General features: G+C 37.4%; 1 protein-coding gene, 1 long non-coding RNA gene, 1 other non-coding gene and 1 pseudogene across 6 annotated transcripts in view; 2 read left to right on the top strand and 2 right to left on the bottom strand.

The window, feature by feature from the left end:
* The window catches only part of Ino80 (INO80 complex ATPase subunit), a 131808-nt gene extending 97957 nt beyond the window's left edge, over positions 1 to 33851 (bottom strand). For 2 of the 3 annotated variants that reach the window (XM_078049790.1, XM_078049792.1), the window contains exons 1-5: positions 33305 to 33629; positions 4037 to 4222; positions 3628 to 3797; positions 3464 to 3531; positions 883 to 1044 (exon numbers count right to left, since the gene is read on the bottom strand). In XM_078049790.1, coding sequence (XP_077905916.1) covers positions 883 to 1044; positions 3464 to 3531; positions 3628 to 3797; positions 4037 to 4179 — 543 coding nt within the window. In that variant the 5' untranslated portion in view covers positions 4180 to 4222; positions 33305 to 33629. Of the gene's footprint in view, positions 1 to 882; positions 1045 to 3463; positions 3532 to 3627; positions 3798 to 4036; positions 4223 to 33304; positions 33630 to 33736 lie in introns of those variants that run through there. The other variant, XM_078049791.1, reaches the window with a different exon arrangement.
* On the top strand, positions 33742 to 40854 carry LOC144377760 (uncharacterized). Of its 2 annotated transcripts, none has more exons than XR_013438821.1 (3): positions 33742 to 34070; positions 34321 to 34384; positions 37365 to 40854. It is a non-coding gene; the product is annotated as an uncharacterized LOC144377760 (long non-coding RNA). The 2 variants fall into 2 exon arrangements; XR_013438820.1 differs by lacking the exon at positions 37365 to 40854 and adding an exon at positions 35427 to 37236.
* Positions 40855 to 45765: 4911 nt separating this feature from the next.
* LOC101954856 (phosphoglucomutase-1 pseudogene) lies at positions 45766 to 50096 on the top strand (annotated as a pseudogene).
* A 7402-nt stretch (positions 50097 to 57498) lies between these two features.
* Trnaa-ugc (transfer RNA alanine (anticodon UGC)) lies at positions 57499 to 57571 on the bottom strand. Its single transcript has one exon. It is a non-coding gene; the product is annotated as a tRNA-Ala (tRNA).
* Between the last annotated feature and the right edge of the window lie 14518 nt (positions 57572 to 72089).

Below are 72089 nucleotides of genomic sequence, written 5' to 3'. Positions count from 1 at the left end.
ATCAAAACACTTTAGTAAGAATGTCAAATAGTTATCACTTAAAACCAACATCATTTTAATGTTAGTAAGTGAAAAAAAGGAGTTTTCCAAGACAGAACACTTTTAAAGAGCAGTTGCATGTAAACATTCTGGCAGATCCTCAAAAGGTTAAATAAACATAGTTATCATATGACCCTGCAATTCCTCTGCTAAGATCACACCTAAGAGAATTGAAAACATATATCCACACAAATCTTCACAGCAGTACTATTCATAAGTAGCAAGAAGTAGAAATAAGCCAATCAGTTAGCCAATCAGTTGATCAACTGAAGAACAGATAAATACGGTATATATGCAACAGAACATTTGGCAATAAAAAGGAATGTAGTACAATACAGGCTATAAAAGGGATGGACTTTGAAAAAATTATATTGAGAGAAGCTGCACACACAAAAGACACCGCTGTATAAATCCATTTTTAAGAAATGTTGAGAATGAGAACATTTACAGAAAAAAAAGGTACATTCTTAAGTCCCTTGATTTGACATCTAGCACAGCCCCCAAACAAATAAGGTAGACTGGAAGTTGCCTGGTAGTTGCCTGACACTAAAGAAAAAGAAGAAAATGAATGCAACAGCTCAGGAATATGAGTTTTCTTTCTAGAGTGATGAAAATATTTTACAATTAGTGATGATTCTAACATAATGCTATAAATATACCAAAACCTATTGATTAGCAAGTGTTTAAAAGCTGAATTTTGGGTGTATGGATTATGTCTCAACAAGCTGTTCACAACCACCACCATCTAAATATAAAGTTTAAATATATATCTCATTAATGACTACAAACCAGAGAGAGTAAACACTCAGCATGAAGGTCTGAGTTTTCTCTTGAAATCCTCACCTCCTTGTCTTTGCTATACTTATTTTGGTGAAGTTTCTTATATTTGTGTAGCCGAAGCATGTTGTGAAGTTCTTCTCTGCTGAGATTGAGTTCTTCTTCATCATCATCATTGTCTTCACTCTGAGAATCTGCTTCACTGGATTCATCACTTAAAAGAATGTTCTGGAAAATGGCAAAAAATGAAAATATAATTTTCTCTATGTTGTTATTCAATTTATAATCCAAGAATTTTTTCCCCAGATCCCAAAACAATGACAAAAACAGCTGGAGAACAGTCATTTCAGTTTCCTTTATATTCCATTTACCAATTCAACTGAAAAACAAAAAAGGATACTATTAAACCTAATAGGAAGGTTATATTGCACTGAGTACACTATACATAAGATTCTCAAGCTGAATTTTAAATTCCAAGGCAAACAAAACCAAACCAAAATCTACCTATAGAATATAGAGGAGTAAGAAAAAGTCAGCCACAATAACAAAAAAAGGGAAAAGAAAACAAATAGCCATTAATTGATGAATGGATAAACAAAATGTGGAATATCAGATAATGAAATATTACTCAGCTATAAAAAAAGTACTAATGTGTCACAAAAATAAAGAAGCTTAAAAAATTATGCTAATTGAAAGAAGCTAGGACCACAAATGATGATTCAATTTATGCTAAATTTCCAAAATTGACAAATCAAAAGAGACAGAAAGTAGATTAGTGGCTGGCAGGGACTAGGGGAACTAGAGTTTAGGGAGTGGCTATTAATGACTACACAGCTTCTTTATGAAGTAATGAAATGTTCTCAAATTAGACAGTGGTTATGTCTGAGAACAACCTCGTGAACACACAAAAAACTACTAAACTGTATGTTTTAAAAGGTTAAATTTTATGGCAAGTGAAGTGTATCTAAATTTTTTAAAATGTCTTGGCTACGTATAAAGATTTATACATTTCTACTAGAACAAAGCCTTACTGACACTGAGTAAATCAGACCTTTTACACATGAGCCTTTTAAAGTGCACGAGGTAATAGTAAAGAATTTACACTTCTTTTAGCTTTTCACAGGAAAAGAATGAAATAGTAAAATAATTAGTTTTATTTTTTTTATTTATTTTGGCGATTGTGATTGAACTGATGACCTTGTGCATGCTAACGGAAAAAAATTAGTCTTTATTTTTTTAATTTGTTTTAGTTGTAGACTGATATAATACCTTTATTTATGCATTTTTATGTGGTGCTAAGGATCGAATGTAGTTGTTTCACAAATGCTAGACAAGTAGCACCATCATTGAGCTACAATTCCAGCCCCAAATAGTTTTAAGAAGAAATACTATCCTAAATTCAAGTCTGGCCATTAATAGTAACCTTGTAAGAATGAGAATGATATTATACCACTGGTGCTGCTTGTTTAAAACTCCAATGGCTTATGATTATTATTAGAATAAAATACAAATTCCTTAAGTGGATGTATGAGGCCCTGTGTGATCAAAGCCTCCAATCCCATCTTCTACCACTGCCCTCCATTCACCATGCTCCAACAGACTGGCCACACTGACCTTCCTTTTCCCCCAAACATACCAAGTTGATTCTTTTCTTTTTGGTAATGGGGATTAAAACTAGGGGCACATAACCACTGAGTTCTACCTGCAGCCCCTGCCCCACCTATAGCTCCTTTTATTTTTAATTTTGAGACAGGGTATTGTTAAGTTGCTGAACTTGATCTAGAACTTGCAATCTTCCTTCCTCAGCCTCCCAAGTCACTAGGATTTATGTGTGTGCCACCGCACACAGCACTAGGTTTTTTTTTTTTTTCTTTTTCTTCAATATTTTTTTAGTTGCAATTGACAATACTTTTGTTTTTTTAATTAATTTATTTATTTTTATGTGGTGCTGAGGATTAAACCCATCGTTTCACACATTGTAGGTGAGTGCTCCACTGCTGAGCCAAAACCCCAGCCCCCTAAGATGCTTTTTTAACTCGTGAATCCCACAGTTGTTTCTTCTATTTGAAATGCTCTTACTATTAGACCCTCACATGATTCTCTCTGGTCATTCACAAGTCAGTTGAAATGCTGTGACTTCCTAGTTGACTTGTTTGAAAGTTTTCTTGTTTGAAAGTTTACTTGTTTACAGGCTTACTCACTACCTCCTCATTTAGAATATAAGCTCCACAGGGCAAGAAACCAGTCCATGTTCAATGGTTCCTGGCACATAAATGCACTCAATCCACATTCATTGCATGATTGAACTACTCATGGACTGATGGAAAATTGATATTCCTGATAACATGAGCCAACAAGGGCAAAGATCTTATCTAATTTGATTACTATATTCCTTTCTCCACTGTGCTTTACCAATGTTTGCTAAAATGATATCACTGAACCTTCTTCAAAATACCACAACCAAGAACCCCTAGGCCCCTAGGGGTATAGCTAAGTAGTAAGGCACTTGCCTAGAATGTGCATCCCCAGGACCAGCATGAGAAAATAAAAACAATCTGTCAATCTATCAGAATGAGTTAACAACTTGCCCTCTATTAGCAATATCAGCAGATTATTTGAACTGTAAACATTCTGCCTTATTTCTTACCTTTAGCCACTTTCTGCTTTTCTTCAACTTGGAGAAGTTATACAAATTCCCCTTGTCAGATTTTGATTCTGTATAAAGAAACAAAAATAAAATGAAATAAAAACGAAAGAATGACTACACCAAGAGAACTGCTAGACCAAAGAGGGATCTCAAGCCACACAGACCTGACTGCAGAACTCCATTCAGCGAGTATGGGTTTAACATTCCAGAACTGCTTGCTCCAGAAGTTTCACCAAGCAATGAATTTGGAGGTTCTTCCTTTACTTGTATTAAGGGATCCCCAGACTGGGGCAATAAGGGATTGTTGTCATCCAGTCCATCTTCACTATCATCACTATAAATTGAATAGCAAGTCAATAGTCACAGTTCTTCCAGTAAAACATTATACTTTAAAGTTAGTAAAACTAGATATTTTATAGAAGAAATTGATTCTTAGAAAAGGCTGACTGTATTTTACTTAAAAGAAGAAAAAAAAACCCAAAAATCCTAAAATACTTTAACCCTAAAGTCTACAGGGATAAAAGGAATCAGAAATGTGGTACATTATAATACTACAAAGATGAAATAACATACCTAGAAATATTCCTGTTGAAGATGGCTGATGTTTGTCGCAGGAAATGGTCCAACCGGAGGGCCCTCTCCAGATACTGAAGATAGAGGGGCTTTGCCAGCTCACTGCAGCCGCCATCGTCCCCGGCACCCAACTCTGAGGCCATAGAACAAATCTGTCTTCATGCACAAGGGCCTCCAACTACACAGCTGAAGAACAGAGATAAGTAGTAAAAAAATGAAAAAGACTATTCATTTTCTTTCTCTTGCCTACTCTCTCACAAAATGAAGACAAGTCAGACCATCTAGAACACAAGATACTGAGAAGATAACATAAAATAAAGGTCCATCAAAAATTTAAAAATATTTTTTAAAAAAATAAAATAATGTAGAAGGATCATGATAAAACTCCTTAGACAATGCCTGTTAATGCTAAGGCAGAAATTAAAAGCATAGGATGAATACCAAAATATAGTAACACTGTTATATGTTACAATGAAAATTCATATTACATATTTTTGAAATAGTACCCTTTTCTCCTACAATTAACAACGACTTACAATAACTATGAGAAAACAACTACCCAAATCTATACAACAAGTTCACTGCTATGCACTTCACAGGAGAGAACTATAGGAGTACTTCTCAGCATCACCTTAGAAGTAGTTGTTCCTTCTTCATTTTGCATTAATATAACACATGTGAGAGGTATTCTATTTACAGCGGAATAGATATATTGACAGAGTTTTTTACAATCTCTTGTAAAAATGTCATAATGAGTTTAATTTTAAAATGATTTAGAAAACTGGAGCAAAAAGAATAGAAGGGTCAAAAAAAAACAGGCAGACCTTATGCATTCTTTTTGCTACCTTATGTTATTAAACATGAAGTCAAAATGTCTTCACTTGAGGAATTATCATATCAGCACAACTTTTCCCACAACTGTCTTTTATGTAATACCTTCTATCTATAAAGAATTACAGGATTCAGCTAGGATTTAATAATGAAATGACAATATACAGCAATTAAGCCACCATCTAAGAAAACAAAGATAAACCACAGATTAGGAGAAAATATTTGCAAATCATCTATTGGATAAAAGTCTTATATTTGGGGCTGGGGTTGTGGCTCAGCAGTAAAGCAGTTGCCTAGCATGTACGATGCCCTGGGTTCAATCCTCAGTACCACATAAAAATAAATAAATAATACAAAGGTATTGTGTCCAACTACAATTTAAAAAAATATATTTTTTTAAAAAGTCTTATATCTACAATATATAAATACCTCTCAAATAGCCCAATTTAAAACTGACAAAAGGTTCTGAAATTTCATGAAGACATACAAATGGCTCCTAGATAGATGAAAAGATATTCAACATCAATAAATACAAATTAAAGATACAGCATGATACAATTTTATACCCTCTAGAATGGCTACAATTAAAAACAAAGATGAATTCTAGATAGGGAAGAGTGGTGTTATGTGCTTGCCTAGCATATGTGAGGCACTGGGTTCGATTCTCAGCATCACGTGAATAAAAAAAAATAAAGGTCCATCAAAAACTAAAAAATATTAAAAAAAAAGAAAAGATTGTTAAGTAAAAGAAACCAGACATAGAAGATCACATTTTCTGTGATTCCACTTACATTAAGTGTTCAGCACTGGCCATGGTGGTTCATACTGTAATCCCAGCAACTCAGGAGGGCGAGGCAGAGAATCACAAATTTGAGGCCAGCCTCAGCAACTTAGCAAGACCCAGTTTCAAAAAACAAAAAAGGGGCTGGGATGGCTCAGTGGTAAAGTACTAGCTTGGCATAAGTGAGGACCTGGGTTTCCAGCCCAAGGGGAAAATAATAACAGTAATTTTTGAAAGACTGAGGATGTAGCTTGGTGGTGGAGTGCCCCAGATTCAATATGTATTGTGCGCAAATACATACATACACACACACACACACAAAAAAAAAAAAAAAATCAGGAAACAAAGGTTACACAGACAGTAAACTAGGGTTGTCTGGGAGTACCAAAGAGAATGGACTCAAATGGATATAAGAAATCTTTTGGGGAGGATCAAAAATGTTCTAGGGCTGGGGATGTAGCTTAGTGGTACAATGTTTACCTAGCATATGTAAAATCCTAGGTTCAATCCCCAGTAACCCCCGTCACCCTCCCGCACACAGAGTTCTAAAACCACATTGTAGTTGATGTAGAATTCCAAAAAATTCACTAAACATCAATGAATTATAAACTGAAATGAATTACATGGTATTTAAATTATCAGTCTTGGTAACATAGTTCAAGAAAAAAAGAATGTTAAAAACACTTTTTTAAAGGCTGGGGCTATAGTTCAGTGGTAGAGCATTTGCCTAGCACATATGAGACACACTGGGTTTGATCCTCAGTACCATATGAAAAAAAAGTGAAATAAATAAAGGTTATTGTGTCCATCTACAACAAAATTTAAAAAAAAAAAAAAAACTTTTAAAAAGGGTCTCAATAAATTCTTCTCTGTAAATTGAGACCTAAACATGTTTCACTTGTTTTTAATAAAAAATACCAAAACTCCCTCATTCCCTGGGCATGGTATGGCATGACTGTAATTCCAGCAACTGAGGAGGCTGAGGCAGGAGAGTCCCAAGCTCAAGGCCAGCCTAAGCAATTTAGCAAGGCCCTAAACAACTTAGTGAGACCCTGTCTCGATATTAAAAAAAAAAAAAAAAAGGGGGGCTGGGGATGTGTAGCTCAATCCCTGGTACCAAAACAAAATATTTTCAAAATTATTTCTCAGTAACTGGACTACATGAAGTCAAAATCTATTTCTCCAGGAAAGCTTAATTATGTCCATAATTGCACAATGCTCAACATAGACGACCTTGTTACATCCTGTACTCATGAGTCTTAAAATCTCATTTGTCAGACTGGGGATGTGGCTCAAGCAGTAGCGCGCTCGCCTGGCATGCATGCAGCCCGGGTTCGATCTTCAGCACCACATACAAAAACAAAGATGTTGTGTCCGCCAAAAACTAAAAAATAAATATTAAAAATTCTCCCTCCCTCCCTCTCTCGCTCTCCCTCTCTCTCTCTCTCACCTCTCTCTTTAAAATAAAAATAAAAATAAAAAAATCTCATTTGTCCCAGCATCACTTCTGTAGGTAATCATCTCTGATGACTGAAATGGTAATCCTGTCGGTAATCATTCCCTTATGTCCACAGAGCTACCAGAAGGTGCTACAGGCATAAAGTTCTTGACCAATCTCCACAAAAGGTTTCATGACAGTATCTGGAAAGTTAAGCAATAATACTTTTAAAGTGTTCAATTATTTTTTTTATTGTGGTAATATATAAAATTTACCATTTTAACCACTTTAACAGGCAGTTGCGTTAAGTATATTCACAATGGTGTGCAACTATCATTAATTTTTATTTTTAAACTCCCTTTTAAGATTGGTAAACTTGGGCTGGGGTTGTGGCTCAGTGGTAGAGCATTTGCCTAACAAGCATGATGCACTGGGTTTGATCCCCAGGACCACATAAAAATAAATATTTTTTTTAAAAAAAACTAAATAAACAAAAGAAAAGGTATTATGTCCATCTACAACTAAAAATATTAAAAAAAAAAAAAAAAGACTGGTGGACTCTATTTTCAGCTCAGGTGCCTTGATTGGCCTGTTAAAAGCCTTAGACATTCATCTCCTACATTTTTTATTCTCTACAAAAAAATTGCAGGGCCATGCCAACTGACCCACTAGTTATGCAAATTCAGCAGAGCACTTGACACTTCAATAGTCCTTTTAACCACTTCTTATCACTCTCTACAAAGATTACTTCAAATCCTTTCTTCTTCAAAATTCTTAAGTCATGCACCTCTTCACCTTAGAAGGGCTTGAGGAGCAAATATCTCCATTTTTTTAAAAAAATTGACTTCAGCTCACTGGTTTTCTCCTTATTTGTGGTATTTGAGTTAATAAGACAGATTGACTTTATCAGTCTACAATTGCAACTCTTCAGTCAAGGTGATTCTGTGTACTTGTGCAAAGGATGTATTTCCTATGTCATCCATTATGTGCCATGCCCATGAATTCATGTTTTAAAATATTATTTTACTCTTAAGTTATTTATGGTTCTCCAATATAGAACAACTGGGCATACTGTGTTGTTTTAAATTATAGATAATACTACCTACATATTTCATTTGGTGACTAAAAAAAGAGAGATTATAAGATACTTGTAATAAGGCAGAATTGGAGCTAACCAATTTGAAAATCAGAATGACTGATATTGCTGACTAAGTAAATCTTATTTCTGGATACTCTCCATCTCTTTGGAAACTTCTGTCCTATTCCTTCTTTATCTCCTCTGTTGAAATTTCTTTACCCTAACTTTGTGTAGAGTCCACTCATTCCTTCATCCATTTTTTACTCTTAGGAAATCTCATCTATAACCAGGACTTCAATGAACAGTTATGTGATTGATACCCTGGCCCCAAACTTACAAAGTACATATTCTAGATGCTTGTTGGATATTCCACCCTTAAAAATTTTTTTTGGGGGGGGTAGTTGTAGATGGACAGAATGCCTTTGTTTATTTTTATGTGGTGATAAGGACAGAACCCAGTGCCTCACACATGCTAGGCTAAGTGCTCTGCCACTGAGCTATAGCCCCATCCCTGAAATTCTACCCTAGATAGTACCTATTCTACCACTAGCACCTACAAACTCAAATTGCTCCTCTGCCCCCAAACTAGCTAGTTCCTCTTTCTTTCTTATGTGTTTTCAGGTTTGGGGGTTTTTGTTGTTGTTTGGTACCAGGTATTGAACTCAGGGGCATTCAACCCCTAAGCCACATCCCCAGGCCTATTTTGTATTTTATTTAGAGACAGGGTCTCAACTGAGTTGCTTAGCACTTCTCCTGAGGTTGGCTTTGAAATTGTGATCCTCCTGTCTCAGCCTCCGGAGCTACTGGCATTAATAGTTATTTGGACTCGAAACTCAGAGAATCACTTTTTACACTCCCCTCTACTTCTCTTCTTACCTTGTAACCAATGTGTAGTTGATTGTTCTTTGGAAACCAAGTCTGGTACCAGACCTTTCTTTCCCTATTAAAGTTCTCCTTTAAATTCTTAACTCACATCTAGACCACTGCTTCCAAATGTAGTTTCCCAAGTTCATCTTAATCTATTCATGCTCATAACTATTGTCAAACCAGTACTCCCAAAACATCATTCTGACTATGTCATTACCCCTCAATAATTTTCCAAAATTCAATAGTCTAAATAATTCAGACTGAAATTCAAAGACCTTACCATCTGGCTTCAAATTATCTTTTCCAATTTAATCTTTACTGCCCCACTATACTTCAGATAAATTGAAAATTCCTGTAAAAGTATCTCCTAACATCTTAGTAGACCCACCCCAATCTTCAATTCAAAAGCTTTTTAAAATTCGTCCAACCACAGGTTCATGTACACAGGATGTTAATCTATGCTGTCAAAGTAATTCACTGTAGACTGGTCTTTCCACAGGATTTCTCATCCTAATTATCCAGAAACTGGACTCTGATCATACTTCAGTTCCTCTTACAACAGTCTACTGTTCACACAGTAAAGTATCTGCTTCTGAACCTTACCCACATATATCAGACTTCTTAGTCTGTGTTCATGAGTGATCCTAGACTGACAGTTTTCAGTTAAGAGTTACTGCTATATCTTTATTAATGATGTCTTGCCCTTGTCCTATGAAAATGCCTGTTAAGATGTTTTACAAGGTTGCAATAAAATCTTTCGAAGATAAAATGAAATACATTGTTATGGAAAACACTTGTAGATTATCTTTAGCTAAGACTATTCTCTCTCTCTCTCCTCTGAACTTTTGAATGGTAATAGAAAACATGGTGCTTATATGATCTTATATTCTATTTAGTGTGTGTGTGTGTGTGTGTGTGTGTGTGTGTGTGTGTGTGTAGATAGATATCTCCCCTATTAAACTCTAAATTATTGGGGAAAGGAATTCATATCTTATGAATCTATTTGATTCTGATATTTTATAAATAATTACATTAATTTCCTTTTCCTTCTTTTTTTTTGGTGGGGGGAGTAGTAGGAAAGATCTGGAGATTGAATCTAGGACTTGCACATGCTAGGCAAGCAATGTACTGCATTCCCAGACCTTTTAAATTTTTTACTTTGAGGCAGGGTGTTAAGGTCTGTAGACAAGTCAAAATAACGCGTGGTATTTTGCCAGAGAAATGTTAGAGTTCATAAACAAGTCTGGATGGTGCCTGGCAAAATGCCAGAGGGAGTGGTTTGAGAAGTAACAAAAGTAAGCCATTAAGTGTGGAGATTCCTTATTGGTTGACTGATGTATCTAGTTTATGCTAATTAAGATAAGCTGTGCAAAATGTATAAATAGCTCTGTTGTCCTACAATAAACGGCTTCCATTCCTGCTGCATCAACGTACACAACTTACTCGTCACCCCCCAGCAGCAGGGTCTCCTCTCCTAAATTGTCCATACTGGCCTCAAATTCATGATGCTCCTGCCTGAGGGTCTTGAGTAAATGGGATTACAGGTATGCCACATCATGACCAGTTGTAGATGAACACAATACCTTTATTTATTTACCTTTATGTGGTGCTGAGGACCGAACCCACTGCCTCACACATGCTAGGCAAGTGTTCTACCACTCAGCCACAACCCCAGTCCCCTATTTTCCACTTTTATACACAGTCTAAATTTCAAGGCTACAAAACTACAGCTCTAATGTTACATTCTACATAAACACAATCTGCAGTTAATGACCATTAGCCTCTAGCCCTATCTTGGATACATTTGAGAACAAAAGTTTAAATCAAACTAAAAGATACAAAAGTTAAGAAGTAGAATGGGTCCAATCATTCATTATCTTACTCCTGCTGAGCAAGGATAGGAGAATTCCATGAATTGAGAGTCTTTCAGACAAATGACCATTAAAACTGGTTTTCAGACAGGTTTTTAAATATTGGGCAAGTGAGACCAAGGTTTTACTTTTAGACAAGAACCTGAGATGCACCTGCACCAATCACCAATTCTTACCTGAGGACAGGACTTTGTTTGTTTTGTTCTGTTTTGTTTTGTTTGGAGGAATGGGGGGTGGGGATTGAACCAGGAATGTTATACCACTTAGCTATATCTCCAATCCTTTTCATTTTTATTTTGAGACAGGATCTAAGCTGCTGATTTCAAATTTGCAATCCTTCTGCATCGGCCTCCTGAGTTGTTGAGATTACAGAGGTGCACCAACACACCAACAAGAAGAACAGAACTTTTGATATCTTCCCCTAAATGAAGAGCCTAATAATGATACCTATTTGGAGAGAAAGCAATTTGATCTCTAGATAGAAATGAACTAAGAGGTGCTGTTCAAATGGCAATTTAATCTAACACTTTTTAGTTTGGTTGCATTTATTTGTTTGTTTAAAGATGGGTGAGAATGCACTGATTGTTTTTTCCTAACTTCAATGGTAAAAACAATAGACTAGTGATGTAACTAAGTGGAAAAGCATACGCTTTTAGCATGCATGAGGCTCTAGGTTAAATTTCCAGCACACACATGCCCCACCCCATGTCCACACACAAAGAATGACATCTAATGAACACCACATACACTACTACAATTATAACCATTACAAATGTGTCCTATTATTTACACATTTAGATTTCCTGGGTTCAACCCTCAACAAGGCCCTTCCTATTAAAAAATACAGACAAATATCTACTAATATTAAAAATATAAAGCATTAAAGTTAGACCTAAGAGTTATATTTTTTTAATTTTATTTTATCATTTGCATTATGGTAATGTGCTCTTTTGTCTCTTCTCCATTAGGAATTCCAAACTTAGTGGACTTTTATTTTCTTTTCCTTTTTTTGGGGGGGAGGGGGAGACAAAATACCTATCAAAATATCTGAGAAAATTAGTTCAAGAATGTTGATTTAAACTCATAAATTAAATCATATCAGCCTTGAAGAACTAATTTCTACATGAAGCAGAGGTTTGCAAGTTGGAGGCCAGCTGGGCAACTTAGTGAGACCCTGGCTCAAAATAAAAAGGGTTAGGGGTATGGCTCAAAGGTAGAATGCATACTTAATAACTGCAAGGCCCTGGATTCAATCCCTAGCATTTAAAAAAAAAATTAAAAAACAAAACTCCCAAATTTATCAAATGTAAATAAAAAAAGGTTGAATAAAGGCAATATGCCTCTTAAGGAAAAAACTGTAACTTAAAAAGCATTTAAATGATTAAAAGCTCAGTGGTAAGGCACATGTCTGTAATCTCAATAACTCAGGAGGAGGCTGAGGCAGGAGGATTACAAATTCAAAGCCAGTTACAGCAATTTAGCAAGGTTAAAAGCAACTTGGCAAGACCCTGTCTTAATTAAAATAAAACATAAACTGGGTGCAGTGGTGCACATCTATAATCCCAGTGGCTCAGAAGGCTGAAACAGGAGCATCCAAATTCAAAGCCAGGCTCAGAAATTTAGCAAGGCCCTAAGCAACTCAGCAAGACCCTCGTCTCTAAATAAAATATAAAAAGGGCTGGGGATGTGGCTCAGTGGTTAAGTACCTTTGAATTCAACCCCCAGTACCAAAAAATAAAAACAAAACATAAAAAAAAGGGCTGAAGATATGGCTTAGCATCCCCTTGATTCAATCCCCATATTAAAAATAAATGAAGACAGACAGCATGAGGCTAGTTAAAAACAGTGCTTTATACAAAGGCCAAATATTAAGGAACTATAAAATCTAAATTTCCCACCTGTGCTCCAAATCTGAGAAATTCTGTTGCCCAAATCTATTATGTCCAGATCTGATCCACAGGTAACACTGATAATTCATAGTGCTAAGCCATAAATAACAGAATCAAGCCAAATAAACAAACTCCATAATATTTAAATAGATGGTTCGATTCTTAGCACCACGTATGGATAAATAAAATAATGGTCCATTGACAACTAAAAATATTTTTAAAAAATGATACAAACACTAGATTAACATTTCAGTCACCAGCATGATGATCTTTAAGTGCAGTGTAGAAAAGGGTATTTCCTTCAGAGAACTCCTTTTTTTTTTTTTTTTTTTGAGAAAGAGAGAGAGAGAGAGAGAGAGAGAGAGAGAGAGAGAATTTTAATATTTGTTTTCTTAGTTTTTGGCAGACACAACATCTTGTTTGTATGTGGTGCTGAGAATCGAACCCGGGCTGCACGCATGCCAGGCGAGCGCGCTACCGCTTGAGCCACATCCCCAGCCCCCAGAGAACTCCTTTTCTCTGGGGATTTTTTTTTATATTGCAGTCTTGCCTCTTCACACAAGAGGCAAGACTGCAATATAAATAACTACAATAAAAAGCATACTTGGGTCCAGGCACAGTGGCACATAACTGTAATTCCAGCTACTTGGGAGGCTGCAGAGTAAGAGATTTGAGGCCAGCCTGGACAACTCAGTGAGACAATGTCTCAAAAGGTGGTGGTGGAGTGGGGGGGGTAGAACATCCCTTGGTTCAATCCTAAGTACTGTGTACATGCACATGCACACACACAGGGGTTGGGGGATGTAGCTCAGGGGTAGAGCACTTGCCTAGTGTATGCAAAGCTTTGGGTTTGATCCCCAGCATTGCAAAAAGGGAAAAAAAAAAAAAAAAAACTTTTGAGTTAGGCGACTTAAGAGATGTACAGATAAAGTGTTACAGTTTAGTTTTCTTGGTTATGCTGGGGATCAAACCCAGGGCTTCATAAACGCTGCTACGAAAGCACTCTGCCTCTGAGCCATCCCTAGATAAATTGCTATGGGATTTGAAGAAACAATGATTATCTTAGATATTAGACCATATTAATGTTTCATGAAAAATTTATATACCTAATGATTACATCCTTTATAATATCTGTAATTTTTGATGAAGAAATAATGGGCTGGGATATGGAAGGTCCTTCCATGGATGTATGATCTTAAAAACAGAAAATGAAAAGTCTAAGCAGGTAGGGCACACCTGTAATCCCAGCAGCTCAGGAGGCAGAGGCAGGAGGATTACAAGTTCAAAGCTAGCCTCGGCAATTTGGCAAATCTCTGAGCAACTTAGCAAGACCCTGTATCTAAATAAAATATAAAACAGGCTGTAGATGTGGCTCAGGGGTTAAGTACCCCTGGGTTCAATCCAGGCACCAAAAAAAAAAAAAAAAAAAAAAAAGGTCTAGTAATTATGATCATATAAAATCAATGCCCAAATCAAATGGCTCACCAATGAGTTCTACCAAACATTTAAAATAGAATTAATACAAATACTTCACAAAGTCTTCTACAAATTAGAAGAGATAAGAACACTTACCAAAATTATTCTATGAGACCAATAGCACTCTGATCCCCAAACCAAGTAGAAATAAAGAAAACTATATATCAATATCCCTTATAAAATACACACACACACACACACACACACACACACACTCCTCAACAAAATATCAGCAAACCAAATCCAGGAACACATAAAAAGGATTATAAACTATTACCAAGCAGAATTTATCCTAGGAATGAAGTTGGTATAACATCTGAAATTAATTGTGCTACACACATCAGTAAAACTAAGGGTACAAACATACATGATCATCTAAATAGATACAGAAAAATGATTTGACACAAGCCAGCACATTTTCAAGATAGAAACACTGTACAAACTTGGCATAAAAAGAAACTTCCTGAACTTGGTAAAGGGTATTATGTAAACTCCAAAGCTAATATCATATTTGGTGGCAAAGGCAAAATGCTATTCCCTTTAAAACCAGGAACAAAACAAGAGTGTCTACTTTTACCATATGTATTCAAAATTGTACTGAGAGTTTTAGCCAGGCCAATGAGGCAAGAAATTTTTAAAAAGGGCACCTAGTTAGAGAGAAAGAAGTAAAACTTTCTCTATTTATATAGATAACATGATTTTAACAAATCAACTAGAAAAAATTGATTAGAATAAGCTCAGAAATCTTCCATGGTATAAGATCAATACATAAAAATGAATTATATTTATAAACACTATCAGTGAACAATCTGAAAATAAATTAAGAAAACAATTTCATTTAGAGGCCTTAAAAATGACAAAATACTTACAAATAAATTTACCCAAATAAGTGCAATACTTATATATCAAAAGCAGGAAGACATTATTTTAAGAAATTAAAGAGCTAACTCCTGTCATCCCAGCTACTCAGCAGGCTGAGATAGGAGGACCACTTGAACAAATGAGGTAAGGGGCAATATAGCAAGAGCCTGTCTCATTAAAAAATAAATAAATAGGGGCTGGGGATGTGGCTCAAGCGGTAGCGCGCTCGCCTGGCATGCGTGCGGCCCGGGTTCGATCCTCAGCATTACATACAAAAACAAAGATGTAATGTCCGCCGAGAACTAAAAAATAAATATTAAAAAAAAAATTCTCTCTCTCTCACTCTATCTTTTAAAATAAATAAATAAAAAGAAAATGGAAAGAAAAGATGGAGGAGGAAGAAATAAATGGAAAGACATTCCATGTTCATGGATCACATGATACAATAAATTATTAAAGTGACAATAAATATAAATTTAATATAATACCTACCAACATCCAAATTGGCTTTCTTTTCTTTTTTAAATAGGCAAGCTAAATTAAAATTCCTATAGAAATACAAGGGACTTGGGATAACCAAAAGGATTTTAAAGACAACTCTTTTTTAAGTGTGAGCTGGAATTTCTCAATTTCAAAGCTTACTAAATAGCTGCAATATTTCAGGCAATGCAGAAACTACAAAAGGATAGATATATACAATAAGAGACTAGAACAAAAGCCCTGAAATAAATCTTTACATTTATAATCAGGTGATTTTCAACAAGAATGTCAAGATAAACCAACAAAGAAATAAAATTTTTCAAAAAATAGTGCTGTAACAACTGGATAGTCACATGCTAACAATGAAGATGGACCCCTTCTTTTTTCATTTTTATTGTTTTTAGTTGTAGTTGGAAACAATGCCTTTATTTTATTTATTTATTTATTTTTATGTGGTGTTGAGGATCGAACCCAGCACCTCACATGTGCTAGGCGAGCGCTCTACCACTGAGCCACAACACCAGTCCCTGGACCCTTCCTTTTAAAGCAAACAAAAATCAACTCAGAAAAGATCACAAATCTAAATTTAAGAGCTAAACTACAAAACTCTTGGAAGAAAACAGCAATATTGGATGAGGTAAGCGTTTCTTAGCATTGAAACAATAGCAGAAGCAATAAAAACAGATAAATTAGGCTTAATACAGTTCACATTTATAATCCCAGCTACTTGGGAGACTGAGGCAGGAAGATCATGAGTTCAAGGCCAGTCTGAACAACAGCAAAAGTAATAATAATTTAGTGTTATAAATGATACCATGAAGATATTGAAAATAAAACCCATGAGAAAATATCTCCAAATCATTTAGCTAATAATGAATAGTATCCAGAATATATTTTTAAAACTCTTAAAACAATTATAAAAAGACAATAAGCTGGGCTGGGGTTTTAACTCAGTGGTAGAGCACTTGCCTAGCACATGAGAGGAACTGGGTTCAATCCTCAGCACCACATAAAAATAAATAAATAAATAAATAAAAGCACTGTGTCCATCTACAACTAAAAAAATTTTTTTTAAAAAAGACAATAAGCTATTTCAAAAATGAGCAAATTGGGTTCAATCCCTAGCACTGCAAAAATACATTAATTGAAAAAATAAAAATAAAACAAAGATTTGAAATAGGTACTTCTCCAAAGAAGATATGCCAAAGGCAAGCACATGAAAAGATGCTTTAACACTGGTAGCTATTGGCAAAATGCACAACAAATCAAAATCACAAGTAGCACCATTTATCTGTAGTTCAGCCTCTTGGGAGGCTGAGACAGGATGATCCTTTGAGTCCAGGGGTTTGAGGCCAGCCTGGGCAATGTAGTGAGATTCCATCTCAAAACAAAACAAAAAACTACTGCTCAATGACATACTGCTTTGCAGTAAGATGGCTATTGAAGAAAGAGAGAGAGAGAGAGAGAGAGAGAAAATAACAAGAGGTGACTAGGATGTGAAGAAACTGGAGCCCTAAATCACTGCCCTGGGAATGTAAAATGGTGCAGGCACTGGGAAGTTTGGCAGTTCCTCTGAGATTTATAAAAAGTTACCATTATGACCTAGCAAATCCACTATACCCAAGAAAATTTAAAACATTTTCACAAAAACTTGTATATAAATCTTCACAGTAGTATCACAATAGCCAAGAGTGATAAAAACCTCCAATGTCCATTGACTGATGATAAAAAAATAAAATGTGATCCATGTACCCAATGGAATATCATTCAACAATAAAAAGGAATTACTGAGAAATGCTGTAACATGGATGTACTTTGAAATCATATGCAAAATGAAGGAAGCCAGTAACCAAAGGCCACATATTCTGATTCCATTTATATGAAATGTCCAGAAAAAGCAAATCCATACACTTTTTTTTTCTGGTGCTAGGCACATGGGAGGCAAGCACTTTACCACTGAGCTACAGCCTCAACCTAAGGTATAACTTTCTTTTTATAAGTTTTTTTAATACCTTTAAAAAATAGCTCTCTTTTTAATTACTGAGTTATTGAAATCCTTTATATAGTATAGACAATTCTTTTACTAAATATGTACATACATATTATTTCCACGTGTTCATGGATATTATCAATTCTCTTCTAATTCATCTATAAATTCAACACATTCCCAATCAAAATCCAGAGGATTTTAGAAGAAACTGGTAACTGAGTGTGAAATTGATATGGAAATACAAAGGACATAGGATTCTCAAAACAAGTTTGAGAAGATGGAGAAAGTTGAAGTTTACCTAACCTAAATCCATGATTGACTAAATTTATAGTAATCATGACAACATTACATTGGTATAGACAAAATGACTAATGGTATGGAAAAGATTACAGAAAGAAACCTACATGGTCAACAGATACTTAACAAAAGCAATAAAACAATCTAACAAGGAAAAAATTTTCAAACAAATGGAGTTGAATAGAAAGGAGATCTATATGGGGAAAAACAATAAGCTTCAAATCCCTACAGAATACCACACACAAAAATGAAGTTAACATGAATCACAGATAAATGTAGAGTTAAATTGATAAAGTTTCTAAAAGAAAACTTAAGAGCATATCTTTGAGATCATGGGGTAGAAAACTTCTGCATTAAAATATATATATATATATATATATAAACCATTCTCTCTGGTTTAACTCCCTATCAGTTTGCAAAAATATTTTTTAAATCAGTCTATAGAAGACACAGCAAATAGTGTATTTAAGTGGCATCCTATGCAACTCTACACTAATTAAATGCATGAATTCCCTCTAATACAAATATTATAACTTTGCCAGACTTCTCAAAGAAGTGTGATGGGTGCCAAGGTCACCCAGAATTATACAGTATATATATGCTGGTATACTTTCTCTTGGCCAGCTTACACTGGGATTCAATTTACATCCTTTTGGCTCTAAATTCTGTGTTTCTCCAGTATCAGTTTAAGGTAGAAATACTAAAGGATACTATAGCATAAGCTGAACGTAACTAGCACCTCTTTCTGACAAAATAAGCAAGAGACCCATCCTTAACTCTCTTAAGGAAATGACAACTTAGTGTTTACATGGACACACTAAATTATTCCCATTTCTCTTAGTTCTCTTAGCTTAATACGTATTGTAACTGTTCTCTATCATAAGTCTTTTTGCATGAACTAATTATCTGTTGTTTAATAAGTAAGGAATCACAAAATACAAGGAGTTTTCTTAATATCAGAATGGTTCTCTTCAGTACAGAGCATGGATGTCTGTACTAATGCACAAAGCATATTAAAAAAAACTGCTTTTCTTTTGTTTCTTTTTATAAAGAACACAGGACTTCGGGGTAGCTTGATGTGCTTGTCTAGCATGTACCAGGTATATGTTCAATACTGTGGGGTGGCTTGATGTGCTTGTCTAGCATGTACCAGGTATATGTTCACCAACAAAACAAAACACAACAAAGCCCCACAAATAAATTAAAATAGGTTAAATTAGTAAAACATCAAAACCTCATTTGGGAGAAAGTAACACAATATAAAAAAATATATAATTTTGTACAATATAAATATTGATAAATTTAATGAAATGTTCATTACTGTACTTTTTATTAAATAACATTTATTCATTTATATTATCCATTTTTTAAAAAATATTTTTTAGTTGTAAATGGACACAATATCTTTATTTATTTATTTTTATGTGGTGCTGGGGATTGAACCCAGTGCCTCATGCATGCTAGACAAGCACTCTACCACTGAGCCACACACAACCCAGCCCTATATTACCCATTTAGTTGACACAAAATGACATCTTTATTTTGGTAGATCTAAATTATTAAAGTATTTTTAAGCAATTCTACAAAAAAATATTGAGGGGAAAGTTTTTCATGAATATTTAAAGAATAATTAGACTTGATAGAATGTTTCCTGTCCACAATAAATATACTATGATCTCACAACAAAAACTCAATAGCTCATATGAAAAACCTTTCTGATTTCTATGAAATGTTTCATTTAATCTCAAATCCATTCACCAGAAAAAGAGCTATTCAAAACTAGCCTACTTATGGCCTGATGGCCTATAACACAGAATAAGAGCCCACCAGTATGAGAGCCTTCATTGTCATAAACTTTTAGTCTAGTTTTGGTTAATTTCAATGACTTGACTAAGTTAAAACTCAATCTATTGTCATTGACTCCAAAGCCCAATTTTTCACAACCAGCCTCTGCTGTAGAATAAGAAAACTTAAAGAAGCACCTGGGGGTAGCTCAGCAGTACAGTGCTTGCCTACCACATCTGAGAGGCCCTGGATTCAATCTCCATCACCACAAATTAGTAAAAATTAAAATGATTAAAAAAGCTTCAAGGTTGAGGTTGTGGCTTAGTGGTAGAGCATTTGCAGAGCATGTGTGAGGCACTGGGTTCAATACTCAGCACCCCATAAAAATAAATAAATAACGGTATTCTGTCTATCTATAACTAAAAATGGAACAAAGAAAAAGATCTTACCCTCAACAAGAGGCAGGCAGAGCCTTCTTATGGAGGCCAGAAACAACTTGCTTAAATGAAGGGATCACTATACAAGCATGAAATTTCACAAGCCTAGAGTTTACTCAAAGCAGAGAGTTTCAAAGATAAAAATAGTACTTGTATTTTAAACGTGGAAAAATTTTTTAAATGCCCATATATTTTCCCTTCCTTTTTTCTTAATACTATTTCCCAAATTAAATATATGTCATCCTCAGTATCCACAGGTGGTTCTTGGACCCAAATTAATGGATGTTCAAGTTCTCATATTAAATAGCATAGAATCTGCATATACTATAAGTATATTCTCCTATTCACTAGATCAGTTCTAGATTACTTCACTACACATTTCTAAGTTACTTATAGTATACTGTAAAAGCAATGTAAATACTTGTTATACTATATTCTTCAAAGAATAGTAAGAAAAAAGTCTGTACATGTTCAAACTTTTCTAAGTATTTTCAATCTGCATCTGGTTGAATCCTCAATTGCAGAACACCACAGATATGCAGCGGAGACCATATAATCAAACAAAAAAATCCATAATGATGCATTTGATTTCTTCTGGGAAAGAATCATTTCAACTTCCTAGAAGATAATGTTCAAGAAGGCAAGGAACAAAAACATCAGGACAATAAAAGAAATAGCCTTTATTAGCACAAATGCCTCAGGGGAGTTTTATCTTGTACAACTAGGATACAACATTGACCAAACAAGTTTAATTCCTCTTTATAAAGTATTTTAGGGTCTAAGTATTACTTTATGGAGAAATTTTAAAGGAGATCCAGGCACTACACCTATAATCCCAGTAGCTTGGGAGGCTGAGGCAGGAGGATCCCAAAGTCAGCCTCAGCAATTTGGCAAGGTCATTTTTTATTTTTAACCACATGGTGGTTTTTAAAATTCTTTTTTTCTTTTTAGATATGATAGTAGAGTGTATTTTGACATGTTATACATAGATATAGTATAAATTATTCTAATTAGGATCCAAATCTTATAGCTATACATGATTCCTTGGTGTATTAATAAATGAACACAGAAAAAGTTATGTGTGATTCATTCTTCTGTCTTTGCTATTCCCATCCCCGTTCCCTTCCCTTCATTTCATTTCTCTTTGACTAATCCACTGAACTTCTCTTCTTCCCCCCACATCCTTGGCAAGGTCTTAAGCAATTTAGTGAGACCCTGTCTCAAAATTAACAAAAAATAAAAAGGGCTAGGGATGATGTTTATAGTAAAATACCCCTGGGTTCAATCCCCAGAACCAAAATTAAAAAGAAATTCAAAGGGGATAAATGTTTCCTGAAGAAGTTGAGAGATTTTTCACATAATAATTCTAAAAAAAATGTTAGCTATATTAGTGACTCTTCTGGGCCAGGCACACGCCTATAATCCCAGCAGCTGGAGAGGTTGAGGCAGAAGGATTCAAAGTCAGCCTCAGCAAAATAGAGGTACTAAGCAACTCATGAGCTGGGTGTGTGGCTCAGTGGCTGAGTGCCCCTGAGTTCAATTCCCAGTACCGCTCCAAAAAAAACACACTCTTCTGGTATTAAAGTACCCAAACTTAATACAAAAATAAATAAATAAATAAAAACAATTTATCCAATTAAGAATTTGAAATGGAAGTGTTGCTCAATGTAAAGCACATGCTTGGCATACATGAGGCCCTGGGTTTAATCCTCAGAACAAAAAAAAAAAAAAAAGAGCCAAAAATTCTTCTCAGTGAAGAACCAGTGACTTCCAACAACTTCCAAAGCTAGAACCACGAACCATGAAAACATTTACCGTATTCAGAATTAGCAGAGAAGAGAAAAAAAAAGCCTCCTGCAGAAGTGATAAAGAACTGAATTCAAAGCCCAAAGAAATGTAAGAGCCCAGTTCATAACTCAGCAGAGGGAATAAAGCATTAGCTTACTCAGCAGTCACTTGTGAGAAATAGGAATCACATACAAAGGAGTGGGGAAACTTAGTTACCAGTTCTATATAGTTAACCATCTATTATTACAAAAATGATAGGTAATTATAGAGAATATAATGTAAAAGACATCCAGAAACAGCTGATATTCCAAATGACTTTTTTATAATTAGTTTTCCTATACTACATGTCACTTTTTACTTTGGGAATGGACTTGTTTAACTGATGTTAGTGCCAAGAGAGAAGCTGCATAGAACTAGTTTCCCAAGGGAATGCCGAAAATCAAAGTTCAGATATTTCATCCTATAGACAAACCTTCTGTAAATAAACAAGAGTTGAATCATACATTAATTGGGTCTTGCTTTTAGATGTTTAGATATAAGCCACTCAGGTTTGTAATGGTTATATTAACAGCAAATATAATTATTTTCCTTCTCTTTGCTATACAGTCTAACAAATATGAGCAAGGGGATATGCTTACACTAAACTAGGTCCTAGTTAATAAATATTTGTTAAATTAATGTCAGACATTTTTCCCTCTATGCAAGAAGCCTCAGGGTAGGAGGAACCTCCATTACAAAGAATTCCAAGGTTGGTACAAATTCTGTGATTTTTTCTTATCAGATATTGTTGTAATAATGAGGCTACACACACATTTTACTGATGTGCTAAAAACATCTTATGTACATTTTATATATGCATTAACTCAAGCCTTGTTATCTGGTACATACTATTATAATCCCATTTTACAAGAAACTAAGGCTAGGTATCTTGTCCAAGGTCACAATGCCAGAAGTAGCAAAGCCAGGATTAAAATCCATTGTCTGACTCCAAAACTGTCTAGCAGTACAGGATGTCTAGCAGTAATCCCAGTAATAGTAACCCAGGAGGCTAAGTAAGGCAGGAAGATTTTAAGTTCCAGGCCAGCCTCAGCAACTTAGAACCTGTCTAAAAATAAAAACAGAGCTGGGAATGCTGCTCAGTGGTAAATCATTCCTAGGTTAGATTCCCAGTCCTGGGAAGACAGACAGATCACCCCTGTTTTAGATCCCCAGAATGGACTGGATGGATGGATGAATAGAAGGACAGACAAGAGAGTGTGTGTGAGTGTGTGTATGTGTGTAGGCTAAAGTGCCGCAAACAGGCTCCTAGGACATGAACCACACCATTGGAGTAGTTCAAGCAATATTTCAATTTATTCAATTGTTTGTATCACTATATTTATATTCAGATATTTACTTTATTCTATGAGTTATAATCCAATAGTTTTTGCCAGCATTGGCTATTGGGAGCTCTTTTCAATCGTTTCTGGTGCTCCTTTGACATATCCCATCAATATGGGGTTCCTGCTGCTGTGTTTTTTTTTTTTTTTTTTAATCTTTTTATTTATTTATTTTTATGTGGTGCTGAGGACTGAACCCAGTGTCTCACACCTGCAAGGCTGGCGCTCTACCACTGAGCTACAGCCCCAGGCCCACCTGCTGCTGTTTCTAAAGCCTACCTTCCTTTCTGGCCCACCAGATGCTCAAGGCTCATCTTATCATATTTCCTGCACCAATCCTAGAATCAGGCATTTCTACAAGGAGCCCTAGTTCCTTTTAATGAAGAATATATTAAAAACCAAGGTCCAGGCCCTAGGTGTATTCCTGGGTGTCATTTCTTATAACTGTGTCAGCTAACAGAGCATGGAAATATATGTACATATATTAACCCACATATGCACACATAGCAATATTTCTATATGTAATCATCAGCATCTAAATTAAACTAAGCATTGATTTGTACTGATATTTCCAACTCTAATCCATTAACCCACACATCATTCTAGTCTCCTCTGCTTATCTGTAAATTCCCACTTCAGCAGTAAGACAATCTCTCATCATCCATTTACTTAACTGTTCAATTACCTTGCACCCCTGGAGATGTAACTTTATCAATTAGAATACAGTGTTTTTACGTTCAGTTACTGGTCTTACAGATTTTACTAATATCCAAGTTTGGTGAAGTAAGTACCTTGCTCCTTTGTCTTTTTAGTTAAGATTGCTTCACTCATCAGGGATATAATTAGACTCTATTGTCACAATCTGAATTCCTTCCTGGAATCTCTTGACCTCCTAAATGATTTTTTTAATTTGCATAAAGTTTATTAGTCACCACCAGTGAAATTCCACATCATGTAAGAGTGGGATCCTAATTGAATAAGTTATACTCCATGAATCTGTAAAAATCATGTCAAAATACACTCTACTAGGGCTGGGGATGTGGCTCAAGTGGTAGCGCATTCGCCTAGCATGCGTGAGGCACTGGGTTCGAGTCTCAGTACCACATAAAAATAAAGACATTATGTCCACCTAAAACTAAAAAATAAATATTTGAAATAAAAACTTCATTTAAAAAAAATACACTCTACTGGGGGCTGGGGGTTGTAGCTTGGCAGAACGCTCGCCTAGCACATGCAAGGCATTGGGTTCAATCTTCAGCACCACATAAAAATAAAAGAAAGGTATTATGTCCAACTACAACTAAAACAAAATATTTTTTAAATGCACTCTGTCATGTATAAACAAAAAGAATTTTAAAAATTAAAAGTTTATTCTTTGTGCTGTAAAGTTCTATGATTTTTGACAAAAGTGTAAATTTTAGTTTAACCATGACATTATCAAGTAGAGCAATTTTATCAAGCAGTAATTTTCTTTTTAAGTTATTAGGAATTGAACCCAAGGGCACTTTAACACTGAGCTACATCACCAGTCCTTTGTATTTTTTCTTTTGAGGCAACTTAGACCTAAGCTGCTGAGGGTCTCACCAAGTTACTGAGGCTAGACTTAAACTTGCAACCTTCCTGCCTCAGTTTCCCAAGTTGTTACAATTATAGGTGTACACCACCAGACCTGGCTCAAGCAGTAATGTTAACAGAATTAAATGGTACCACCCTCCTGTGACGATGGAAGCAGCACAATAGGGTAGTAGAAAGAGTAGCTGAAGAGCTGTAGCTTGAAATGTATTGATAAGCCATAGACCACGATCAGCTCACCTTTTGGGTCCCAACAACCTCACTGTAAAATAAAGGTGTTTAATATGATAATAATATATTCCATTTATTATGTGTCAGGTACTTTCTAAGCACTTTACATGGGTTATCTTGTTTATATCTAATAACTCTATAAAGTAGAGTCTGTTCTTATTCCCATTTCAAAGACAGAAATTATGGTTCAAAGGTTAAGTAACCATAGGCAGAGAATGGTAGAATCAAGACTCTAGAATAGGGGTTGGAACAGAAATGGCCTATAAGCTAAATCCAGCCTGCTACCCAGTTTGATAAAGTTTTTATAAAAGCTAAACATGGATTTTACATTTTTAAATGGTGGAAAAACAAAAAACAGCATTTTGTAACACCTAAAATTATATAAATTTAAATTTTCAGTACCAATAAATAAAGTTTCATCAGAAAACACTCCTTCACTTACACATCAACTGTGGCTTCTCTTATACTTCAATAGCAGGAGTTGCTGTAAGGTCTAAGACATTTACTATCTTTATAGAAAAACTCTGTCCCTTTATAGAAAACTCTGTCCAAGGCCTGTTGGGGGCCTAATCTATTATAATATTACATATTGTGTACTGATTCTAAAACAGCAAATAATTACAAACATTAGAATGACATCCTAGACAAAAATATTTTAGAGCCTGACCTAAAAAATTCAATATATTGCAAAACAGGAGTTTCATAAACCCTTAGGTACAAATATCAATAAATGTTTTATCAACCAGAACTGAACTAGGGCTGGATCGCAAAAGTCTTTGGCTTTATAATCCTTAAATTATATCTGGTCTGTTTTTAACTACTTTCTGCTCTAGTAAGTTTCAAAAACAAACTACTCGCTATTAAAGCTCAGTCAAGCAATATTCATCTTTCAAACTAGTTCTAATTTTCCAGTATTATTCATGTTTTTCTTTTCTTTTTTTCTCATTGTAATTTTTTTTTTTTTTTTGTGGTGCTAGAGATTGAACCCAGGGCCTTACACATGCCAAGCAAGTGTTCCTCTACCAGAGATACATACCCAAACCCTCGTGTTTTTCTTAACTCAAAACAATTCATAGTGGGTTGTGTCTCAGTGGTAGAGCGCTTGCCTAGCATGTGTGAGGGACTGGGTTCAATTCCCAGTACCACATAAAAATAGATAATAGATAGAAATGTTAAAAAAATATTCATAATCTACTTCAGTTTGTCGATTAAACTCCGGGCCTCAAGCAACCTAGGCCAGTGCTCTACCACTGAGCCACACCCAAGCCCTGGAGACCAAGCCTGACCATTACCTTCATTTTTACTGCCACTTTCTGGAAATTTCTCTTCTGCTCAATTTGTTCTTTCTTTAGTTAAAATTAGTGGAAACCATTCAAAAGTATAAGAGTGAAAACATGTGGTTTCTTACAAGATGATGCAGTTCTTTTTTGGTGTGTACTTAGTATTGAACCCAGGGCCTTTGCACATGCTAAGCACATGTAGTATACTACTGAGCTATCAACAGTACATTTTCAAATTTTATTTTTCATTCTCTTCTTGGAAATGACTTTAACATTTTTAAAAAATTGTTTTTTAGTTGTAGATGGACACAATGCCTTTTATTTATTTATTTATTTATTTATTTATTTTTATGAGGTGCAGAGGATCAAACCTAGTGCCTCACACATGATAGGCAAGCGCTCTACCACTGAACCACAACCTCAGTCCATGTCTAACATTTTATTTGGCTCTCTGGCAATATATTCAGGCAAAATTCTCAGGGATAAACTGACCATTTGGCCTAGTATCCTTTTTGATACACTGTTACTAGCCATTTTTTCTATTCATTCATACAAATATGACAGACTTATCCACACTTTATTCTGCTTAGTTACTAACTTTTTACCAGAAAACTTAACTATAACATACCAAACTGGAGGCACCTTATTTTTCTTTTATAAGAAATAAAAATATTCTTCATGGCATTCCTAAAAGGTATACTATATACTTGAATACCCTGAGAAAAACCTCATATCCATACATGTTGTTCCTACCTACATTATAATAATATCCCCTCCTCTAAATCAAAACTAAATGTATGTCACAGATTTTAGTATGTTTATATCTTCAAAGAAGAAAAACCATTAACATTATTGATATGCTTTGTTTAAATTAATACATCATTAACTTTCAGGCGGGAGAAATTATTATGATCTCCATTTTACAATTAAGAACTGAAACTAGAACTAAAGTCTTTTTAAGTCCAAAACCAGTGGAGTATCTTCCCACAATACTAACTGATTTCTCCTTAAGGAAACTATGAACAGCTCTTTTCCTATAAGAAGTCATGTTCATGTTCTTGTGAACATGACTCGAAAGTCAATCCTGCCAGGCACAGTAGCACATGCCTATAATCCCAATGACTCAGGAGGCTAAGGCAGAAGGATCTTGAGTTCAAAGCCAATCTCAGCCAAATCGAGGCCCTAAGCAACTCAGTGAGACCCTATCTCTAAAAATACAAAATAGGGCTAAGGATGTGGCTCAGTAGTTGAGTGTACCCTGCATTCAATCCCTGATACCAAAAAAAAAAAAAAAAAAAAATCCTACTTCTCGTTACCAAAATCATCATTGTGCCCTATATGAAATAACTTAGTTATATGCCCAGGACTCTGTAAGGTAGGGGTTCTTAAACTAGGGTCCATGAACTCAGATGGAAAAGATTCACATCTTTGCCAGGCACGGTGTTCCAGTTACTCACGAAGCAGAGGCAAGAGGATTGCAAGTTTGAGATCAGTCTGGGCAAATAAATGAGCAAGACCCTGTCTCAAAATAAAGGGGCTCAGGGTGTGGCTTAATGGTAGAACACCTGCTTACATGTGCAGAGGCTCTGGTTCAATCCCCCCTACTGTAATAACACTAACAATTATTATTTACATTTTTATTTTTGCTAACCTATAATTGAAATTAGCATTTCCTACTATTGGGAATATAGGCAGCACACCATAGCAGTATTAGCAGGGCTACTTCTAATTATTACTTTATAATAATAAGAAAATTTCTCATATTAAAAATTGTTTTTTAAATATATGAATTGTATTTTGCATTTAAAAGTCATATTCTGAGACAGGAACATAGCCCAGTTGTAGAGTATTTGCCTAGCATGTGCAATGCCCTGGATTCAATCTGCAGCACCACCAAAAGAAAGCATGTTCTGAGAAGGGGCTCAAAGGCTTCAGACTGCCAAGGAATCAAAGACACTTTATATAAATTTAAGAACCCTGCTCTAGAGACCATCACATAGACTATTTATCAATCCTTGCTAGTTAAGGTTTTATATAAATGCATGGCATCATTTACTAATTTTCCTTTAGTCCATTAAAAATATAGACCTCCGGGCTGGGGCTGGGGGTCAGTGGTAGAACACTCACCTAGCCCTGGGTTCGATCCTCAACACCACATAAAAATAAGTAAATAAAATAAAGGCATTGTGTCCAATTACACCTAAAAAATAAATATTAAAAAAAAAATACAGACCTCCACAAGGCCCTGGGTTCAATCCCCAGCACCATAAAAAAAAAATACAGACCTCATTAAGTCACAATGATTTTTGTATCTAATTTGTCAACTTCACTTGCTATTACTAATCTTCTACCTCTGACCTAACACATAGGAAATCTCCCTTATATAGTTATTGAAGACACAAGCATTAAGCTTCTCTGTGATCAACTTTCCACTCCAAGTAAATCCACTCTCTCAGGATCAGAAACCAAATCCATTATTCCTATAACTGAAACTTGATATGAATTACATGAAAAATCTTATTGATACCTTTATATTTCTATATGAAATACTCTCCAGAACATTTGTGGGAGGGCAAAGAGCTTTAAAAAAGAAGAGAACACTGACTTTGTCATTTACTGGCTGATTTCACAGATTATCATCTATGAACATGTTTTCTGTGAAATGGGATATATAGAGAGGGTTTTTTGAGGATTAAATGATCATAAGATACATACCATGGCCATTTTTTGTTTTTGGAAGTGGGTACTGCAGATTAAACCCAGAGTTGCTTTACCACTGAGCCACAACCTCAGCCCCTTTTATTTTTTTATTTTGAGACAGGGGATCTCACAAAATTGTTTAGAGCTTCACTAAATTGCTGAGATTGGCCTCTAACTTGCAATTCTCCTGCCTCAGCCACCAGAGTAACTGGGAATGCAGTTGTATGCCAACATGTCCAACCATAATATGGCTCTTAACAAGTTTTTACCTGGTATCAGTGATAAGTTCTTTACATTCTCTACATGCTACAGCCTACCATATTACAATTCTGATACTTAAGATCCGACTTCTAGGCTGGGGTTGTGGCTCAGAGGTAGAGGATTCCAACCATGCGTGAAGCACTGAATTCGATCCTCAGCACCATGTAAAAATAAAATAAAGATATTGTGTCTACCTATAACTAAAAAATAAATATTTAAAAAAAACAAAAAAGATCCAACTTCTAGGTGGGCACAGTCACACACCACTGTAATCCCAGCGGCTCTGGAGGCTGAGACAGGAGGATCACAAGTTCAAAGCCAGCCTCAGCAAAAATTACCGAAGCCCTAAGCAACTAAGAGAGACCCGGTCTCTAAATCAAATACAAAAAAGTGCTGAGAATGTGACTCAGGGGCTAGTGACCTGGGTTTAATCCCTGGTACCAAAAAAACAAAAAGATACAACATTTAAACTTGTCTTTTTTTTTTTTTAAGTTGGACACAATATCTTTATTGATTTATTTTTTATGTGGTGCTGAGGATCGAACCCAGGGCCTCCCATGTGCCAGGCAAGCACTCTACTGCTGAGCCACAATCCCAGCCCTTAAACTTGTCTTTAACTTCACTTACTTTCCTACACAAATGCAGTTTCCCATTGATCCTATCCAATTGTGACTACTCTAAAAATCACAGTATTTTGACATTTATGTTTTTTTGTGTACTTGAATGCTGACATTAAATTCCTAAGCCAAATTTTATCTTCTCATGAGCAGAAAAGGTGTCTATTTCTTACCTACCCATGTTGATGGAAGAACCACCCGTCAAAGCCAACATGCCTTTCTTCAGTATTACCATGACAAACTTTGATTAAGTAAAATTACAATATCAGTTTATGATCAGTAGCCTTGACATAACCCATTTTCCACTTTGACACATTTAAAATGTTTTTATTAGCTATAAACTTTTCTAATCACATTTGTATTCTCTATAGCTATTTATTATCAAAAGATGCAGAGCACCAAAAGTAGGCTTGAATTCTTCTAAAACAAAATGTAAAGGAAAAGAACACAATAAACTAACATAATGGAATTCAATCCCTTAAAAACAAAATTCACTTTAGAATCTAAAAGACATGCAACATTTACATATGCAGTCATGCTTCACTTAACAAAAGGAATACATTCTGAGAAAGTAATGTGCTATTTCTGACCTGTGAACATTGCAGTGTGTGCTTATGCAAACTTTGATAGTATAACCTACTATACACCTCAGCTACACAGTACAGCCATCACTATGTATGTAGTTCAATTTTTTACCAAAATATCATTGTGACACTTAACTACACAGTCATTTTTCAATATCCTGAAGATTTGTTCCAAACCTCCCCCATACCAAAATCCCAGAATGTTCAAGTCCCTTATATAAAATGACATAGTATTCACATGTAGCCTACACACATCTTTCCATATACATTAAACCATCACTAGGTTACTTTTAATACCTAACACAATGTAAATGCTATGTAAATTATTATACTACATTGTTCAGGGATCAAGGAAAAAAGTCTATGTGTACAGTCCAGACACAATCACCACAGATGGAGCTACCCAGTACAGAAAAACATGCAAAGTGGGCTGGGGTTTTAGTTCAGTGGTAAAGCCCCTGCCTAGCATGTGTGAAGCACTAGGTTCAATTCTAAGCACCACATTTAAATAAGTAAAATAATGGTCCAGGGACTGGGGATGTGGCTCAAGCGGTAGTGCGCTCGCCTGGCATGCGTGTGGCCCGGGTTCGATCCTCAGCACCACATACCAACAAAGATGTTGTGTCCGCCGAGAACTAAAAAATAAATATTGAAAATTCTCTCTCTCTCTCTCTCTCTCTCTCTCTCTCTTAAAAATAATAATAATAATGGTCCAACAACTAAAAAAAAAAAGACAGACATGCAAAGTTAACAATGCTCAAACAAGTGCTGAAGAGAGACTAAGGATCTGTGAAATGGGAGGAGCGACAGCTTGACCCATAGCAAATTCAAGTTTTGTTTTCTGGAATTTTGAAAAATATTTTCAACCCAAAATTGGATATATCGAAGAATGCTGAACCCATGGATATAATGACTCATAATATTCTCAAAATTGTCTTATAGGAAGGGCTTGAGAATTTCAACTATAAAACATAACCAAGGGCTGGGGGATATACAGCTCAGTTGGTAGAGTGCTTGCCTTGCATGTACAAGGCCCTGGGTTCAAGCTCCAGCACCACAAAAAACAAACAAACAAAACATAAACAAAAGGAATATTATTCGGCAATAAAAAGGAACAGAGTCTACATGCTAAAACAGGTATGAACCTTGAAAATATCATGAAAGAAGCCAGTCACAAAAGAACACCAATTGTAAAATTTTCCTTTATATGAAATGGCAGTGTCCAAAATAGACAAAAATAAGAGAAAGAAAAGTATATTATGTATTACTGGAACTGGAAGGAAGGAAGGAAGGAAGGAAGGAAGGAAGGAAGGAAGGAAGGAAGGAAGGAAGGAAGGAAGGAGCTGGAAGAGAGGAAATGGGGAGTGACTGCATAGGAGCTTCTTTGGGGGGGTGACAAATAGTGGTAATAACTATACAATTCTACGTATACACTAAAAATGACTTTATTGTACCTAATTCAGCTGACTTTTTCGTGTGTGTGTGCGCGCACATGTGTGAATCATATCTCAATAAAGCTCTTAAAAAATATGTATGTTTCTGGGTACGGTGGTGCACAGTTGTAATCCCAGAGAAACAGGCAGCTGAGGCTGGAGGAAACAAATTCAGAGCCAGCATCAGCAACTAAGCAAAGGCCTAAGAAACTGAGAGAGACCCTGTTCCAAAATAAAAACTAAAAAGGGCTGGGAAGGTGGCTCAGTGGTTAAGCACCCCTGAGTTGTTTTTTTTTTTTCTTTAGTTATAGATGGCCACAATGACTTTATTTATTTTTATGTGGTGCTGAGAATCAAACCCAGCGCCTCACACGATAGGCTAGCGCTCTACCACTGAGCCACAACCCCAGCCCTCCCCATTCTTAAAAAAAAAAAAGGTTCCCACTGGTAAGCCACAAGGAAATCATGGAAGTCACTGACTGGAAATCTAAGCTGATTATCTGTTATGTTAAGAGAGGTCATCCTCCAAATTCTCTCCCCCATTCCAAACAAGTACAAGAACAGGAAAACGGGGACAGTGAGAATCAAAAAATTTTGAGCACAGTTGGTTACTAACTAAAATAGTTAAGTCCCTTCTTAAGCTCTATCACTCCTAAACTGTAGGGGGCTTCCATCCTCAGAGATTACGGAAGTAGTACTTTTCATCAGCAAGCTCAAGAAGAAACGTCAAAATAAGATGACACTTGCTTAGACGCACTACAAAAGTCTAAAAAAACAGAAAGGATGTCACCTACACACTCCTAAGTCTGTGCACGTGTTAGTCTGCCCCCACCCAAAAACAACCAGCAACGTGCATGATTCATCCACATACCAACTTGCTCCCCATAAATTGACACTGAATACTCAAGCTCTTAGATCTCATTTGTTTAAATTGACAGGCATAACTCTCACTGATTCCCACTCCAGCAAGAGCAGCCTCCGCCCAGCCCCTACCCAAGCCCAAACCCACACACGTGTTAGCCCGACACCGCCCCACCGGGTCCCACGTGCACCTGGTCTAACACATTCCCCACATGTGGGTGCCCCACGGGCTTCCTCGGGTATCTGAGGTCATCGCGTGACCCTGGGTCTCCCAAGGTATGAGGGGGAAGGACCAGGCCCAGGTCCCAGAGGTCCCAACCCTGCGGGGAGTGTCCACACCCATCCTACTATCCCCAACAAATCCAGGGGCCGGGGGCGACGGCCCCTTTAAGACGCGGCCCAGTCGTCGCCCGCAGAGAGGGGCGCAACGGGGCCTACACAACCCCCCCTCCGTTCGCCCGCCCACATCTAATCACCTCACCTCGGGCCGCGGGGCCCCGCCGCCGCGACGGCGGCGGAGGGGGGGCGGGGTACGGGCGGGGTCTGAAGGGGGGGGTCGCCCCGCCGACGGTGGAGCCGCGGTTCGCTCTCTGAGGCCGTGGGACGGTGACTGCGGTGGACGTGAACGCTCCTAGCTCGCTCCCTCGGCGGCTCCTGGGACCCCAAGATGGCGGCGGCGCTGAGGCGGCTGCGGGCGCTGGGCCGGCGGCGGCGGCGGCCACTTTCACTCACTGAGAGGAGCGGAGCAGGGACACGGGGAGCCATGGCGGGGGGGAGGAGAGGCGCCATAGCCAGGCCAGAACAATCGAGCCGTTACTCGGCTGGCTTACCCCCGCCCCACCCACGCTCACTGCTACTCGCCAGCCCGTGGCCGCTCGCAGTGCCGCTGTCGTCGGTCTCGTGCAGTTCGTACCCCGCGGCTGCCGCCTGACGCCCCGCGTGGACCGGGGTTCGGGGGGAGACCCTCATCCATGCCATCTGCGTGCAGATTGGTCGGGGCTGGGACTGGCGAAGATTGCCGAAAGGCGGCGGGGAGGAGGAGGAGGATGTCTTCGCTAGAGTGAGCAAGCAGATCTCGCGGGAGCAAATCTCGCGAGAGCTCTCAGATCCGCAACCGCCAAAGAAAGGTTACTTTTCCCGGAAATAACGTCAATGGGAACCGCCCCGGATCCTGGGAATATTTGTTCTCAGAGGTAGGAGTTGGGAGGGGCTACCGAACACTGATAATATTGGCAGACTAACTAGCGGTAAGTTTTATGCCTTTGGTGGGTGCATGCAGATACGATATAGGCGCTTGAGGGTGCCTGCACCTGCCTGGGCACCGTTCACCTGGGGACTTCTCCAAATCGTCTTCAGACGGTGTCACCCACCCAGGCTTAAAACTTTTTGGAACAGAGAAACGTGTAAGCTTTGGTGCACATTCCATTTAAAGCAGTCGGATGAGTGGCCTCGGCACGTGCGACCACCGAATTCTTTTTTCCCTTGTTGTTTTCTTAGGTTCCATGTAAAAGGATCGACTGCCTAGGACAGTTTGATAAATGGATCATCGCTTTGGATAAGTGTAAGGAATTGTTGGACTTCAGCCCTTAGATCTTCCTGCAGGAGTTGTTTTGTTTACTGTGTTTTTTGTCTGCCCCGATGTCGTGGGCAACTCAAATCTGGTTTTAGATTGTAGCCTATTAGGATGTATCTTTTTTAGTTCAACTACTTTCAATTATGAGCCTTTGAAAAGGAAGAAAATGATCTCTTTTTGTTGCTTGGTTTTAATGGGCTTTAGCTGTGGAGGAAATGGTCCATGAACAGGTCCTTAAGTTATCATATCATCTGACAATATAAATTTATTTTGTAAGAGAGAAGGTAAGTGGAAAGAAGTTCCATATGCACTCCTTCGTGTTATATAAAAATGAAGCTGCTCACGGAGATAGCAAATCATGGTTTTCAACAGGCAGGAAAACCTGAGCCCAGACTTTCTGGTACAGAAGGGGAGAAAGACGAAGAAATAACTGCTCCAAATCAATCAATAGCCCTTCATATCAGAACAACAGATCCAACACGGAAGATTTATTTGTCTCCATTTTTGCTACTTATCAGTCAACCCACCAGGGCTGACACTCTGGCTCTGGTGAATATTATGGTAATGACTAGAGCCACATGGCTCTGTCTAATCATGCTAGAGCAGAACTCAAAAAAAGGTGTCCATACAATTGAACCCAATTTCGACATAATAACCATGGATTGCCATATCTCAAAAATTATAGTAGATGCGTGCTGACAGGACTTCAAAGAAAAGTCCCTAAAGTAGAGATTTCTTAAGAGTGTTCAAGAGGTTAAACAAAAACCTCAGGAGGATCCTTCAGAGCTCTGTCTATTAAGAATACCAGTGCTATATGGATGCCAGTTCTGAGGCTCCAGAAAACTTTAAAAAATGGTGAACATTAACTTCTCAGCCAAAGAATTTCTCATATAAAAAGGAATGGATGGAGCTTTAGGGATGTGTGCTTCACACATTGTACAAATAGTTTTTAAAGTGTACGGTAACAGACGAAGCATGGGATTTGAAAAAAAACAACAGAAAATGCAACAGCAGTCTTCCTTGCTTGCAGAAACCCGGGGGAAAATAAAGGATTATGAGGAGAACCAAAAAAGATAAGCAAACATCAGCCACCTCTAGGGAAAATCAGTACAGTTACTGCAAGGAAGAACACTGCATTGAAGATTGTCCAAAACTGAAGAAGTTGAAATAGTTTGAAAAACAACTATCAAATGGCAGAATTAAGAGGAATTTTTGAAGAAGAATGATTAAGTTGAAGGACTTCCTTAGATTTAACATGACCTCACTTGTGAACATGGGGACACTTATTCTGTCATTAATACTTATCTCCTAATTTTATTTTATTTTTTATTTTTTAAAATTTTTTTAATATTTATTTTTAGTTTCCGGCGGACACAACATCTTTGTTTGTATGTGGTGCTGAGGTTCGAACCCGGGCCGCACGCATGCCAGGCGAGCTCGCTACCACTTGAGCCACATCCCCAGCCCTTATCTCCTAATTTTAAAAAACCATATAAAGCTGTCTCTCCCTCTGGAAATAGTCCATTTTACTATATTCCTTACCTTACTCTCAAAAGCCTCTTTCTCTAGAGATTGCCTCATTCTCCCTTAAACGTGAAGCTACTTACTTCAATAAACCTCTGTCTGTAGGGAATCAGGGAAAATCTTAACCTCGCCATTACTGCAGCCTTTGGAATCCCACCTAGGTGAACTTAAAACATAGCTTTCTATATATGCCTGACTTGCAAAACTAAAATCTCAGGTAAATTTTTCACCAGGATAGCTAGAACCAGAAGTGTCCATGCCTGTAATCCCAGTGGCTCAGGAGGTTAAGACAGGAGGATTACGAATTTACAGCCAGCCTCAGCAAAAGTGAGGTGCTAAGCAACTCAGTGAGACCCTGTCTCTAAATAAAAATACGAAGTAGGACTGGGGATGTGACTCAGTGGTGGAGTGCCCCTGAGTTTAATCCCCAGTACCAAAAAAAAGAAATTGAAGTATCACCTGAACAAGCCTACACCCTCCAGATGCTACTGCTACAGAATAACTCGGGGGAAGCTGTGGAGGTACTAAAAGACATCTTGAACCAGGTGAAAGAGGACATATGGATGGATGAGAAGCCAGGACATGCCTTAACTATCAAGGTGCTCCTAGAAGGAGGCCTTGAAATAACCTGACTTCAAACAATATGCTTTTGAGAAGTAAGCCACAGGTTAGCAAAAATGACTTTTGAGATTCTGAGTTAATAACCCAAGTCTTATTCCCAGCTATTCATGTAATCAAGAAATTAATATTTTTTGGTTCTTCTCATAATCTTTCATTTTTCCCCTGGGTTTCTGTGAATATTGCTGCAAGCAAGGAAGACTTTTCAAGAAGTCAAAGACTATTACATCTGGGATGCCAAAACTGGAGCACTACATAATTTTCCCTTCATCTGGTTGAAAACCCATTGGCATTCTTTTATAAGGGTTCTAAGTCCCTTAAAAGCAGGGATACACACCTGTAATCCCAGCTACTTGGGAGGCAGGAGAATTGCAAATTTGAGGCAAGCAGCCTGTGCAACTTAGTGAGATCCTGTTCCAAAATAAAAGCTTACAGTCTGTCTTAATGGTAGAGTGCCTGCCTGGCATGCAAAAGGTCTTGAGTTCAATGCTTAGTACTTCAGGGACGCAGGCAAAAAGGGAATATAAAATAAGGCACAGGGGCTGGGGATGTGGCTCAAGCGGTAGCGCGCTTGCCTGGCATGCGTGCGGCCTGGGTTCGATCCTCAGCACCACATATAAAGAAAGATTGTGTCCGCCAATAACTAAAAAATAAATATTAAAATTAAAAAAATAAATAAATAAGGCACCAAAAAAGAATATAGCCATTCCTGATGGTGCTTCATTTATTTATTTTTCTTTTGGGGTCTGGGGGCTGAATCCAGGGGCACTTAAACACTGAGCCACATCATCAACCCCTTTTTGTTTTATATTTTATTTTGAGACAGGATCTCACTTTGATGCTTAGAGATGCACTGAGTTGCTGAGGCTGGCCTTGAACTTGCAATCCTTCTGCCTCAGGCTCCCCAGTTCCTGGAATTACAAACATGTGCCACCATGCCCAACTTCTGGATGGACTTTTTAAAAGGAAAATTTAATAAATCTATGCTGTTGTATATATACACAATAGAATACGAACCATAAAGAAGAATGAAATTATGACATTTGCCAGAAATGGGATGGAACTGGTGACTATCATGCTAAGTGACATAAGCCAAACCCAAAAAAACAAAGGAATGTTCTCTCTGATATGTTGACGGACTCAAAATAGGCAGAGAGGAGTGGAAGTTCACCAGATTAGACAGGGAAGTGGGAGAGGGGTGGGAATGCAAGACAGTAGAATGAATTAGACATGACATTCCTATGTTAATATTTGAATAACACAACCAATGTGTAACTTCGTATCATGTACAACCACAAAAATGGGAAGTTATACTCCATGCGTGTATAATATGTCAAAATACATTGTACTAGGCTGGGGTTGTAGCTCAGTTGGTAGATAGCTTGCCTAGCATGTATGAGGCACTGTGTTCATTCCTCAGCATCACATAAAAAAATTAAGGTATTATGTCCATCTAATATTTAAAAAAATACATTGTACTGTCACGTATAACTAAAAACAAAAATTTTTTAAAAAGACCATGTCACGCCCCACATACTGTGCCCATCTTCCCTTCATAAAAGTCAAATTGCAAAGAACATTGATTTGTACAGGACTTTAAGTCCATTGATCAAATGGTGCTCTATGTATGCCTTATTGTGCCCAGCCGGTATATTCTCCTGACCAGGTAGGTAGAGACCTACACTAGTTCACTATACTAGAACTTCAAGGATGCCTTTTTCCGCTTCTCACCAGAGAAAACTCAAAAGGTATTTGCCTTTGAATGGCAAGACACAAAAAAAACAATGTAAAACTTTTTTTTTTTTTTTTAGTTTTCAATGAAACTTTATTTTATTTATATATGGTGCTGAGAATTGAACCCACACTTGATTACAAAAGTGCTCTACCACTGAGCTACAACCCCAGCCCCCAACACCAAACAATTTTATTAGACTGTTTCCACAGAAGTACTCACCTATGCTCTGGAGAAATACTAACCAAAGGCCTAAAGGACCTTCAGTTAAAAGAAGGAATCCTATAATATGTCAGTCACATTTTGGTTACAAGTGAAAACAAAAGAGGCTTCATTGAAAATACTGTTCAGAGACCTTAAATTCCTTGACTGATAGGGGACATAAAGTCCCTAAGGGGGAAAACACACACACACACACACACACAAATCTGAAGACTGTTAAAATACTTAGGATTGAATTCTCTAAGGAACAGAAATTTGAACCCTAACCACAAAGAAATCATTGCCCGTGTAGCTATACCCACTACTTACTGAAAATTGTTTAGCTTTCTGGGAGTTGCCAGATTTTGCTGTGTCTGGATTCCCAACTTGGGCTAAGGCCATTTTGAGGTTTTAATTAAAGGGAGACCTAGAATCCTTAAGGTAGGGAATGCCAACTGGGTTTTCAACCAGCTGAAAAGAAAGCTACTTAGTGCCCCAGCTTTAGGCTCTCCAGATTTAAGGAAGCCTTTTGACCTTTTGCACATGAAAAGATGGGAACAAAGCTGGGTGCAAAGCACAAATGGGAGGATTGCAAGTTTGAGAGCAGACTAAGCAATTTTGCAAGTTTATCATGCCCCCCCACCCCCCCCAAACTAACCATTATGATTTCTGTTTATTGTTTTCTCCACGCTTTTATTCACATGGGAAGATAATCCTGTGATCATGATCTCTCACCATGGCTAAGGCAGGAAAACTGATTGTTGGACACGTCATCAAAAAAAACCTTTGGGGGCCCAACACAGCAGCATATGCCTGCAATTCTAGCTCGTGAGGCTGAGGCAGAAGGATCACAACTTAAAAGCAAACTTTTGGTAGTTGTAGATGGACAGCATTCCTTTATTTTATTATTTTTATGTGGTGCTAAGGATTGAACCAACCCACTGCCTCACACATGTTAGACAAGCACTCTGCCACTGAGCTACATCCCTAAGTCTCAAACATTTAATCATCCCTTACAACAGAAGTGTGGAGGTGTGTGTGTGTTTGTTCTTAGGGATCAAACCCCAGGGCCTTGTGTATACTAGGCAGCAAGTACCTGACTACTGTGCTACATCCCCTACCCTTTTTATTTATTTATTTATTTTACTTTGAAACAGGGTCTTACTAAGTTAGTTGCTCAGAGCCTTACTGAGTTGCTGAGGCTAGCTTCAAATTTTCGATCCTCCTGCCAAATTGCTGGGATCATGTATGAGCACCACTACACATGGCCCTCTTTTCACTTTTGTAGGTGTTACTGGATCATAGTGATATGTTTTTCCATTTATTTTCTATTGTTCCTATACTGGGGATGAGCAATCTTTGCTTTTCAACTTGGTGAGAATTCAAAAGAGAAACTGAACCCAAAGTGGAGTATCTTTGCAGCTTTGTCTATTTAGTCTCACTTTTTATTTCCTGCCTTTCTTCTTTCCCTTCTCTGCTAGTTTAAAATTAAAATACAAAAATACAAGTCACATATTTCTGCTTTGAACACAATAGGATCACTCCTTGCTTCATAGTTTGCTTTGCTTTGTAAAAACGTGCCATAAGTTTTCCTGATCTTTCAGAGAAATTATTAATAAAAATAATCTTGCTTTATATGTAATATATAATGAAAACATTATAATTTTTTATTGAACTAAGAAAATTCACAAATACAAGGGTGGGTTGAAAGCTTTCATCAATAAGGTACACTTCTTTCTAAACTACTTATGTGAATATTTGTAAAAAATCATATGAATTCATCTCAGTTCTGTATATAAAGAGATTTTTTCCCTGTAGTTTTTTCAGCTAAGATGTGCAGTATTTTTTCCATGTTTCCTATTTTATACTTTAGAAAAATTGTACATTTTTTTAAATGAGAGGAATAGACGCTTATTTTGAAGCTATAATTTTTCTTTTTAAAATGTTGTTTATTTGCTTTGGGTTTCCTACTCAAAGGTGATAATTTAATGGGTTAACCAGTCCTGGTGCACTAATTTTTTAAAGGAGATTTGATCCAGGCACAGTGGCAAACACCTTTAATCCAGCAGCTAAGGAGGCTGAAGCAGGAGAATCATAAATGTAAAGCCAGCCTCAGCAACTTGGCGAGGCCCTGAGCAACTTACAGAGACCCTCAAAATAATAATAATAATAAAATAGTAATAAGAGGGTTGGGGATGTGGCTCAGTAATTAAGCACCTCTGAGTTCAATCCCTGGTACCAAAAAGAAAAAAAGATTTAATTTCAAACCTATAAGAACCATAAATGCTTGAATTGTTTCTTGATATGTGTGAGCTTTCCAGTTGTTTGACATAAATTAATTTGTCTACTTAGTTATTTGTCAATAAATATATTTCATAAACTGTGCTAGAAGTAAACTCACTGAAATTATTACATCTTTTTAGAATTAAATAAATAAAAAGCCCTCCGAAGTAACATAATATGTAAGGGTAACCAGCCCAAGACCTCACACACCCCTACTCCTGTTTGTTCTTTACTCCTCCATAGAGAAGCTTGAATTTTGCCTAATACCTCGAGGTTGCAAATTGTCCTGAGCCCATCAATACTGCTATAATCAACAGAATATTTAGATTATAATTTCTCAGTAACAGTTCAGATAGAGTCTGTGAAAGCAAAAGTGAACATGAGGCTCCTGCCTTCTGGGATGACCTTGATTCAGTCTAGCACTGAAACAGCCAACTCTCCCCTTTGTTTGGCATACTGAAGACTCTACCTGGGATACTCAGAGTACATACTCTTCTAAATCTTTAACAGTGTGTTCAATAACCCCAGGCTTTAATCATGGCCCCCAACAAATGATGCCAACCAAAATTTATGTTTCCACTAGTTATAGACCCCTGGTTTGATCTAACCAGGAAACTTTGCCTTGAAACTCAGATAATTTTAAGTAATTTATCAATAATCCTTTGTGCTCTTAATAGAATACCTGTTTATTAGATCCCTGAAGGAATTCCATGAGCATATATATTTCCAGGTAGCTGGAAAATAGGAGGAATTTATCTATTAGATTATGTGGCCATGCCAGTTTCCATTTGCCAGTTCCAAAAAATTGAGCACTGAGCCAGCCCTCTATTTCAAGAACTAAGAAAATACAGGGATTGGGCTGAGGATATGGTTCAAGTAGTAGTGTGCTTGCCTGGCATGTGTGAGGCACTGGGTTCGATCCTCAGCACCACATAAAAATAAAGATATTGTGTCCACCTAAAGTTAAAAAATAAATATTAAAAAAAGAAAAGAAAATACAGGGATTATCCCAATAATAGTGCTTGCCTAGCATGTGTAAGGCTATGGGTTCAACCCCCAGCACCACAAAACAGAACCATTTCTGTTCTATTTCCCAGGTTACCAGGAAGATGGTTTTGGTGTACATTCAATAAAACTGTCTTGCCCTGGTAGTAGATAGGAGCCCATGAATATCTGTTTTAAAATCTATCACCCTAGATATTATAATTAATAAAAACTGCCTGGGCCAAATCCATGCAGCAAAGGATATAGAATACTTACCTAAAGTAATGCTCAATAACCCAATTGCTGTAGTCTATTTTTACAAGCAAGGGTCTGTGCTATATCAAATACTTACTGTTGTTTTTACATTAACACTTGTGCTGAAGGTGAAACTCACCTTGAAAAGATTGGAAAACAAGGGCTGGAGTTGTGGCTCAGTGGTAGAGTGCTTGCCTGGCATGTGTGAGGCCTTGGGTTTGATCCTCAACATAATAAATAAATAAATAAGATCCATTAACAACTAAAAAATATTTTTTAAAAAAATTGGAAAACAAGCATTCTAGCAACAAATATGCCCAGAAACCCTAGGATAAAATAACTAGATCTCAGTACTTTTATTAGATACCTAGGGCATTATAATTATCTTTTCTTGTTGGGCATGGTGGCATTTGCTTGTAATCCCAGTGTCAGGAGGCTTCCAGGTTTGAAGCCAGCTCAGCAATTTAGCAAGGCTGTAAGCTACCTAGTGAGACCCTAAAATAAAAGTAAAATGACTAGGATGTGGCTCAGTGGTAAAGTGCCCTTGGGTTCAATCCCTGGTACCAAAACAACAACAATAACAACAAAAACAACAAGAACCTATCTTTTCTGGACTGCTTAAATTAGGAATGTCCTTTTTACTGAGCTTATTTCTGATTTCTCTTATAATTAAATGTGTTTTAAAATGTATTACTAAAGAGGTCAAGCTGTGGTTTCAGAGGCTTGAGTTTATTTCAGGTATTTGTGAATATTTCAGATTTCAGGTGAAACAAGTTCATTCCTTCATCCCACATACTTCAACCCTTTTCAGCAAGAAGTAGCCAGAATGGTCTTTGTGCTTATTTGTATAAGACGGAGGGATGGTAAAATAGACAGTTGAGACTTATAACAGCTCTATAATAATATTAAATCTGTCTTGTAAGAGATTTGAACCATTTCCCCTTCCAAAAATTTAAAAAACAAACAGTATATTCTTTGCTAAAGCTGACCAAATCTTAAGCACATACTCCTAGTTCACACTTCTGTTATTATCAATTCCAATTTTGTCGTCTTTGTTCCAAAAAACGAACTAACAGCTTTGCTTGATGATTTACAAGCTTTGTTTTGCAGAACCATAGATTTCTCAATGGTCTGCCAAAAGTCCACTAGCATCAAATCTGAAAATTTGTTTTTATCAAAACCACCAGTTTCTCCCCTGGACTCCCCTTTCTATGCCCTTTCCCTTCTAAAACCCATGACTGGGCTTTCTGGGAAACAGTGGAGTTGAGACCCATCTCCTGTCTTCTTGAAAAAACTTTCATTCAGTGTTTGGTGTTTGCTGCATAATAGGCACACAAATCTGATTTTGAGGTTTGTTACCTATAAGGTCAGTTGAGGGGATAAACTCAGAGCTGATATTTTATCCTGTTTCTGGCCCCATTGGGCAAAGTTGTAGATTGTCCAGGAAGTGCCTGGTATTTATACAGTAATTAATTGGGAGCTTCCCTTTAGCCTCAGAAATCAAGACACTGACAGGTTAGGTGAAATGGCATAGTTAAGTAATACACTGCCCTAGCTTTAGGATTCTAGAACATGAGAACACACTTATTCCCATAGTCAAAGTGAGTCTCTGAAAAGGGAATAATTGGATTTACCTGTGGCAACTCTAGTATAAGCCTCTTGCAGTACATTTACTACACTTAATTTAGTGCAGAAACTAGCAGTAGAACACTGTTAGAATTTCCTGAAAGTTAAATATGTTGATATTTCAGTTCCTTCATGTCTTATTTCAATCTGACCTTTAGCATTTAATCCGGAAAACATTTCCTTAATGTCATACAGCCTTCTTATGCTACTGGACATTTTTTATGGTGTTGGGCATTTAACTCAGGGCCTCAAGCTGGCTAAATGTGCTCTACCACTGATCTACACCTCCAGCCCCAGTTCACCAAACTTTACAAAATTGATTTTGCTTAAGGGCAAAAGTATACTTACTATGCTACACTTTGTTAGAAAGATGGATATAAGAAAGCATATCAGGGGCTGGGGTTGTGGTTCAGTGATAGAGTGCTTGCCCAGCACATGTGAGAGTCACTGAGTTGGATCCTCAGCACCATAAAGATATTGTATCCAGAGCTGGGATTGTGGCTCAGTGGTAGAGCGCTCGTCTAGCACATGGGAGGCTCTGGGTTCGATCCTAAGCACCACATAAAAATAAATAAAGGTATTGTGTCCAACTACAATTAAAATATATATTAAAGATATTGTGTCCACCTACAATTAAAAAATTATATATATATAATTTTATATATATATATAATTATATATATATATATATATATATATATATATATATATATATATATATATATATAAAAAGCTGGAGCTTTAAGCAACTCTGAAAAACCAACGTATCACAAAAAGGATTAATGAGTAGCTCCGCTTAGCATTTTGGGAAAGAAAGAAAGAAAGCATACAGTTGTCTGCTTATTTGTCCAAAAGAAATTCAAGAAGAATTAACCAGAAACTAATGTGATTGATTTCCTTTGGGGGCAGGATGGGAAGAAGGGAAGGAATGGAAACTGGGTAAGCAGTAAGGAAGAAGTAGTGGCAATTCTTTTTTTATAAGTCTATTAGAACCACAGTAAATTAACACTTGCATTATCTCACACACTTAAATTTTTCTTTTTTTCTGGTAAGAACTTAAAATCTTTTAGTGCACTAAGGGATATAGATGAGAGGTAAAGCACTTACCTAACATGCACAAAGCCCTGCATTTAATTCCCAGTACTACATACACACAAAGAATCCTTTAAAAATCTGCTTTTGTCTGATGCAATGTTGAGAGCCTCAGCCAAAGGGGCCCCAGCAAACTTCCAGCTGCCGGCTGATGATTGGCTCACAGCGGCCCCAGCAACTTCTAGCTGATTGGCTCCTCTGCGGTGATGCTCATTGGTCTGTTTCCCTGCCCTTTCAGACCACGGAGCTGCTCATTGGGGGACTTCTTTGGCTCCGCCCATGTGACCCAGCCAATCGGCCTCAAGAGCAGGAGGATTGTGGGAGGTGGAGAGGCTGGGGTGGGGGTGAGAGGCTTGTGGGAAGCCGTTGGTCCAGTTGGGCTCTGAGGGTTTTTTCCTGAGGAGCTGTTTTGTTTGGCGTGTGTGGTTCTAAAAATAAAGTTAGTTTCTTTTGACAAGTGGCTCCTGAATTGTGCCCAGCCAGACTGTGGCAAAGCAGAATAGCACAATGTAATCCCAGAAACTCAGTAGGCTGAAGGCAGGAGAATCCCTGCAGGAAGCCATCTATAAAATACGTGATGACCTTCACTCTGCATGGAGCCAGAGAGGGATAGGCCTGGCCCTGGGAACTTTCCGTTGTTTTCCCGGTGTCAATAGATTGCCTAAAGCACGTGTACTTCCCCTCCACTCTGCTAGAAATGCCCCTCACAATAGTCCTGGAGATGGGTGTATCCTATTAAGAACTAAACAGCCCAGCTTTATCTTATTTTGGTGGAGAACATTCTATGGTAAGGCCTATGTAAATAAGGCAGGCAAAGGCTCCATTTATGTGGAGAAAGCTAGATCCGGCAGATTAGCGCCCCCCCCCTTCGCTTTTGAAACTACTTTATATATTCTGCATTTTTTTCACAGTTTTATTTGTCTTAGCCTTTATTTCTCAGCCAGCCCATTCCACTCAGGGTAACTTCATTCCCAGTACCAACATAGAACGTGGGCAGGAACTGGCACCTGAACGGGGACCCGTATCACGTGGAATTAAAACCTAACTGGTGGGTGTTTGGCCCTCTCTTTCTGGAAAAGTGTACTTGTTATTTAGCATATTGTGAATTAGTATATTGAGAGAGAGAGAGGAGAGAGGAAAGTTTTTTATTGTGGGACATTAAGCATGGGGAACTTTGTCTTCAGAGGAAAAAAAAATATTTTACAATTCTGAAGACAATAATAAAAAAAAAAAAAAAAGGAAAAAATATAAAAAGATCCCAGCTTACTCGGTTCTTAGAAACAGGGAAGTTTGCCCATGGTTTTGTGAAGAGGAATCACTTGATTTTCATACTTGGGGAAAAACTCAGTGAACGAGCTGCAAGCAGGATGCATCTCAGCTGACCTGCCCAGAAGTATAATCGAAAATATAGAAAAAAAGAATTGGACTACAATAGAGGATGTGTTTATTTTTGGACCAAGATATTGGTGATGGTCTCGGGAGACTTTAGATCCAAGCTGGTAACCCAAAGTACCTAAGACAGTGAGAAAAATTAACCCTGGAACAAAGTCACGCCCCATTTGTAACTATTGAAAGTAAAAAAAAAAAAAAACAGCCTTAGGGCAGAATCTAAGCTGGCTTCCTCCATTGCAGACAAAACCAGGAAAACAGCCTGCGGGCAGAGCCAGAGCCCAATTCGCTGTTCACAGCAAAAGGCCTGGAAACAGCTCAGATAAACTTTCATTAGGAAGAGAGGTGCAGGAAAAGGGGGGAAGGGCTGCACTGGGGGACTGGGAGGATGATTCTCAGTCAGAGGAAGAGTTGAATTGGAAGCAGACCTCCATAATTTGCATTTAAATGGTCCTGCTCCAGCCACTCTCCCTTGAGGAAGGCCTAGGCTTACACCCTGGAACCTGTCTGCCACAGACGTTTCCCCACTCCATGTGGTCTCAGAATCCATTACTGGAAGGAGAAGATATTTCAGGATTTAAACTGTTTCCAATTTTTGAGCAAATAAATGATTGAACAAAATCAATGTGTACGAATTTATACTGCCATTTTTTTCTTTCTTTTTGGAACTCAGGGGCACATCTGTGGAACCACAGAGCCACATCCCCAGCCCTATTTTGTATTTTATTTAGAGCCCAATTCTCACTAAGTTGCTTAGTGCCTCACCTTTGCTGAGGCTGGCTTTGAACTGAGATCCCCCTGCCCAGCCTCCCAAGCCCCTGGGATTACAGGCATGCACCACCGCACCCAGCTCTGTCATTTCTTTTCTTTCCTTTCTTTCTTTTTTTATTTTTTTTTTTAATTTTTAGATGTTGATGGACCTTTATTTTATTCATTCATTTATATGTGGTGCTGAGAATCGAACCCAGTGATTCACACATGCTAGGCAAGTGCTCTACCTCTGAGCCACAACCCCAGCCCCTCTGCCATTTTTTTTAAACATTAAAAGAATTAAAATTTGCTTGCTCCACATGGCCCGAAATTACCTTTTGTTCAAAGCCTGATAGAATCAATATCTAGTGAAGCTCTGCCACATTATGATTGGGTCACACTAGCAAAAGTGTGTCTTTCCAGAGGCGCATATTTACTGTGGAGGGCTAATTGTGTGGATTTCTGCTCCAAGCAGGCAGAAATTAATAGAAGGCATGGAATTAATATTATGGTAGACATGTTGACTAGTGCAGGACAATTTACTGATTGGGAACAACAGTTAAATTTTGATTTGCAAACTTATAATCAGATTAGTGCATATGTCAGAAGGGCATGGAGAGAATAGAATCTCTCTACCCCTGCTGTATCCTACATCATTAGAAAAATCAAAGCCATTGGTGGGATCATTCTGACAGCCAGCCACAACCCAGGAGACCTAATGGAGATTTTGGAATCAAATTTAATGTTTTTTTTTAACAGAGAACCTGCTCCAAAAGCAATTACTGATAAAATTTTCCAAATAGCAAAGCTATCAAACAGTATGAAATTTGCCCTGATCTGAAAGTGGACCTTGGTGTTCTGGCCAAGCAATAGTTTGACCTGGAAAACAAGTTAAAGCATTTCACAGTGGAAATTGTGAATTCAGTGGAAGTTTATGCCTCAATGCTGAGAAATATCTTTGGTTTCAATGCACTGAAAGAACTTCTTTCTGGTCCGAACAGGCTAAAGATCCATATGGATGCCATGCATGGAGTTGTGGACCCATAAAGAAGAATCTCTATGAAGAACTTGGCACCCCAGAAAATTCAGCAGTTAATTGTGTTCCCCCTGGGGCTGGGGATGTGTCTCAAGCGGTAGCACGCTGGCCTGGCATGCGTTCAGCCCGGGTTCGATCCTCAGCACCACATACAAACAAAGATGTTGTATCCGCCAAAAACTAAAAAATAAATATTAAAAAATTCTCTCTCTCTCTCTCTCTCTCTCTCTCTCTCTCTCTCTCTCTCTTTATTTTTTTTATTTATTTTTTTTGCAGACTACATATTTTAATTAAGATTAGTTTAATGGCATAATCCAGGTATAGTCATAACCTACATATAAACTGGTTGCCATACAATTAAATTACATACAAAGCCCTTCAGGATAGACACTTGGGAGTCAATATTCAATCACACTTTTATATAAGTACATATGATCTCAATGAACTTAAGTGACTCAATTTGACTATTTGAAGTTCACAACTGGACTTTAAAATGTATTACTGGTAGTATTTTAGGTTTAAAAGAATTTTGTATGCAAATCTGAGCTGCTTTCCTATTCTATCTCTGCAGTAGTAGAGAAGGGCCATATCTAAGAAGGGTGCGTTTAAAGGTATTCTATATTTTGGGGCATTTTGTTAAATTCTGAATCTCTTATTATTTTCCTCCAAATAGGAAGATTTCTCTGCTTGCTTGAAAGACCTTATAATATCTGAATGGAAAAAAGAACATCAAGACTAAAAGTCCTTTTCATTAGATGGAGCAAGTACACATATTTATCTAAAAACTGGTGATCTGGAGCATGGCGAAGAGGACAATGTATCAGTGCACTACTTAAAGCACTGTCTAGAAAAATTTGTGTTCCCCTGACCCCAGCTGACCAAGTGGAGACTATGAAGTCTGGAGAGCATGACTTTGGGCTGTGTTCAATGGAGATGGGAATCAAAACATGATTCTGGGCAAGCATGGGTTCTTTGTGAACCCTTTAGACTCTGTGGCTATCATTGCTGCCAATATCTGCAGCATTCCATATTTCCAGGGGACTAGGGTCTGTGGCTTTGCACGCAGCATGCCTATAAAAGGTACTCTGGACTGGGTGGCTAACGCTGCAAAGATGGCTTTGTATGAGACCCCCCAACTGGCTGGAAGTTTTTTTGGGAATTTGACGGATGCAAATAAACTGTCCCTTTAAGAGGACGAGGAGGACTTTGGCACTGATTCTGATCACATTTGTGAGAAAGGTGGACTATGGGCTCTCCATTCTTGCCACCTGCAAAGACAGTTCAAAGGACATTTGCAGAGATCATTGGAAAAAGTACAGCCTGAACTTCTTTACGAGGTATGATTACGAGGAGGTGGAAGCAGAGGGTGCAAGCAAGATGAGGAAGGATCTGGAGACTCTGATGTTTGCTCCTTTGTGGGGAAGCAGTTCTCTGCAAATGACAAAGTCTACACTTTGGAGAAAGCTGATAACTTTGAATACAGGGACCCCATGGAGGAAGCATTTCAAGAAATCAGGGCTTGTGAGTCATTTTTTGCAAACAGTTCTCACATCATCTTCCAACTAAATGGCACTGGGAATGCAGGGCCCACCATTCGACTATACATTGACAGCTTTGAGAAGGATGTTGCCAAAATCAATCAGAACCCCCAGGTCATGTCGTGCGCCCCTGCGCCCCCTCAACTTATTTCTATTGCTCTAAAGGTGTCCCAGTTCCAGGAGAAGACAAGATACACTGCACCCACTGTAATCACCTAGGAAGACCTGCCAGATGCTGTATGTCCTTCCATCCAGGACCTATCCATGTCATCTGATTGAAGAATATGGACAGAAACAAAGTGTATCTACCCAGATTTTTAGGATTTGATTTTTCCATTTTATAGTTGTTGATAAACAGCACATTGCAAAGCACTTCCAATTGAGTCCCCTCTGGAGCTGTGTGAGAGAGGGAAGAGGACCCACAGGCTTATGTCAGTTCCTTTTCATGCCCTTCTGCACTGAGGCTGTGTGGGTATCTCTCCTTAGCATCAGACACTGTTTACACTACAGTGCAAGGTGGAGGCTGAGCATCAGCGAGTGAGGCCAGCTTTCTTCTTTAGGATGTGCCTACAAAATGACAGCAGAAGTTCCATTCTCCTTGGTGAATATTTCCCCCAGTTTACTGTCTACATGTAATCCAATAAAATGTAATTTCCGGTGCCTTCTCTCCAATCAGTTTTCCTCTAAGTGAGACATACTTGTCTACAGATTCTGACTGGTTTTGTAGCACAGTCCCATTTGCACAGATATTTTGGTATATTAAAGCAGAATAAGAAACAAAAAACAATAAAAAAGGCTGGGGATGTTGCTCAGTGGTTAATTACCCAGGTTTAAGCCCCATTAATCTCCCACCCTTCCCCCAAAAAATCTATTCTTAGTGATTTTATAGTCACTATATTGTCTTGAATTTATTGCTTCTTGTCTAACTGCAATTTTGTATAATTTGACCAACTTTTTTTGCAAAAATGCTCTTCCTATAAAAGTTCTTGATTTATTCTTCATACAAGTTGTTTGCTAATTCTATCATGAATGTCTTCCTTCAGACTACTACTTACCTTTTCACTTTCTTCAGAATCTCCTCTTTAAAGAAAAATTCTTGATTTTAATACATTCAAATTTGTTGATATTTTATTTTTATTTATTTATTTTTTATTCATTTTTGTGGTACTGGGATTTGAACCCAGAGGGCTCTACCACCAACCTATACCCTTAGCCCTTCATTATTTTTCTTTTGAGACAGGGTTGACTGACCTTGAGGAGGCAAACCTTCTGCCTCAGCCTCCTAAATCACTGGGATTATAGCTATGCACCACTGCATCCTGCTAAATTTATCAATCTTTTATAATAATGCTTTTTTTTTTTAAGAGAGAATGAGAGAGGAGAGAGAGAGAGAGAATTTTTTTTTTTTAAGAGTGAGAGAGAGGGAGAGAGTGGGAGAGAGAGAGAGAATTTTAATATTTATTTTTTAGTTCTCGGGGGACACAACATCTTTGTTGGTATGTGGTGCTGAGGATCGAACCCGGGACGCACGCATGCCAGGCAAGCGCGCTACCGCTTGAGCCACATCCCCAGCCCGAGAGAGAGAATTTTTAATATTTATTTTTTAGTTCTCGGCGGACACAACATCTTTGTTGGTATGTGGTGCTGAGGATCGAACCCGGGCCGCACGCATGCCAGGCGAGCGCGCTACCGCTTGAGCCATATCCCCAGCCCTATAATTATGCTTTTAATGTTGGTTTTGTTTATTTGTTTTTGGTATTGTGGACTGAAATCAAGGACACCACATCCCCAACCCTTTTTACTTTGATACAGAATCTCACTAAATTTCTATAGCTGGCCTCCAACTTGCCATTCTCCTGTCTCAACCTCCTGAGTCTCTGGGATTACAGGCACATGACACCAAGTCCAGCCTTGTGGTTTGTGTTGCCCAGGATGGTCTCAAATTCATAGGCTTAACGGCTCCTCTTAAGTGCTGGGACTATAGGCAAGTGTCACCATTCCTAGCTTTACAAAGATATAAATATAGATAGCTATACACACTAAAAAAATAGATGATAGATCTATATGTGTGTGCATGCATACATGCTGGAAATTGAACCAGAGGCACTTAACCACTGAGCCACATACCCAACCCTTTTTATTTATTTATTTAATATTTTTTAAACATTGACCTTTATTTTACTCATTTATTTGTATGTGGTGCTGAGAATCAAACCCAGTGCCTCATGCCTCACACATGCTAGGCAAGTGCTCTCCCACTGAGCCACAACCCCAGCCCTTGTTTTTTATTTTGAGACAAGAGTCTTGCTAAGTTGCTTAGGGCCTTGATAAATTGCTGAGGCTGGCTTTGAACTTACAATCATTTTGCATCAACTTCCTAAATCACTGGGATTACAGGTGTGCACCACTGCACCTGGCCTACAAAAATATTTTTGATGCTTTGTTTAAGATAGTTTTCCTTGTCCAAAGTCTGATAAATACCCACCAATATTTTCTTTTTTTCTTTTTTTTTTTTTTGTGGTGCTGGGGATTGAACCTAGGGCCTTGTGTATGCAAGGCAAGCACTCTGCCAACTGAGCTATATCCCTAGCCCTCACCAATATTTTCCACTGAGTTTAATTTTTTTCATTTATATCTCTAATTCAAGTGGAATTGACTTTTTCATATAGTAGAAAACAAAAATCCAATTTCATCATTTTCCATTTTTTTGCCCCAAACCCATTTGCCTCTTTTCCCACTCCTCTATCATGCCCTGGTTTTCACTAAAGTTCTAGCATTCAACAGTTTATTCCTGTGCTTTATTGCATTCCACTGATCAATTTGTCTCTCTTTGGCCCAAGGCAGTTTGTCTTAATTACTATAATTTCAAAATAAGTCCTGATACCTGGTAGGCAAGTCCTTTGCCTTAGTCCTTCTTCAGAAGTGTTTGGCTATTTTGGGTCTTTTACCCTTACTCTTCCATTTAAATTTTAGTAATAGAAATTTTATTTAAAAATATGGTTGGTATTTTGATTTTACTACATTGAATTCGTTTAGAGAAAATTGGCATTTCCTAATATTAAATCTGCCCACAAATATTGTATCCTATATTTATTAATTTTATTTCAACCTCTTCTACCTCTGTCTCCTGAGTCTTTGGGATTATAGGCATGCACGAGTGTTTCTGGCTTAATATACAATATATAATTTTTTTTCTGTTGAAGTCTTGGACCACTTTTATTAGACTTATTCTTGATATTCTCAGATATTGCTATATCTGATGTGTTAATACGTTGTAAGAGTTGCCTTCTGTTTATTTTATTTATTTTTTAAAATATTTTTTAGTGGGCTGGGGATGTGGCTCAAGCGGTAGCGCGCTCGCCTAGCATGCGTGCGGCCCGGGTTCGATCCTCAGCAGCACCACATACCAACAAAGATGTTGTGTCCGCCAAGAACTAAGAAAAAATAAATAAATGTTAAAATTCTCTCTCTCTCTCTCTCTCTCTCTCTGTCTCTCTCACTCTCTCTTTAAAAAAAAAAAAAAAAAAAAAAAAAAAAAAATATTTTTTAGTTGTAGTTGACACAATACCTTTATTTTATTTATTATTTTTATGTGGTGCTGAGGATCAAACCCAGGGCCTCGCACATGCTTGGCAAGTGCTCTACTGCTAAGCCAGAATCCCAGCCCTGCCTTCTGTTTTATATTGTGTATCCTTCCTTCAGGAGTCCCTGGGGGTGTGTACCTATGACTCAAATTGTTAATTTGTGGGGTATGTGCATCTTCATCTAAAAGGGCTTTATAAATAACAACAACAAAAATCCCACACAAATTTAAGTTCTTAGCACTCAAATATTTACTGAAATCCCTAATTGAAATGATGAACTACATTTTTAAAAATTTTTTTTATTAGGGCTAGGGATGTGGCTCAAGCGGTAGTGCGCTCGCCTGGCATACTTGCGGCCCGGGTTCGATCCTCAGCACCACATACAAACAAAGATGTTGTGTCCGCCGAAAACTAAACTATAAATATTAAAATTCTCTCTCTCTCTCTCTCTCTCTCTCTCTCTCTCTCTCTCTCTCTCTCTCTTAAAAAAAAAACTTAAAAATAAATAAATTTTTAAAATAAATTAAAAAAATAAATTTTTTATTAGTTGCTCAAAACATTACAATGATCTTGACATATCATACATTTGATTCAAATGGGGTACGTAATCTTAATCTTATTTTTCCACGTGTACGTGTACAGATTGCAAGATCACATTGGTTATACAGCCACGTTTATACATAGGGCCATACTGGTGTATATTGTATTGTGCTGCCCTTCTATCCCCCCCTCCCCAGATGAACTACATTTTTATCACATAAAAATTATGGTATAGGACTAGGGCTGTGGCTCAGTGGTAGAGCACTTGCCTGGCATGTATGAGGCACTGGGTTCAATCCTCAGCACCACATAAAAATAAAACAAAGATATTGTGTCCACCTAAAACTAAAAAATAAATATTAAAAAAAATTATGATACAGCCTGAGTCATACTAGAGGAAAGTCTTGTTCACAATAAAGGATGGAATGTCCTGACAGTTTTATAATGGGCATCAACAGGAGATGCAGTTCTTTGCGGTTTGTTGTTGTTCTTTTCTATTTTTTGGTACTGGGGATTGAACCAAGACTCTTAACTACTGAGCCACTTCCCCAGTCCTTTTATTTTTTTTTTTTATTTTTTAGAGTCTCACAAAGCTGTTTAGGGCCTCACTAAGTTGCTGAAGCTGGCTTTGAACTTGCAATCCTCCTGCCTCAGCCTCCCAAGTCACTGGGATTACAGGTATGGGTCATCATGCCTGGCTAAACCAAAATTCTTGAAACAAAAGTTCTCTTAAATAAAAGAGGGCTTTTACTGAGTTGTAACTGATGCTATTCATAAAGAAACTACTTCCTAGGAAAAATTCTGCAATTACTAGCTAGAAGGCTATATACTAGCTGGAAAGATCTCCACCAAACCTGAGAACCAAGAACATTCTTATAATAAAAATTAGGCGAAGAAAATTATAAAATATTTATTGACTCTACATAGGCTATAGATAAGTGGGATGACATAATGTCAAGCAGAGAATTTTGGGGATAGAATAGTAACCAAAGAAAAATACTGGCTGCTTATATATAGATTGTAGCTAATAGAAAATTTCATTCATAAACCGGAAGCAGTGTTCCCTGGTGGTCAACCATCTTAGAATTTTAGTCAAATTACAATATTCAGGAATGTGGAAGTTTTTTCTTGACCAGTAAACTAATTATCTTACCTTATTTCTTCCTCACAACATTTTCCAGACCTTGTAATTTAAATTTAGGACCTCTTAAAATTTTTGTTTTATCATAATACCTAAAAGAAAATCAGAAGAGCCAACCCAATGGTGCATACTTGGAATTCTAGTGACATAGGATGTCAATGTAGGAGGATCACGAGTTTGAAGCTAGGCTGGGTAATTTAGTAAGACACTGCTTCAAAATTGAAAGGGCTAGGAATGTAGCTCAGTAGTTGAATGCTCCTGGGTTCCAAAGAAAGGGAAAGGAAGGAAGGGAAAATCAGCATTGTGGTGAAGAGCTCTGAGGCACTATGCAAGGATTTTGAAATACTTAGGGCACATTGGAGTTTAAGACAGTAGGTTAAGTAGTCAAAATGCAAAGAAAATAAATTAGATATGTTTAGTGATAGTGACAACTGATCTTTTTCAGATGATGCTTGAGTCAGAAGGCTGGCAAGAGGAAAGATGCAATAAATTTAGTTGTGAGTGTGAAAATACAGAAAGTTTCTAATAGTTTTTAATTTTCTTTTTTCGTGTATGGGTGTTTGTGTGTGTGTGTTTTTATCCCAGTGCAGGGATCAAACCCAGGGCCTTTTGCATGTTAGGCGATAGGGGATTTTGTTGATGGTGTTTGGTGTTTGTCTTTTGACAAACAGGCAAAATCTCTAGGCAGAATCTCTGGGTTGAGGGAGGAACAATGACACACTTCTCCACCAATGATCTTTGCACCCTAGGAGCTAAGAACTAGATGGATGGATGTGTAGTAGGCACAAGTTTTGGCTTGCCTCTTTTGGTATGAAACCACCACCTTAAGAGCCAGCCCCAGTGTTTTCAGAGGAGCCATACCCAACACATAACCTCCTTCAGTTATGGGGGCTGGGCAGAAGATGGTAGCCTCCTCATTTGCCCAGAACTTAGATTCAACAATGGGCAGCTGGGGGCAGGGTGAGAATTATTGACAGCCTTCACTTATTGTCTCATGCTCTACTCAGGAAGATAGCCCTCAAAGGTCAGGTATCTCCCTGGAAGTTACTTGTTACTGACAAAAGGTAAAATAGGTTCACAATGGAGAAGGCTGGCACAAACATCACTTTTACCAAGTAAAAACAAAGTTAACACCACTGATGTTGAAAACTAGCATGTACCTTCCAATATAATGCACTGAAAAGAACTCAGTATCACTTCTGTAGAATTATAGCTAAATTAACCAAAATAAAAACATGAGGGGATATCAGAGAAACAAATTGATGAACATTATCTCACAAAATCATTGGTTTCCAGGAAGATGGAGTAGACAAACTTTTTTTTCCCTATTCCTACCACTAATTACAATTAATATCTCCAGATATTAGTTGTAAAATAAACATAAGAGTTGGAAAGGTGGAGAGAAAACAGACCAACAAAGGACCTCAGTACTCAAGGAACAATATCTTGGTGAATTCCCTGTGGTTTCCTTTTGTCTCATATATCAGATTTGGATCTGAAGAAACTGACAATCATGAAGTCAATGGATACAGATATAAAAGCTTGCTTTCTTTTGCCAAAGGACCAGGAAAGAGGCAGCATAGTAAGAAAAAATGTTTACATAATAATTGTACAACTCCAGCCAAATACCACAAGAAAAACATCCAGCACATATTGATGCCAGCAAATGCTGGTGGAAAACCTAGGCTTCTGTGGAAGGCTGTAAAAAGGTACCCCAATATTCTTGCCAAGATGGCACTAGAGAAAATGAACTAAGGAGCTGGGATATGCATCCCCATCTGGAGATTACAAGGACCTGTATGCCAGGATATCATCAGAGATCTTGTGAGCATCTGGAACTCTCAACACCCAACAGGTAGTAAGGGGGAGCATCCCATTTGGAAATAAATAGAAAGCAAGGACTTCTATCTCCACTTGGCAATAAAAAGATGGCTGTCCCCTACCCTTCCCTGGCTGGAATAGTGTGGAAGAAAGCCAACTAAATATTGTTTGAATGAGATCCTGAATCTAATATGAAAATATCCAGGTTTCAATGCAGAATCACCCAGAACCAGAAAAATCCTCATAATGAATAAAGACAATTACTAGAAGTCAATGCCAAGATTATATATAACACATCACTTAAAATTTTGAATGACAGTGAAAAAAATTTTTATAAGATGCTGGAGGCCAAACCTAGGGCCTTGATGAATGCCATGAAAGTGCTTATCTACTGAGCTACACCCCCACCCCCAGCCTGACAGTGAATTTCTAATCCGAAATTATGAAAGGCAAAATAAAGTATTATTATGTTTTATAGAGATTTTTTTTTAAAACTTGACAATCCAAAATCTTATACTTAGAGAAAATGTCCTTCATAGAAAAATGGGAAATGAAGAGAAATTGTAGTCATCAAACCTAAATTGGCTAAAGGAATTCTCTAAATAGAAAGGAAACAATGGGAACAGGGAGAATAGAAGTTCATTGGATTAGACAAAGGGGAATAAAGGGAAGGGAGGGAGGATGGGAATAGGAAACACAGTAGAATGAATTGGACATAACTTTCCTATGTTCATAAAGGAATGTATGACCAGTAAAACTCCACATCATGTATAACTGCAAGAATGCAATCCTATTAAAATAAGTTATATTCCACATATGTGTAATATGTCAAAATACACTCTATTGTCATATATATCTAAAAACAATAAATAAAAAATGAAAAAAAAACTATATGGTATTGGTAAGAGATGCACAGATATATCACATATATCAAAGGAACAGACTAGAGAACCCCAAATATAGACCTGAACATATGTGCCTTTTTTTTTTAGGGTGCTGGGGATCAAACCCAGGGCCTTGTGCATGCAAGGCAAACACTCTACCAACTGAGCTATATCCCAGCCATATGTGCCTGACTTTTTAACAACTGTATTGAGGTATATAATTAACCTACCATGCAGTTCACCAGCTCCTGCCCCCCCTTTTTTTTTCTTTTTGGTATTGGGGTTTGAACCCAGAGCTGTTTTATCACTGAGCTACATCCCCAATCCTTGTTATTTTATTTTGATACAATGTCTTGGTTAGTTGCTAAAGGTCTTACTAAGTTGTCAAGGCTGACCTCAAAATTGTGGCTGGGCAAGGTGGCCCATACCTGTAATCCTAGCAGCTCAGGAGGCTGAGGCAGAAGGATTGCAAGTTCAAAGCCAGCCTCAGCAACTTAGCCCTATCTCAAATTACAAGTTAAAAAGGATGAGGGTAGGGCTGGGGATGTGGCTCAAGTGGTAGCACGCTTGCCTGGTATGCGTGCAGCCCGGGTTCGAGCCTCAGCACCACATACAAAGATGTTGTGTCCGCCGAAAACTAAAAAAAGGATGGGGGTATAGCTCAGCAATAAAGTGCTCCTGGGATCAATGCTCAATACCTAGAAAACAAACAGGATGAATTTATGTGACAAAGGACAAGTAACTAGAATATATAAAGAAGACTCAAAACTCAGTAGCAAAGAGGAAAGAAACTGAAAGCAAATAATCTATTTTAGTCTGTTTTCTGCTACTATAACAGAATATCATGGACTGGATAAATCATAAACAATAGAACTTTATTTGACTCATGATTGTAGAGGCTGAGATGTCCAAGAGCATGGAAACACATGTGGTAAGGGTCCTCATGCTGCCTCATGAGAAAGTTGTGTCAACTCATCCATTTTATCAGGAACTCAACCCCATAAAAATAGCATTAATGCATTCATGAGGGCAAAACCTTTGTGACATAATAACCTCTTAAAGTTTCCACTTCTTAATACTGTTACAATGGCATTTATTTATTTGTTTGTTTGTTTATTTATTTATTTAGAATGAAGTCTCAGGTACAATGGGACAATGGATATATATGACTGCCATTCCATCTACTCAGGAGGCTGGCGCAGAAAAATCACAAGATCAAGGCTAACCTAGGCAACTTAGAGACTTGTCTCAAAATAAAATTAAAAGGGCTTTGGGATCTACTTAGTGGTGGGGGACCCAGGTTCAATCCCCAATCCCCACCAAAAAAAAAAAAAAGAAAAGAAAAGAAATGGAGTCTTGTTATGTTGCCTAGGCTGACCCTGAACTCCTGGGGTAAAGCAATTCTTCCGTCTTAGCCTCCTGAGAAGTTGAGACTACAGACAATTAAACTTTAACATGAATTTTGGAGGCAATGTTCAAACCATAGCACAATCCATGAGCAAGAAACACAAAGTGACATTTCAACAAAGAAGATTGCAAACAAACATAGGAAAAGATATTTGACATCATTAACCACCAGGAAATGCAAAATAGAGGTGATACACCTCATTCTTATTCCCATTGCCAAAATAAAAAAGAGAAACAGTACAAGTTTTAGTAAGGATTTGGAGAAAACAGATCACTGTAGGGAATACAAAAATGGTACAGCCATTGGGAAACAATTGCAGTTTCTTAAAAATCCAAACAGCCCAATAGTTGCACTTCTGGGCTTTATCCCAGAGAAATGAAGACATGTTCTCAAAGAAAACTTTACACAAGTGTTTGTAGCAGCTTTTTTCATAATATTCAAAACAATCCACATATTTTTCAATAGGTTAATGGTTAAAAGAATTGTGGTAATCCACACCATGGAATACTACTGAGTAAGAGGGAACTATTGCTATGTGCAATCTAGATGAATCTCCAAAGCATAATATGCATGATAAAGGCAATCCAAAAGATTATATACTGTATGATTGTGTTTGTAAAACTTTTTCTTTTTTGTATCAGGGATTGAACCCAGAGTTGCTTAACCACTGAGCCATGTCCCCAGACCTTTTTTTTTTTTTTTTTTTTTAGATAGAGTGAGAGAGGAGAGAGAGAGAGAGAATTTTTAATATTTATTTTTTAGTTCTCGGCAGACACAACATCTTTGTTGGTATGTGGTGCTGAGGATCGAACCCGGGCCGCACGCATGCCAGGTGAGCGCGCTACCGCTTGAGCCACATCCCCAGCCCCCCAGACCTTTTTATATTTTTTTGAGACAGGGTCTCGCTAAGTTGCTTAGGGCCTCACTAAGTTGCTGAGGCTGGCTTTGAACTCTCCATCCTCCTGCCTTAGCTTCCAGAGTCACTGGAATTATAGGTGTGCACCACGGAGCCTGTCTAGAACTTTCCTGAAATTATGAAATTATAGAAATAGGCACAGATTGCTGATTACCAGAGTTTAGGAGGGGTGAAGCAGGGAAGAAAAGTGGGAGTGATTAGAAAAAGGGAACATGAGGGAGCCTTCTGGTGATGGAAATATTTTATATCTTGACACTATTAATGTCAATGTCATGGTTTGAAATATACCATAGTTTTTCAAGATATTACCCTTGGGGGGGAATGGGTAAAGGGTACACAAAATTTGTTTGTTTTATTTTTCTTTTCTTCCTGTCTTTTTGTGGTGCTAGGAGTACAGCCCAGGGCATCACATGTGCTGAGCAAGCTCTCTATTACTGAGCTATACCACATTCTATTGCACTATTTATTTTTATTTTTTATTTTTTTAAATTTTTTTTTGAAAGAGAGAGGAGAGGGGGAGAGAGAGAGAGAGAGAGAGAGAGAGAGAGAGAGAGAGAGAGAGAATTTATTTATTTATTTATTTTAGTTCTCGGCAGACACAACATCTTTGTTTGTATGTGGTGCTGAGGATCGAACCCGGGCCGCACGCATGCCAGGTGAGCGCGCTACCGCTTGAGCCACATCCCCAGCCCCATCTTTTTTTTTTTTTTTTTTTTTAATTATTTTTTAGTTGTAGTTGGACACAATACCTTTATTTTGTTTATTTATTTTTATGTGGTGCTGAGGATCGAACCCAGGGCCTCACATATACTAGGTGAGCATTCTACTGCTAAGCCACAACCCCAGACCTGCATTATTTTTTAAACTGCATGTAATTCTATAATCATCTCAAAATAAGAGCTCAATTAAGAAACAACTTGTTGGGGCTGGGATTGACGTTCAAAAGTGGTAGAGTGCTTGCCTCATATGTGTGAGGTACTGGGTTCAATTCTCAGCACTGCAAATAAATAAATAAATAAATAAAGGTCCATCAACACTAAAAAAAAAAAAATTTAAAAAAAGAACGAAACAACTTGCACTCTGGGTGTGTAGCTCAGAGGTGTAGAGTGCTTTCCTACCCTGCTCAAAGCCCTAGGTTTGATACCCATTGCTGCCAAAAGTAAATAACTTGAATAAATTTTCAAAAATACCAACATTATGAAATACAATTTTTTTTAAAAATTCAGGATCTATTCTAAAATAAAGAATACTAAAGAAACATGACAGTTATATACTATATATATATATATATATATATATATATATATATATATATATATATATATATATATATTTTCCTGGAGTTTCTTTTGCTGTTAAAGATATCATAAAGACAATTGGCAAAATCTGAAAAAGATCTGTAGATTATACAATAATATTGTATTTATTGTATTTCTTTCTTTTTTTCCCCCCACAGTGCTGGGGATTTCTTATAGTATTTAGTGTACTGTTTACATAGAGTATATAAGTAACAAACCAGTAAAAATGTATGATAAACTGGTACAATAGAACACATTTGTAATCCCAGCAGTTGGGGAGACTGAGGCAGGAGGATCGAAAGTTCAAAACTAGCCTCAGCATGTTAGCAAGGCTCTAAGCAACTCAGCAAGACCCTGTCTCTAAATAAAATATAAAAAGGGTTGGGGATGTGGCTCAGTGGTTAAGCGCCCCTGGGTTCCATCCCCAGTGCAAAAAAGAAAATTTTATATATATATAAAATATTATATTATATATTATATTATATATAATTTTGAGAGAATTTAGAGTTTCTTGAGTGAGAATGATACTTTTATAAATTTTCTAAAGCGATTTCTCTGAGGAAAAGAGATAGGATCAGCAACCCTTACTTAGTTCTTGATGTTTCCTCATGTATTCTGTCCTTCAGGAAATCTCTGATGCCCCCAGGCTGGATTAGATGTGTCACTTAGCTCCCTATCCATATTGCTACATTTGTATTCACTGTGTTCATATATACTTTATATATATTTATATATATACTTTTTTCATAATTTCCTGGGGAAAAGTATTCTTGTTCTCAAACTGGATAACTTGGAATGTCCAAAAATATACTCAGTTTGCTGAGTTTATACCACTTTTTTTTTTCTTGTGGTACTAAGAATTGAAAATAGGGTCTTATGTATGCTAGGCAAGCACTCTACCAACTGAGCTAAATCCTCAAATCCTTGTTCCTATTTGTCACCTACTTCTCACATATATATCTTTAGGATTTACACTAGACTTAATGAATACCAATTAGGGAGAGTGTGGCCATAGACTCATGGTTGTGGTGGGTTTATGTTTCTCAGGTGTTATTGACATGCATCCTATTTTTCAAAGTAAATCATCAGAGCTCAAATTATAGCACTCCAGTGGACTGGAGGGTACTTAAGGATACCACTTGGGCAGCTGTTCCAAAGGCAGATTCCTTGGCCTCAGAAGGGTTTGAGAGGAGGCCTAGATATCTGCATTATAAATCAGTACATAGTGATTATGAGGCAGGCAGGCCTGGAACCAGACTGATCAAGACTGACTTGAGAAATAATCTGTTTGCCAGTAAATTCCCATTATTCCCTGATGACTAGCGTCATCACAAGGAATGCTTCCCCTATGTTGCCATTTGGTCCATCAAAGACTGACTCCCAAAATCTGATACTTGTTCTCTTGGCTCCTCAGTATGATGGTCTGCAAAATCTCCTTTTTGATATTCTCCTGTATCCAGTTCTACTCTCACCAGCCTGTTGTACAATCTGCCATACATTTATTTGTTCCTTATTAGTTCATCCAATAAATTGAATATTGACCATGTACCAGACACATGGGATGCAAAGTTGAGCAAAGCTTGGTTCTGCCCTCAAGGAGGTCAACTGGTGAAGAAAACAAACACAGTGGCCAAAGATTATGAACAGAGTGAATACAAATGTAGCAATAAGGATAGGGAGCTAAGTGACACATCTAATCCAGCCTGGAGGCATCAGAGATTTCCTGAAGGACAGAATACATGAGGAAACTCAAGAACTAAGTAAGCATTGCTGATCCTATCTCTCTTCCTTAGAGAAATCACTTTAGAAAATTTATAAAAATATCATTCTCACTCAAGAAACTCTCAATTCTCTCAACCCAGATGAAGTGGGATTACTAACCAAAGAAACTTCTATAAATTAGACAAAATATATAAATATTATCCTAATTGTAAATGATAACAAGAGTTGCAATTCCAATTCTGAAGTCTCTCTGGAACATGCTCTACAATGACTAAGGATTCTTTCTTGGAACTCAGTGAGAACAACAGAGTAGGGTGACTACAGAGAACAACAGTACATTTAAAAAAACTAAAAGAGTATATTGAAAGTTTTCACCATACTTGAAGTAAGTAAGAATACATACTTGAAACCAGGCATGGTGGCCTGTAATCCCAGGCTGAGGCAGGAGGATCAAGAGTTCAAAGCCAGCCTCAGCATTTTAGTGAGGTCCTAAGCAACTCAGTGAGACCCTCTCTCTAATAAAACACAAAATAGGGCTGGGGATGTGGCTCAGGAGTTGAGTGCCCTTGAATTCAATCCCGGTACCCTCTCTCCCCCCTACACACACACAAAAACAAAACCAAGAATACATACTTAAGCTGGGCATGATGGCACAAGCCTATAATCCCAGCAACTCAAGAGGCTGAGGCAGGAGGATCCCAAGTTCAAAGCCAGCCTCAGCAATTCAGGGAGGCCCTAAGTAGCTTAGTGAGACCCTATTTTAAAATAAAAAATAAAAAGGTTTGGGGATGTGGCTCAGTGGATAAGCACTCCTGGATTCAATCTCCAATACCAATAATAATAATAATAAATAAAATAGGTATTTGAGCTGGGCACAGTGGCACATTCCTAAAAATTGTACATACTGATAACATGTTTCAATAGATGTGTACATTATATAATGTTTAAATCAGGTTAAATATATCTATTTTCCCATTTATCATTTCTTTATGGTGAAAACTTTCAATATACTCTTTGAGTTTTTTTAAATGTACTGTTGTTCTCTGTAGTCACCCTACTCTGTAATAGCACTTATTACTCCTATCTAAATGTAACTTAGTACCCATTGATCAAACTTTCCCCTCCATCCCCTCACCTGATATTCAATTTTGATGATTGCTTTCTAAAATATGTAATATGACCATTTTCCCACATTATTAAAAATTCTTCAAACCTTATTAATACATGCATTATTTAGATTTTTGATAATTTATTTAATTATCCCCATAATGTCTAAGTTAACTCCATTTTCTTCACAATTGGGGCTAGGGTTGTGGCTCAGTAGTAGAGTGCAAGTTGCCTTGCATGGGTGAGGTACTGGGTTTGATCCTCAGCATCACATATAAATAAATAAAATAAAAGTATCATGTCCATCTACAACTAAAAAAAATTTTTAAATTATAATGTGGTGAACATGATACCTGCATTTCAGATTAATTTTATAGAGCTGGTTTTCAAAGTCGGGAGCAATGGCACACGCCTGTAATCCCAGTGATTTGGGAGGCAGAGAGAGGAGGATTGGAAGTTCAAAACCAGCCTCAGAAAATTAGCAAGACCCTAAGCAACTTAGTGAGACCCTGTCTCAAAATAAAAAAAATTAAAAGGGCTGGTATGTAGCTCAGTGGTTAAGTACCTCTGGGTTTAATTCCCAGTCCCTGTCTCCTCCCTCCTGAAAAAATCAGAATAAGGTTACCTCTAGGGGTGGAGAGAGGAAAGGGAATTGTAATATGAGAACAAGGTGTATTTCTTAAAGTTGGTGTTGACTTTAGATTTTCTTTAAACAGTATATTTTTTTATATTAACTTTTATGTATATTTCACAATAAAAAAGAATTTTTAAAAAAATTCCCTGGCATTGCTCATTTATTCCTCTAAGACTTCCTTGAACATTTCCAGTCATCGCTCTCACCTGGAAATCACTTCAATTATTTTCGTAATTGAGATTTCACAAGATGTAGATCAAAATGCTATACTGATAGCTCAATACCGAGTATCTAACACTTGGCTGCTTCTCTTGTTCCTGGAATTCTTAATCCAAAAACTCCCCAGAAAACCACTCACACCAATCTGGCAATGTCCACTGTTTACAATTCAGCACTGCTGTTGATTTGTCAGGATTCCTTCATTCTTTAGAGGCTTACACATTTTTTCTTTTTAAATATTTATTCCATTATTTTTTAGTGTTGAGATCACAGTTGCATATGGTGATTTCCAGAAACATTTTTTGAAGTTCAATATTTAGTGCTCATTCTTTCCTAATTTCTATTATTTGTTCAGTATCTGCAGAATACATGAAAATATAAAAAATAATAATGTTACATTATTAATATTTTTAAAAAAATAACACAAATGGAATATTTAACCTATATCTTACAACGAGAAACATTATTGCTGAACAATACTTCGATTTCCCTGTTGGTTTTTTTAAACATTAGCAATGACTCACAAAATTTCATTGGTATTTGTGTTTCATTTTGACTAAGCCTTTTAATTTTTCTTATTGAAGGGAGATTTTCAATACAATCAGCTTTCTGGTCATCTGCTTGACATTAATTTCCTAATTCCTCCTTGGTTTTCATGGTTCTACTGGTCTCACTTCTAGGATATTACTCCAAAATTCACTTCCTTCCCTACATATACAGCCCATGAATACAAGATTTTCCAAAATATCATTATTGAAATTTTTTGTCATCTAACTGCAATGCATCTCCAAAAACAGGATTTCTCTTATTCCTCTCTTATTACATGGATGGCAGCTAACACAAATCCATATGATACAATGTCCTATCTCTGGGAGAAATCACAGATGACTTGGTGAGCACTGCAGGTGTCTTCTTATGGCATATATCTTCCTTAAAAATGATATGGTATGTGTGTGTGTGTTTCCATACCAGGAAAACAGGAAGCACTCAAGTATTTGAATGTGAAACAGGTAATTAACGCAGGGAATTAATTATACAGCTAATGGAGGAGATGAAAAGCCAATGGTGGATGATGCAGCAGTCCAGAGATTATCAACAGCAAGAAGACACTTGCCTGATGGAAGTAAGTGAAAAAGTGGTATTACTGGTACTGAGGAATCTGAATCTTTGTTTAGAAGCTGAAAACATGGCAGGAGCCATGGAGGAGATGTAACCCAGCCAATGCTAGAGATCCCATCCAGGGCAGAATGGGGGGTTGTGATATCCTCGTCTCTCCCTTCGGGTTTCTTCCACCGAAGAAACTCAGGACTAGCCAAACACAGCTAAAAAATAGTGGAAGCAGGAGAACAAGGGAAGGATAAGAAAGGAGCACTAAAGGGTGAAAGGCGGCTCAGCAAAGTCACGATACTCATCTCCAAGCAAACTGCTATCACATGGAAGAAATATATTTATTCTCCCTAGAACTTGGGAGAACTACAGAAAACTCAGATGAATAGAATTCAACTAAAAACTAGGAAGAACCCTGACATGTGGTACAAGCCTGTAACAAGGGAGACTGAGCAGGAAGATGACAAGTTTGAGGCCAGCCTCAGCCAATTTAGAGAGGCCTTAAACAACTTTTATTATTATTATTACTTTATTTATATTTTTTATATTTCTCTGTCTCAAAATAAAAAAATAAAAAGGGCTCGGCGTGTGGCTCAGTGGTAGAGCACCCCTGGGTTCAAGTGTCGTACCTAAAAATAAAAAATAGAGATCTAGGTATTGTGTTTGTGAGTGGTCACTACAGAATCTTTTGACTTTGCTGTAGATGGGAAATGTTGTGTGATAAAATGTTAGAAAAACATCAATGAAGCAGCAAGACATCTAGGCCCACAAAGAGGGATCACATGTTCATAGATATATAAGTTATTTCAAACTACCCAGAATTTAGCAGTTTAAAGAAGCAAAAAGCAAATTTATTATCCTGTAGTTCCTCTGAGCCTGTAATCCAAAATCAATTGAGCTAGGTAATTCTGGTTCAGGGTCTCTCATGAGGTGCCAGGCCAATGGTGGACTGGGCTGCAGTCATCTGAAGGCTCAAAAAGAGGGTTCAATTCTAAACTCACTTATGTGGTTTTTGAAGACATAGTCCCTTACTGGTGGTTGGCTGGAACCCTAAATTATTTGGCAGGTTGACCTCTACATAGGGCTGAATATTCTCCTAACAGGGCAGCTGAATTCCCAGAGAAAGTGATCTGAGAGAGAGCAAAGTATACTCAATATGGAAACCACAGTAATAGGCCTTTCAGTAAGGATTAAAATCTAACCAAGATTCTGGAAAGATAGTAGCAGTAGAATTGATTGCATGGTCTTCAGATCTTCCCAAATCCCCACATAAAAACAGAATGATTAGAAAGCAAGACCAGAGAATAATATTTATAAAACAAGTAGACCCGTAGCCTGAAAGTATAAACAGGTAGAAACAAACCCAAATGTATCAACATCCATGTAGGAAAAAAACAGGGAAGTATTGCGGTATTTGACAGACCTAAGAAGAACTAGAATACATTAATGACCAATTTAAGAACAGTTGCTGAAACCAAGTACTGCCCACTCAAATAGCAAGCAAGTGTGAAGATTCTGCAGTATGAAGATTTATACAGGCAAGAGTAATTTAGACCCTATAAACTGTGGAAAATAACTAACCATGGCTCCCTTCCAGGATAAGTTCCCACTATGTTGAGAAACTCCTAGAAATCAAATAAAAACTGAGACGGGCAGGGACAAGAAAGAAGGAAAAAAAAAAAAAAACTGGGGTTACATTTGTAGTAGGAGAAACTCCTAGAAATGAAATAAAAACTGAGATGGGAAGGGACAAGAGAGAAGGAAAAAGAAACTACAGATAAAGGTAGAAGAGGAAAAGAGAACCAGAAAATCTCAGAAAGAAAACCACCATAGTTTTAAGACTACACAAAAACAAGAAAAGTGGAAACTTTGAAGTTAAAAAAAAAATTGAATAAAGTATTCTTCTAAGTTAAAAAAAATTAGTTGTAGTTGGACACAATATCTTTATTTTATTTAATTATGTCAAGCTGAGGATCAAACAGTGTTTCAAGCCTGCAAGGCAAGCACGCTACCACTGAGCCACAACCCTAGCCTCTTCTAAATTTTTAAGAAAAAAAAAACAATTGCACATAAATATGAGGGAAAAAAGTTGCTATTCAAATTCCATGCAGGTATACTCTAAGAAGCAAAAGTAACATCCAAATAAAATCATTTCAGAAAGTCATATTCAAAATCAGATCAACATTCTAATGTATTTTTGCATACAAAAGCTAAAAGGCATTAATATTATGTAAGATATGAAAGAACATAAATAAGGATAGGAAATATTCAGAAATGAGGTGACAAAAATCTAAAAAATTAATTAATGGTATAGGGTTTAAAACTATGTTAAGAATAACAACTAGGCCAAGCGCAGTGGTGCACACCTGTACTCTAGGCAGCTTGGGAGGCAGAGACAGAAGGATCTACAGTTCAAAGCCAGCCTCAGCAATAGAAGATGCTAAGTAACTCAGTGAGACCCTGTCCCTAAGTAAAATACAAAGTAAGGCTGGGGATGGGGCTCAGTGGTAGAGCACTTGCCTAGTATGTGTGAGGCACTGGTTTAATTCTCAGTACTGCATGCAAATAAATTAATTAATTAAATAAAGGTCCATCAACAACTGATAAAAATATAAAAAGAAAAGAAAACAACTAAACTGGGGCTGGGGTTATAGCTCAGGGGTGGAGTGCTTGCCTAGCACACATGAGGCACTGGGTTAGACCCTCAGCATCACATTAAATAAATAAATAAAGGTATTGTGTCCATCTACAACTAAAAAAAATTTTTAAAAGAATAATGACTAAAATAAAAAAACACAAGAACAAATTACACAGTGAAATATTTTATTTTAAAAAAGGAAACATAGGGCTAGGGTTGTGGCTCATTGGTAGAGCGCTCACCTACAAAGTGTGGGGCCCTAGGTTTGATTCTCAGCACCACATAAAAATGAATAAATAAAGATATTGTGGGGCTGGGGATGTGGCTCAAGCGGTAGCGCGCTTGCCTGGCATGCGTGCGGCCGGGGTTCCATCCTCAGCACCACATACCAACAAAGATGTTGTGTCCCCCGAGAACTAAGAAAATAAATATTTAAAAAAAAAATTCTCTGGGGCTGGGGATGTGGCTCAAGCGGTAGCGCGCTCGCCTGGCATGCGTGCGGCCCGGGTTCGATCCTCAGCACCACATACCAACAAAGATGTTGTGCCTGCCGAGAACTAAAAAATAAATATTAAAAAATTCTCTCTCTCTCTCTCCTCTCTCACTCTCTCTCAAAAAAAAATTCTCTCTCTCTCTCTCTCTCTCTCTCTCTCTTCTCTCTCTTTAAAAAATAAATAAATAAATAAATAAAGTCATGAAACACCACACCCCACTGTTGTGTTTCTTTAAAAAAAAAAAAAGATATTGTGTCCAACCACAACTAAAAAATAAATATTAAAAAAAAAAAGAAAAGAAAACATGAGGCTGCACATGCCTATAATGCCAGTAACTTGGGAGGCTGAGGCAGGAGGATTACAAGTTTGAGGCCACCTTCAGGAATTTAGTGAGATCCTCAGCAACCTAGTGAGAATTTATCTCAAAATAAAATTAAAAAAATGAGCTGGGGGTGCTGGGGTTGTAGCTTAGTGGTAGAGCACTTGCCTAGCATGTGTGAGGCACTGGGTTTGATTCTCAGCACCACATATAAATAAATAAAATAAAGATCCATCAACACTAGAAAAAATATTTTTTAACAATGAGCTGGGGGTGCTGGGGTTGTGGCTCAGTGGTAGAGCACTTGTCTAGCATGTGTGAGGCACTGGGTTCAATTTTCAGCACCACACATAAACAAATAAAATAAGTGTCCATTGACAACTAAAATAATATTTTAAAAAAGCATCGCTGGGGCTGGGGCTCAGCGGTAGAGCGCTCGTCTCACTCGTGGGAGACCCTGGGTTTGATCCTCTTCACCACATAAAAATAAATAAGTGAAATAAAGGTATTGTGTCCAACTACAACTAAAAAATAAATATTAAAAGAAAAAAGAAAAAGCATGCTCTGACTGAGTGTGTTGGCTTGGGAGGCTAAGGCAGGAGGATCATGAGTTCAAAGCTAGCCTCAGCAACTCACACCGTGTCTCTAAACAAAATATAAAAAAGGGGATGTGACTCGGTGGTTAAGCAGCCCTGGGTTGGATCCCCAGTACCAATAAATAAATAAATAAATATTAAGCATGCTCTGATTCTGAAATTGTTAGTCCAGAATGACCAACACTAAGATACAATCTAGAAAAATTATTATTATTATCATTATTATTATTTGTGGTACTGGGTATGGAAACCTAGAGTGCCCTGTCTCTGAGCTACATCCCCCAGTCCTTTTTATTTTTTATTTTGAGACAGGATCTCCTCACATTGCCTAAGCTGACCTTGAAATTGTGATTCTCTTGCCTCATCCTTGTATGTTACTGGGATTACAGGCATGAACCACAACACTAAGCTCTAGAAAAATTATTTCACTTTAAAGAAAAAAGACAAAAATCCTTGGAGTATCTGTCAAGAATACCATGTGACACAAAATTAGAAATAAAATCAGTTAACTAATAGCCTTCAACAGCCAAATTTTATGCCAGAAGAAAATGGAGTAACATATTGAAACACTCAATCATTGAAAATGTGAATCAACCATTTTATACCCAGGAAAACTGACCTTTTAAAGTGCAAATAACTGGGTTGTAATTCACTTCACCAATCAATGCTCCAAGTGGGAGAGAGAGAGATCACAGAAATACAAGAACCCATGGGCTAGGGTTGTGGCTCAGTAGTAGAGAGCTTGTCTAGAATGTATGAGGCACTGGGTTTAATTCTCAGCACCAAACATAAATAAATGAATAACATAAAGGTCATTTACATATAATAAAAAAGGAAGAAGAAGCCAAAGTGAGAGGAAGAGCCATAAGGACCTCCCATTAGGCCCCATCTTTTAAAAGACCTATTATCTATTAACATCACCACACTAAATACCAAGCTCTCAACAAATGAACCCATGGGGAACAAATTCAAACTATATCCAAATCATAGCAGGAATGGTGTACTGATATATACAAGAACATAAATAACCCTTGAAAACATTGTGCTAAGGGAAAAAAGCCAGTCATTGGGGCTGGAGTTGTAGCTCAGTGGTAGAGCTCTTGCCTAGCATGTGTGAGGCACTGGGTTCAACTCTCTCAGCACCGCATATAAATAAATGAATAAAATAAAGATCCATCAATATCTAAAAAAAAAAAAAAAAAGCCAGTCACAAATTACCAGATTATATGCTTTCATTCATTGAATTATCCAAAGTGCTGGTTGCATAGGTCCGGAAAAAGGTAGAGGAGAGATGGAAAGTGACAGCTAGTGGGTATAGTCTTTCTTTTAGGGGAGATAAAATATTTTTAAATTAACTGAATTCAGTGGCACATGCATGTAATTCCATGTGCCACTCATGGAGCTGAGGCAGTAGGATTGCAAGTTTGAGGCTAGCCTCATCTACTTAGTGAGACCCTGCCTTAAAATAAAAAATAAAAATGGAGTCACAGCTCAGAGGCCAAGCACCCCTGGGTTCAATCCTCAGTATAAAAAAAAAAAAAGTGAAAAATAAAAAAAGGTCTGGGAATACAGCTCAAGGGTAGAATGCCCCAAGGCTCAATCCCAGTATATATATATAAAAAAAATCTAATATTAGATATGGTAATGGTTGTACACCCCTGTGAACATGCTAAAATAATGAATTGTATACTTTCAATGGTGAATTATAAAGATGAGTTACAAATAATTCATGCTTTATGTACTTACAATGAGTATTTATCAAAGTACAAATGAATTATCTTCTATTTACGTGATATTATTCTAATTTCCTAATTTTCTTACTATTTGGTTTTTTCTTTTTGGCTTCAGTGTAATCTCTTCCCCTTTACTCTTCTTTTTAGAATATAATTTTTCTTGTTTCTTTTCTTTTACACTCTATGATCAAACCATGGAAAATATTGTACATGTCCATGAATTTAAGAGCCATTTATATACTACAATCTGTCTTGGATCATTTTTCTTTTCTATTCCCTATATATCCAACTGCTTATTAGATATTTCCATTTAGAAATTCCAAGTAAGAAATGAGAAGCACATAGAATTCAATTTATATCAAATCATATTTCCTCAACTATTCCCTTAATGTATTCCTCTCTTTAAATGGCACCAATTCCTAAACAGAAGCCCACCAGAAATCTAGGAGTCAACCAAGACTCTAATCTCTTCACCCATATCATAGTCAGTTGGTCATTTAGTTC

The sequence above is a fragment of the Ictidomys tridecemlineatus genome, chromosome 5 (genome assembly GCF_052094955.1).
Source record: "Ictidomys tridecemlineatus isolate mIctTri1 chromosome 5, mIctTri1.hap1, whole genome shotgun sequence".
NCBI classification, from domain to species: Eukaryota; Metazoa; Chordata; class Mammalia; order Rodentia; family Sciuridae; genus Ictidomys; species Ictidomys tridecemlineatus.
The sequence above is the reverse complement of the archived record's forward strand: the minus strand, read 5'-3'. Positions and strand labels throughout refer to the sequence as shown.